The 72,089-nt window shown below is 45.8% G+C and overlaps 2 protein-coding genes across 3 annotated transcripts in view; both read left to right on the top strand.

The window, feature by feature from the left end:
• Positions 1-20,040: 20,040 nt before the first annotated feature.
• LOC129386627 (uncharacterized) lies at positions 20,041-32,316 on the top strand. Of its 2 annotated transcripts, XM_055074708.2 has the most exons (6): positions 20,041-20,392; positions 22,426-22,496; positions 24,267-24,403; positions 26,088-26,164; positions 28,515-28,641; positions 30,928-32,316. In XM_055074708.2, the coding sequence occupies exons 2-6, from the start codon at positions 22,479-22,481 to the stop codon at positions 31,445-31,447; spliced, it is 879 nt and encodes a 292-aa protein (XP_054930683.2). In that variant the 5' UTR covers positions 20,041-20,392; positions 22,426-22,478; the 3' UTR covers positions 31,448-32,316. The 2 variants fall into 2 exon arrangements, with proteins under 2 accessions (XP_054930683.2, XP_072143666.1); XM_072287565.1 differs by lacking the exon at positions 28,515-28,641.
• Positions 32,317-71,630: 39,314 nt separating this feature from the next.
• The window catches only part of LOC129386595 (uncharacterized), a 14,643-nt gene continuing 14,184 nt past the window's right edge, over positions 71,631-72,089 (top strand). The window contains exon 1 of the mRNA XM_072287564.1: positions 71,631-72,047. Coding sequence (XP_072143665.1) covers positions 71,926-72,047 — 122 coding nt within the window. The 5' untranslated portion in view covers positions 71,631-71,925. The remainder of the gene's footprint in view (positions 72,048-72,089) is intronic.

Below are 72,089 nucleotides of genomic sequence, written 5' to 3'. Positions count from 1 at the left end.
TTGTATTTTACTTAAAGTTATTCAGTATAGACTGCACCCCATTGTTTCTAAGCGTGTCTTGTCGTTCTGCAGCAATATCCTGCCCGCTCCCAAAGTGGTACAGATGCGTATCATATTTTCTATTCGGTTGGCTTGCTCACGGAAGTAGTTTCCTTGTGCTGTTTGGATGGATCCGTTACATTTTCTCACAAATAAATAAAATTATATTTACAATATTATCTAGTCTGTAGCAAATGATTATAAAACTGGAAGGGGCGCTGGCATTAAAATCTTGCGCCTCAAATTTGTTGTGATATATGGAAGCTTTTCATTCCCATTACGGTAAGATTGATATTCTTCTGAAAAGCAGGTTGCATAATTACATGATGAATTATTGTGACTAGTTGAAAATGCAATCCATCAAAAGTATAGAATGGTCTGAGATTTGAACCAAAAATCAGATGTGATGACTATAATGCATCAAAGGCGACATACGCCTAAGTACACGCAGGGAAGTGCACGATATAAGAAAAACAACGAAGCAAACTTCACATATCCGTTCCATGCACGTGGAGTTTGCATGTGGCTGTGCATATAATTGCAGATTGAGATAACTACCCGAAACGAAACCTTTTTTTCCTGTTGATGTGGTTATGGTGCGCTAAAGTAGGAAAAATTATTGCGCTTCACAGAATCTTCGTCTCAGAACAAGCACACATGTGTCTGGGAAGATTAATACATCCAAAAATTTACTGTGTGAAAAATTGCTTTAATTTTATTTTGCCCTATAAAAATAATGTCTGCAGAAGCCATCAAACAAAGGGGCTTTTGCTTGATTAAGACTATATGTTCCCATCCGCCAATTGATGAACGAGTGTTCCACTCAGATTCTTTGAGTTCTTTACATTGACCACATCTCTGCCTCCACTAGCACACTTGCTTGGCAAGTAGATTGTGTAACTCTAATCAAAATATCAAATACCTGCGAGAACTATCGTATGTCTATTTCACAAAAGGAGAAAGCATAATTTTACATTTTAAAAATATTTTCAATTGCAAGTGACTCTGGCTTCTACCTAAGGCGTAAGGTGCTCACCACGGTGTACTCATTTAGAGGCCTTAATTGCTGCTTCCATTCGCTTCGTGAGGAACGAGTGGCTCTAATGAACTTGTTTCGTGAGCATGCACATAAAAGATAAGGACTTCTTAAACATGGGATACTCTGCCCCCAACGCTTGTCCTTTCTGGAACCTAAGCGGGTGTAAAACATAGATAAAACGAAGACATAAAAATCTGTCTGCTTCATGTCAGCATTTAAAATATAGGATGGCAGTGGTTTCTATTCGCCCCCTTGCATTCAAGTAGTGTTAAATTATGTATTAGCACCTAACCAAGCATGAGCTGTTGCTTTTATTGTGAACACAGGCACTGTGCTCATCGCAAGTATGTATTATGTCACTAATCAAATATGTACTTTAATTGTGCCAAAATGTTTTCATCACAGGAATCTATCTGCTGAGAGACAAGACAAAAAGCTGTCACTTCTCACAAAGCTAATCAGGTTTTTTTAAAAACACATTTCTAACTTTTCTATGACGCTTCTTGATTGAGGATTCTTGATTTTGACTTTTGTATCAGAGACATTACCTCAATATACCATGTTCAGATGACTGCCTAGAGCACGTGAGAACTTTCATCTTGGTGTGACATACTGTATTTTGAAAGTTTTGTTGATATTCAGTCAAATGGTACACCCAATATGTCCACATTCTAGTTTTCTCGTCCAAATTGAATGGCAATGTTTTGTGATGCTTTGGCGTGCGCTCTTCTGCGCTACGCGGTGTCGCGGTGGGCTGGCTCTGTGACATCCTTGTATCCTTGCAGCTGCCTTCTTGCGTTATATAAAGCGAGTGCCTGAAAAATATCGTGTGCAAAAGTCAACACGAGGACATCGTGTAAAAAAACCTCAAGACAGTCAAGACATAAGGTTACGGCTCTAAAAGTAAGTCTTACATCTTACTATTTCTACTGAAATGCATGTGAAACATCTAAATGACTGCAACGGTCAACTGCTAAACTAACTTCAGTTTTTAGATTTAAAGAAAAAAGAAATGACGCACAGTTCATTCTAGTTCAGCAACAATGTTACGATGCTCCTACTAATAAATAGAATATTGGACATTGTCAGATGTCGTAAGTCTGTCATTCGTCGGATGTGTCGGGAAACCACTTGTGATATATACATCGGATATATACATGTATATATATATAAGCACGTGCCCGGTGTGCCCCCCCCCCCCCCCCCCCCCCGCATCATCTGCGCTTGGGAAGGAAGAAGTGATCGTAGCGAGCAGCTTCAGCTTCGAGCTCTCTGCATTTTCTATTTTATTTTCTGTGATCTCTGCAATCAGTGACGAGAAAACTGGGGGACGTCGTCCTCTGCAACGGGGGACCCAAACCCCGCCCAGCAATTGGGTCCTGAACGGCCAGTTCGTTATGCCGGTGACGTGAGTGACCGCTTCGGCTCCAGCATGGTCCCGATTGAGTCATCTGATGGCTACTCCACAGATGATATGGGTTCGGACAGCAATTTTACCCTGGTGTCAAGCTGACATCTCAAGAGAAAGATACGAAGAACATCACCGACCAGTCGCCAGGCAACGAAAAAGGCCAGTGGCAAGCAGTCATCCACTATTGCATACGTACCAACCACGACAACAGACAACCTCACCACACTGAACAGGCAGAGCCTGTCGGAATACTTTGAACGAACTGCCCATGGTCACGTAGAAGAAATAAGTATAAATGCTCGAAAGAACACCCTCTCGGTGGAAGTCAATACACCGACAGTACTGGAGACACTGAAAAACGTCACTCAGTTGGGAAGCATCCCTGTTCGCGCAATCCCCCCCATACGGCAAGGAAGCGACGACAGGCGTCATCTACGACGTGGACATTGATATTACAGACACTGACCTGGCGAAACTATTATCATCACCGGCTCCTGTGCTCAGCTTTCACCGTTTCGGACGATCCCGATGTGGGAAATTAGTGTTCCAGTCGGAAACTTTGCGAACACACGTCAAGGTTGGATATGTGAGGCATCGGGTACGTCCTTACGTGCCGAGGCTTTTACAATGCCATAAGTGTATGAGCTTGGGCATGTCAGTGCAGTTTGCAAGGGTGCAGTAACATGCAAACGATGTGGTGGACCTCACGGAGACAGCAATTGCAACGTTGCTGCGAAGTGTCCAAATTGTTCTGGTGCCCACGACGCAACGTCAAAAGAGTGCCCAATGATCAGGAAGGAAATGGCTATTCTGAAGAAGATGGGTAGAGATCGTTCCACGCACAGGGAAGCGGCACGGGCTATCCACCACCGCAGACGCCGTTCACGATGTCTAACGGGCCCGCAGCCTTCCTCGCGTAGAAGGAACGACAGCTCGAGTGCAGCATCCACCCCCTCCTCGTCTCAGGAATGAAGAGGCACGTGCCTCAAAGCCTTTCTATGCTACGAACGTACAAGGTGACTCATCATCAGCCCCAAACACATCGGAGACTCAGTGGCCCTCGCTACCATCAAGGCCTGCGGGAACGCCCTTATGCTCCGCTCCTACACGCATTGAAGAAAATGAAAAGATGGATGACATTGACGTCACGAGTATGTTGAAAAATATGATGGGCTCCATACGCAGGATTCTTTTCGGCCTAAATACCCCGGCTGCCAAGGCTGCCGTGCAGCTACTTGAAGTGTTGGAACCACTGCTAGTGGTTCTTCACTAAGCAAGCATGGCGATGATGTTTGAAGAACGGATGCGTCAATCGCTTGTTATGCAATGGAATGCTCGAGGTCTACGTGGTCGTCTGCCAGATTTCCGACAGCGGGTATTTAGGCACCAATTTGCAGTTGTTGTTATCTGTGAACCTAATATGGATTCTTCTTTCTGTATTTCTGGATATGTCCAGATGTGGTCTCGAAACGACCAAACCTCGAGCAAAGTGTTACTTTGTATACGTCACGATCTGGTGTATTTCAGACATGACGTCCCATCACATACCACTAATGATTACGTATGCCTTACCATAAAACACAGATGTCGCACGGTTACAGTGATTGGAGGATACATCAACCCAAGAGCGAGGATTGATTGTTCGCACCTGATGTCTCTGCTGCAAGCATCGCAAGGTCCTCATATTGCGATTGGTGACATTAACGCACACCATCCCCTGTGGGGTAGCACTTCGATGAATTCTCGTGGCAAATATTTGGCCGACTTCATGTGTAGTCAGGGACTAAATGTGCTCAATAACGGGTCTCCTACATTTATTCGTAGCTCGTCCTACAGCAGTTGTCTTGACCTAACTTTTGTATCAAGGAGCCTTCTGTCTTCAGCATGCTGGTCGACGGATCTAGAGACTCATGGTAGTGGCCACGTCCCCACTTACGTTCACATTAGCTGGTTTCGCCGTTCAGCCTCACGGTACATTCGTCAAACTGACTGGATTTTATTTAAGACACCTGTCGACACCGCCTGTCAGTGTATGACATCCCCATCCGAAATAGAGGACATCATTGCTTCTACCCTGCCCGACAAAACCAGAGATGTCAGCATACCGAGGCACAGATCATCGGTCGACATACAATATGAGGCCCTTCGTGCAATCCGTCGGCGCCCGGAACGGCGATACAGAAGAACAAAGTCACCGTCAGATCTTTCGAACAGTCACCGAGCTCAACGACACGTTCTTCGACATGTGTAGAAGCTTGATAGACAGTGTTGTAGGGCACTCTGTGGATCCCTAGATCTACGGCAGCCTCTATCTAAGATCTGGCGGATCATACGAAGTCTCCAGGCAACTCCACAACAAGGACACCCATTCCGTGCGGTGGCTCTACATCAACGCCGGACTGAATTGGAGGTAGCAGAAGACTACTGTAAACTCATTGTGGACGGATCTAACGCAGTGACTTCATCCTTTGTCACCATCGCGCCCCCGTCACCCGATGAGCGATTGGAAGTACCGTTTACGATGCAAGAGCTTGACTCTGCGATTTCGTTTTCTCTACGCTCATCGGCACCAGGGCCAGACGGAATCACATACGCTGCACTCTGCCATCTTGGCACCGAATCACGACGTCTTCTTCTATCTTATTATAATACGACGTGGGAGACAGGAACTTGCTGCTTAAACCGGGGAAATGCCCTAACGAGCTTTCCTCCTACAGACCGATCGCCTTGGCCAGTTGCGTCGGCAAAGTAATGGAAAGAATGGTCTTGTCAAGGCTAGAATGGTTTCTAGAGAATGCTTTCCTGATTTTATGCATGGATTTAAAAGAGGCCGCTTTTCCATTGAGGGTGTTATCGACTTGGTCTGCACTGTTGAACAGGAGAGAAGTCGCCGTCGGTTAGTTGCAGCTGTTTTATGGATATTAAGGGTGCATACGACAATGTACTCCATTATGCAATCCTTGATGCACTGGAAGATTTAGACGTCGGTGGCCGGCTATATGCATGGATTGTTAGTTACCTCCGTGACCGCACGGTGTATATGTCGACAAGTGATGGCGACGCCGGACAGTACCATATACATCGAGGTGTTCCACAAGGAGGAGTTCTCTGTGCAAACCTTTTCAATGTTGCATTAATTGGCCTTGCATCCAAACTTCCTAGCACGGTGAAGATTAGCGCATATGTGGACGACATATGCATATGGACATCTGGAGCCACCCGTCCCCAAATGCGTGCTAGGCTTCAACGTGCAGTGCCATTCACACCTACGTATCTGCGGCATCAAGGCCTCCAACTCTCAGCAGAAAAATGTTCCGTGATTACCTTCACGCGAAAACAAATGACCAGGTGTCCGATATTTGTTAATGGAGTAGCGATACCTACGGTTACAGACCACAGATTCCTTGCCTTTGTCATAGACCAGGGATTATCTTTGTCAAGACACGTCGCCGCACTGAAGTCAAAGCTGAAGAGTTTTGTTGACGTCCTTCACGTTGTTGCAGGAACAAGATGGGGCCCCTCGGAGTCGTCATTACTCCAATTTTACCAAGCACTATTCGTAGGGTATATACGGTACAGCATTCCGGCGCTCTCAAGCATGGGACCTAGCTGTGTGCGCGCGCTGGAGAGCATTCAAGCTGGAGCATTGCGCACATGTTTAGGCCTCCCACAATGCACGTCAACCAATGGAACAATAGCGGAAGCTCGTGCTTGTCCTATTCACGTATACTTGCTCTGCAAGCCTCTTCGAATGTACCTTCGCGTGTTGACCCGACACAGGCACCATCCTCTGTCATCGCTCCCTGCCACCCACCCAGGTTCCAGCTTTTCAAGGACTATATCGCGCCATCAGAGTGTTTTACCCTCAAGATTTTCTCCTGCCTGTATTGCAAGAATACCCCCGTGGGTCCTGCCTAAGCCTGTCGTTACATTGCAGATCCCTGGAATTACTAAAAATCCATCCGTTGCATATATTCGCTTCAGGCAACTCACCCTGTTGCACATTTCTGCAAAGTACGGAGATACTGTACACGTGTATGCCGATGGATCTGTCACATCATATGCCTCCACTGCAGCCTTCGTCATTCCACACATGATCATCGCTCGGCGGTTTAAACTAGACCATAGCTCAACATCAACTGCCACAGAACTTGTTGCTATCCGGGAGGCACTTCGATTTATCGCCGAGGAGCCTCCTCACGCATGGACGATATTCTGTGATTGCAAGCCAGCTCTTCAAACGATTGACTGTGTCCTCAGACGGGGTACGTGTTATTCCATGGCTATAGAAATTACAGAACGCCTCGACCACGTAACTAGAAATGGCCACAATGTCACCTTTCAGTGGATACCCTCTCACTGTGGCCTGATCGGGAACGAACAGGCAGACCCTGAAGTGAAGACTGCTTTAGATAATACTTGTAAAGTACGCATTCCGTTCTCACGAACAGACACAAACGCCCTACTTCGTCGCGTAAACCGCAACTCTACCTTAGAACACTAGACAAAACCAGATGGATGACACAAGCGATTACAAAAATGGGACCAAGAAATAAAATTTCGTATGCCTCACAAGCTCAAAAGAAGCCACACGAGCATGGTGCACCGGATTCGCCTTGGTGTCGCATTCGCGAAGCGTTATAGATATATGATAGGTGCCAGTGATACTAGCCCAAACTGTGAATGCTGTGAGGTGCCAAAAACACTTAAGCATATGTTTTGTGTTTGTCCCGTCTACGCGCAAGAACGACAGCAACTTGTCTCTTCAATTGCAAAGATCCATGATAGACCGCTATCAGACGAGTTTCCTTTAGGTCCTTGGCCTAATGCAAACAGCGCAGCCCTGGTAAAAAGAGCCGCTATAGCTTTTCTCCAAGCCACTGGGCTGGACGCACGGCTTTAGAGAGGCCACAACTATGTGAACTTGTATATACGCATTTCTTTCTTATACCATCATCATTCATCAGCCCTCTCCCTCCCCGTCCCTTTTCCCCAGTGTAGAGTAGCAGTCCAGAGCAAGTTATAGCTCAGGCCGACCTCTCTGCCTTTCTGTAAATAAACTTCTCTCTCTCTGGTTGTGCTACTGCTCACCATAATTTCAGCATGATATCTGCAAACATGATGCTCCGTAGGGATGAAAATTTTGTCCTCCAGTTCAATGAATATGACTGGATGTGCCTATAAGAATGGGAAGCAACGCTTCTTATGGCAAACTTACACACATTTCAATGATAACAAGAAACAGTTCCCTGCGGCCTGCATCTAAGCTTACTAAAATGCATGAACTTATTTTTATTTATGAGGGGCACAATGGAGTTCATTTGACAGACAAGACTACTGCTGCAGTTTGAAATCTAGCATTTTACATTCCTAAAGGCATGTAAAAGCTGCAGTTAGACTGCAGTTATTAGTTTATTGGACCAAATCTTTATTTTGTATACGACAGACGACTGGTAACACAGTATTAAAGCAAAGTTTTATTTTAATACTTTATTACTCCACTAAAAATATAAAGCGATACACATTTTCAACTGCCATACAGTAGCAGAATGCACACATTACGCTTCTACTCCCCAAAAGAAGAGTGGTTTAGCTATTCATATGACATAACTCTGAAGCGCCAATTCATATTAGAAAATGCACAGGCATGTCCAAAACAGCAAGCATATGCAATACCTTCCTAAAATTGTAATTCCACGCAGCAGCCCATGTATTCGATGCTGCTTGACAATTCACCGAGTTCGTACATATGAGCACCCTTTCAGATTCAACCCGTGCTCAAAAACCGCAACAGGAGACATAATATCAGACATAAAATTTCATCATTCCAATACATGAGCAAAAACAGTTCATCTTTATGACTAAAGCCCATGAGAGCAATTCTGTGAAGCGACGGCGACGAGCGACGGCTTCGAGCGAGAAAACGGGCCGTTGCTTGAACAGATCGTTCAGCTCAGGAAATCTAGAAATTATCGTTCGTCGCCTGGAAGTGCAATGAGCGACTAGCCAATAGCGCGAAGTGGGGAAATGGAGGCACATCACTCAAATACTACTGATTGTTGCACGGAATGAGTAAACGATTGAATCTTTATACGTGCAAGGGTAAGAACCTACTGCAAGGTTCTCAGAAAAATTTTATGCTGCGTTTTACAGCAAAATACACTAACTTAAATTACTAAAGCACGCGTACGCTAGCTTCGACGCCTATTTGCAGCCCTCATACCGGAGACACCGGGGAGACGTCGCTGAAAATCGTCGCTCGCACGGAGTACGACTTGTAGGCGACGAGCGAACGCGACAGCCATCTCAAGCGCATCGGTTGTCGCTGTCGCGCGCAAGATCGCTTATATGGGGTTTACAGTTTATCCAGCACAAAACATGAATTCCTCAGGCGTTTTCAGCAAGTTAAAGATAACGCGCCCAGCTGAACTCTTGTAGCATGCAGCTGAATGCCGGCGGCAAAGTTTCTAACTAGCACTGGGGCTGCACGTAGCTTCAGTGGTCGCAGATTACCCATGGATGAAAGAAACCGTCAAGCGTGCGGCTTCTTTATAACGAAAGCATGCCGCAAGCAAAATTACCCCTTCTGATATGTGAGTCCTTAATTCAACAGCGTTCCGTACCCAGTAGACTGCCAAACTGAATACACTCGAACACTCAAAACGCACCCTAAGCACTCTCCGTATAGCCTCGGAATTATGCGCTGGTGAACAAATCATTTTAAGCGTCCTTTCGCCTTACGTCTTACCGAACATACCGTGGTTCTTGCAGCATTTGCGATTTTCAAAGCTCTTACTATAATAAATGATGAAATGATAAAATCGCATGCCGTTATCGCAACAACTGGCTTTTTCGATTGTCATCAAGAGACACAGCGCGCTTTCCTAGTCCGTTGTCAATCGCGTCGGCTAAGCGCTGCGACGACTTCCTGGCGATAGGATGTCATATTAGGAGAATGTGCCCCTAAGTTATAGTTCACTTACCGTAGAGGATTTGTTGTTGATATTGATTTGTTGATATGCAACGAATGACGAACGACTGTCGTGTTTTCGCGGCGACGCAAGATGGCTGACACACGATCTCACTTGGATGGCCTTCGTTGCTTCACGCTGGACCTTTCTTCGCACCTTTCTCCGGTGCTGTGCTGTTCCACGATGTTGTACACGTGCGCGGTGGGTCAACTGCGAGTGAAAAAGTAGAGCGCTCGTTCCTTTGAACTGTGGCTGCCTGTTGCATTAGAAGGAAAACGGCGTGTTTTTTGCTTAGCGTGCGTGAGTGATAGATCGCCATGTGCGGGGCCAGCCTCCTACAGTTGAAGCAGAAGCTTACGCTACGTTTTGTTTCTATTGCCGCAAGAGTAGAACGGGCATTCTACTTTCTCTCAGAAGGGCAGAGTGAAAAGCACATGTCGCTCTCTCCTTGCCGACAAAGTGAACAATGCATTTTGCTCCACTCGACATTTCACGAGGGCAACACAATGCTTTGAAGAGTAAATCGGCTCTTTCACTCCTGCGATACCCCCCCCCCCCCCACCCTAATTTTTAGAGCGCATGCCAAGGAAGGCTGACGTTCGGCACGGCCCCGACCACCGTCCGCTCTGCTATCACGGCGGAGAAGCGGGCTACGTCACGAAATGATACGACGAAATGCGACTACGGGGTTCTCCGTCAACGCTTCTTGCCTGCAGTAAGGTGAGCGCCTTCGCGATATCGCCGACTACCTCGCCGCCATTCAGTGGAGGCCTCCGTGGAGCGTTGCCTTCATCAGGCTTCTACTTGTCGCCGCAGCGCCGGCCATACAGTGGCTCAATCCGGCACCGGTACGTTAGCCCATATCCGGAAAAGTAATAGCAGCAACCGATGGAGATTCCGTTGCTGTTCGCTGTACTCTGGAAGAACCTCCGCCGCTGACGAAGACGCCGAAGCGTCGATCTCGGCGACATAAAATCAACGCGCAGCCATCTCGACGAAGCCTGGAAGCAAGAAATGCACTGACCAATGACGTGACGACGCGACGTACCAGCCACACGTCAACGCGATACAACCGTGATCCGACGCCAGTATCCAACTTTAACGCAAGGCAAAGAATCAGCGACCTCGGCTTGCTTCTCGACGGCCACACAGTCACCGCCTTAGTGTGGCGAAGGAACCGACTACTCCGTCACCAGTCAATCGTTCGCCGCCAGGTTGAAGAAAGTCAAAACCGCATGGGACGATCCTCAAATTCGGACAGCTAGAGGACAGCTGAAAACGCCGAAGGTAATCTGCACAGAAAGAATTAGAGTTCATGACCGGACCTAGCCGCCGACATCCCGTGTTCTTCAATAGTGCTCGCGAGGTGTAATTGTTGGCATGAACTTCCTCAATAAACAGGGCGCAATCATCGACCTGAGGTTGAAACCAATAATGCTGTCCACAGAACAAGTGATACCGACTGAGAGGCCTGAACAAGTGATACCGACTGCCAGTGTGCCTTCAGTGTACTTGAGGACCAAGTCAGCAGCGCGCCTTGCTACAGCATTGTCATTTCCGTGGCAGCGAAACACCTACAGACGTAGAAGTCGTTACCAAGGGTGAACAAGGTCTACTGCTCGGCCGTGAAAAATGCGTAGCAAGGCGGATAGCTCAACTGCACGGAGGGAAAGCAAATGTGGTGGCGACACACTTCAGCCATACATCGAGGAAATTGTGGAGACCGGCTATGAGTTTGCCCCCGCGGATTCTGCCGCATCTACCCCGACCACCACCGTTCCCCGAACGAGATTTTGTTGTAAATCCAAGGCTCCTGACGAGTAAGCAGACAGCTCAGAAGTCTTCTTCGATGATACAAAAACTGCTTTTTGACAGAATATGTATTCGACAAATACCAGTTGCAAAATATCGCCTAATAACCGAACTGTGCGTTCGACCACTCTGCCAGCGTCCTTACCGTGTTTAGACGCGATAACGTGAAGCTATAAGGCAAGAAGTCGGCGCGATTATGCGTAACGACATCATCCAGCCGTTGAAAAGCCCATGGGCATCCCGTGCAGTCTTGGTAAAGAAAAGGGACGCAACGCTACGTTTCCGCGTCGATTATCTTCGAATGGACAAGATAATGATTAAGGACTATACCCTCTCTCACGGATGCGATGCCAAACAATTCTCGTCAATGTTCATAAAGACTTGCTTCTGACAAATAGAAGTCAATGAGAGGGGCTGCGGCAAGACCGCTTTGATCAGGCGAGGCATCCTCTATGAGTTCAAGGTCATGCCATTCGAAGTGAGCTCGACGCCTGCCACGTTCCAGCGAATGGTGGACGTGGTTTCAGCAGGACTGAAGTAGCACCCTTTTAATGATTACTTGGACTACATCGTCGTTTTCGATGCAAATTTGGACGATCACCTTAGGTGGCTTGGTGCAGTACTAGAGGACATGAATTCACGAGGGGTCACTCTCAAGCCGGATAAGTGTTGCTTCGTTCACGATGAGCTTCTGTTTGCGGACCACGTCATCAGCAAATCTGGAGTCCGCCTCACCCGCACAAAGCAGCTATGATCACAAAATTCCAGCAGGCCATCCACAAGAAGGGCATGCGTAGATTCCTTGGAATGTAGGTCAACTAAAAGGGCTTCTTTCAAGAATTCTTCACGCATCCCTGAGCCGCTGATACACATAACTCAATGACGGGTGGATGTAAGTAAGGACTCTCTGAGCCATAAGCGTGTTGAAATCGCATGTTGATGCTCACTATTTCGTAGGTCCAGTGCAACATCGGGAAGCGGCTGCAAATAAAAATTGCACGCCACAGCCAGCACAATATACAAGAATAGCTTGAAACGACCAACGTCTCATCTTCCCTCGATCAATAGCAAGCACGAAATGAAAAATAAAAAGTGAGGTCACAACCAAAAATGGTAGTGACGTCAATATGTCATGCTGCTAGGAGCGAATGTTTCAATTCCTTCAGCGTCTGCTACTTCGACCGCTACGCCAGCAGTTATCTTGCTTATGAGGCTGAGGCGAGCTTCAAGTTCGCCTGAGCTGAAGCGCCAGCGGATCATTTTAACGATGGAAGTGGCGTATGTCTTGATGTGAACTTTTTCCACATCTGGTTTCTAGTTTCGGTGTTTCTCCCACCCTCACCCTGTCGCACTTCAATCGTGCACCCCTAACTGATATCTCTGGCGATAGGTTTCGGCAAGCTTTTCGTTCCAAGCTTCGTGACCTATTTAGATGGATCTTCAGTGCACAGCGAAAACTGGCTCGATTCCTACTCAGCTTGTTTCTGCTTCCGACTCCGTCATGTGGCATCATATTCGCAGCGTGATAAAGCGCTCACACTTGGTACGGTGTATGACATATTTGAATAAACGTTGCGCGACACAAATCTACGAGGTTTGGAGTACGCAGCAACGTATATTATATAACGACTGCAGTGATTGCCGTGGTGAGCATGAGATGCAATTTACGAATGTGGTGGCATCACCGGCCGGGACGCTAGTCTGCTGTGTGCGAGGAACTATCTGCTTCATTTGAAGAGAGCCTCAGGTTCAACAGAATTGTCGCATCTGGTAATCACCCTCTGGTTAGGGCTAATACAACTTGTATACATATTACACTATCACGGTCCCTTACACGACGAACAATTTGTCCCCTGCAAGGCTGGCGCATCACTTTGACAAGAGCATGAAAAAAAAAGTAACGATCTCGTCACATGAACGCTTGTTCTTTTTTGGAAGTGAGGGTTAGTTCGTTTAAATGATTTAGCGTAAAGATAGCACGCGTTATGGGGGTGCCTCTTTCATCATCATCATCATTAGCCTGGGCACGCCCTCTGCAGCGCAAACGCCTCTCCTATACTTCTCCAACTACCCCGGCCATGTACTAATTGCGGCCATGTCGTCCCTGCAAACATCTTAATCTCATCCGCCCACCTAACCTTCTGCCGCCCCCTGTTACGCTTCCCGTCCCTTGCAATCCAGCCCGTAACCTTTAATGTCCATCGGTTATCTTCCCTCCACATTACCTGTCCTGCCCATGCCCATTTCTTTTTCTTGATTTCAACTAAGATGTCATTAACTCGAGTTTGTTCCCTCACCCAATGGGCTCTTTTCTTATCCCTTAACGTTACACAGATCATTCTTCTTTCCATGGCTCGTTGCGTCGCCCTCAACTTAAGCAGAACCCTTTGCGTAAGCCTCCAGGTTTCTGCCCCGTACGTGTGTACCGGTAAGACACAGCTGTTATACACTTTTCTCTTGAGGCATAATGGCAACCTGCTGTTCATGATCTTAGAATGCCTGCCAAACGCAGCCCAGCCCAGTCTTATTCTTACGATTATTTCAGACTCCGGATCCGCGGTCACCACCTGCTCTAAGTAGATGTATACCCTTACCACTTCCAGTGCCTCGCTACATATCGTAAACTGTTCTTCTCTTCCGAGACTGTTAAACACTACTTTAGTTTTCTGCAGATCAATTTTTAATCCCACTCTTCTGCTTTGGCTTTCCAGGTCTGTGAACATGCATTGCAATTGGTCCCCTGAGTTACTAAGCAAGTCAAATCATTAGCGAATCGCAAGATTCTAAGGTATTTTCCATTACCTCTTATCCCCAATTCTTCGCAATATTCAGTTCTCTGAATACCTCCTGTGAACACGCTGTGAATAGCATTGAAGACGTCGTATCTCCCTGCCTGACGCCTTTCTTCATTGCGATTTTGTTGCTTTCTTTATGGAGGACTACGGTGGCTGTGGAGCCGCTTTAGATATCTTTCAGTATTTTTACATACGGCTCGTCTACACCCTGATTCCGTAATGCCTCCATGACTGCTGAGGTTTCGACAGAATCAAACGCTTTCTCGTAATCAATGAAAGCTATGTATAAGGGTTGGTTATATTCAGCACATTTCTCTATCACCTGATTGATAGTGTGAATATGGTCTATTGTTGAGTAGCCTTTACGGAATCCTGCCTGGTTCTTTGCTTGGCAGAAGGCTAAGGTGTTCCTGATTCTATTTGCGATTACCTTAGTAAATATTTTGAAGGCAACGGACAGTAAGCTGATCGGTCTATAATTTTTCAAGTCCTTGGCATCCCCTTTCTTATGGATTAGGATTATGTTAGCGTTCTTGCAAGATTCCGGTACGCTCGTGGTCATGAGGCATTGCGTATACAGGGTGGCCAGTTTTTCTAGCACAATCTTCCCACCATCTTTCAAAAAATCTGCTGTTACCTGATCCTCTCCAGCTGCCTTCGCCCTTTGCATAGCTCTGAAGGCTTTCTTTACTTCTTCCGGAGTTACTTGTGGGATTTCAAATTCCTCTAGACTATTCTCTTTTCCATTATCGTCGTGGGTGCTACTGGTACTTTATAAATCTCTATACAACTCCTCAGCCATTTGAACTATCTCATCCATATTTGTATCTATATTGCCGGATTTGTCTTTAACGCATACATCTGATTCTTGCCAATTCCTAGTTTCTTCTTCACCGCTTTCAGGCTTCCTCCGTTCCTGAGAGCATGTTCAATTTTATCCATATTATAGTTCCTTATGTCAGCTGTCTTACGCTTGTTGATTAACTTGGAAATTTCGGCCAGTTCTAGCTGTAGGGTTAGAGGCTTTCGTACATTGGCGTTTCATGATCAGATCTTTCGTCTCCTGCGATAGCTTACTGGTATCCTGTCTAACGGAGTTACCACCGACTTCTATTGCACACTCCTTAATGATGTCCGTAAGATTGTCGTTCATTGCTTCAACACTAAGGTCCTCTTCCTGAGTTTAGGTCGAACACCTGTTCTGTAGCTTGATCTGGAATTCCTCTATTTTCCCTCTTACTGCTAACTCATTGATCGGCTTCTTGCGTACCAGTGCCTCTGTTATCATTCAACAATTTACGCTTTAGCGTCAAGCTAATGGCACACTCTAACTTCTCGGTTATCAAGGTATGCGGTGTCAATTCATTCTAAATGCAGAACTGCTAAAACCGTTATTTTCATTCGTTCTGGGCACTGAGTGCGCATGCGCGGTGATTCAACATCGGGCAGTGGCGAATTCACAGCAGGCCGTTAAAGCATCGAAACAGAAGGCGTGGCTGATGGAAGGAGCAACGAATGCACGCCTCCTGGGTTCAGCTTCACGGACGAAGTAACCCCGCGTGCAAGCCGTGACGATACCCAGGGCACTTCATCTACTATGGGCACCCACACAAAGGGAGATTTACCGCTTGTAAAATTTTCATTGAATACTGTTACCTGCAGACGCGGCCCTAAATGAAGGATATACCAGCAATGCATTTTTTCTACCTAAAATGGGGCTTTGTTGACAGCCAACTTGAGCTTTTAAGTCGGCGACTTTCTTAGGTAGACGCGTCGATGCATGGGTGGTGCGAATGTAGTGTCAAAGTTCAGCGCAAATTCAGCTCTCTAGCGTTCACGATAAGACTTTTCAGAAGGGGAAGCGAATGTATTTAACGAAGAAAATGTTTTTCTTTTGTGTACGATTACTGGGCTGGACACACCCCACTGGGTGCTAGTACTAGCTGTCCCGGGTAGAATCCCGGATATGACCGCCGCTTGTCGATAAGAGCGCATTGTAAAAAGGCTCGCGTTTACAAGCTTTTAGGTGCTCGTTAAAGGAGCCCCGGTGGTGAAAATTTATGGGCTGGTGCCCTAGTGCGGCATGAGCTTTATCAGGTCATGGAGTCTTGCACGAAAGGATGCCATTGAATTTATTAGTTTTAAGCGCACTGCACACTTGCTTTGCTGAAACGGTAAGTCTTTTCTGGACGACAGGACAGAGTGCACAAAAACACTAATTTGCCACATAAAAATAAGTGTGACCAAGTAGGTTATTCCTGAAAAACACTCTATCTTTAGAAAACATAAGCCCGCTGGTGGAAAAGCCGCAAGTTGGTTTAAAACGATTGCTTGTGCGTTTGCCTGGGTTTGCCTAACGGTGACGAATGCGTAATAAAGAGGAAACTTACGGCTGCGCAAGCTGTCCTTTTGCCACTCGGAGTAGTTTGGCCGATGAAACCACTTCTGGTTTTGATTTTTTAAGGGTGATTTTACCACTGAAATTTTGAATACAATTTAGATTAAATTGTTTTTAGTCGACCAAACTTGGGCGACTGTATATGGCGGTGATAAATTAGGGGAAAGCCATGGTATAGTACGCTACCCTTTACCCTTGGCGAACAATTGTAGCAGCACGTCCCGTCTTAGCTACGCTCTTGCTGAGCATTGCATCCGTCATCGGGAATTTTTCCTGCTCTTACAATAAACTTAATCCTTCAAGAAATTCTCGGAAAGCCATTTGCGAGCAGCATAGAAAAACCAAACTCAGCATCACTTGTTGAGAAATATTTATGGACTCCATCCTCGTTGATCCTCAATTCATTCGGATTCATTATTCCGTTCTTAATTGTTCAAATTAAGACTCGGCTACTAGACAAACATCTGTTTCTTATATAGGGCAAGTCATTTAGGTCCCATTGCAAATATACAAAATACCATATATTCATCATAGCTCCGGCATCCATGGGTTTTTAATGTATTTAGTGTGGACACGCTACATTCACCGCGGCGATGCCAAATCGCCAGAGGCGGGTACAAATAGTAATTTTCCTAATGTAACTGCTGGTTTCCATCATATTTGGAGAAACTATCCCCACAATCTCATTTTTATGTTTCAGCCTGTTAAATAATTCATGAAAAATGTTCCAGTGAGCAAGATATTTTATTCCAAAATTGTGGTTCGGATTATGTTACTGTGGCAAGCAGAGCTAGCATTTTATATAGCAAACTACAGATGTAGACATCATACCCGTTGTAAGTACTCTAACAGTTAAGCTGACAGTGTGTGTTCGTGAAAGTCAAGGTGGATGCCGATTCGAAAATGGTGGATTATTGGCCTGCACCAGAAATTTTCCCGCGTTTCGTTCGTGCTATGCCAGTCAGCACAGTGTGCCTTTAGTGAGAATGAAGTATTGACATTAGCGTGTCTACAAAACAGTAGAGCAGCCTCCGGTTTTTCCATCGAGAAAGGATCGTCCGTTGCTGAAACTTGCATGAAGGGAACGTCGTTACAATTAAATTTCCTTTCGTAAAACTCTGTCACCTGCCATCGCCTCATGAAAATCTTCTCCAACATTCACTTCTCGTCAGCCTTGGTGGAGAGCAAGTGCCTTCAAGTTATTGCACTACGGAGGAGAACCGCGAATGTCACGGAGAGCTCGCCGTACGTGACACTGTGCTTTGCGGAGGTCCAACTAGCTATAGATTGATTTCGATTGTTTGTTTTCTAATTTGTAGATGTGACAATGTATTTTCTTGTGCGTGATAGATAGATGATAGAATAGCTGATTGGTAGCTGGGTAATTGTGCAATTGTAGATGATTCGCAGCCTAAAAATTTTCTACTCCTGCATTTGTGTACGTCGCTCCTTCAAGAGCAATCACCTCCTAAGGCCTATATCTCAGAAATGCCAAGGACGTTTTCACATTTCATCAAATAAAGGGAAACCTAATGATGGAATTCTCGCTTCTGAAATGCAAGGCTTGCACAAAGTGAGACTTCAGACCGCGTACATGTGAGGTTAACCAGTGCGTAGCCACGGCCAAAGCAACAGGTGGGTTGTCGCTGCTTTCCACGGACGTCCAAGCACTTAGTGCACACTCTACAGACAGTGAACACAACACAGTTCCCAACTAAGTAGATCTGTTGACTACTTCCGAAACGTGGCGTGATGAACAAGTTACACTCCGGCAGTTTCAATATGCAGCATGATGTGGTCTTGGCAGGAAAGACATGATAAGCAACACAAAATGCTGCCGAAATTCTGAGAATTGTCTGCTAATGCGCAAGCATTTTCAGACATCGGAAAACGATGGGTAGGTAGACACGCATAAGTTACGAAAACCAAGCGAACAAAAGCGCACTAAGATTGCAGCCAAAGAACGGTTACGCAACAATTCTCGGAGTTCCTGCAGCAGTATTTTAATTCCATATTTCATGAAAGTTCATGCAACCGAATTTTTCGAACTGGCGATGCATGTAGCACGGCATTCTTTTTTTTAAAATATCAGCGCTGCCTCTAGCAAGTGTGAAAGAAATTTTACGACAGTGATGCTATCACTGCAAAGAACTCTAAGTGATCCACAGGGACCGGGACCTGGCATTTGCTCCTTATTCGCATCTTATGACATGCCTGAACAAAGAACCGGTGCACCCACGGGTCAGGCGTCCAGTAGAAGTGATAGAACGCCAATCACAAGCCACGTATGCTTCGCGGCTACATCGTGGCGCGAAACAACTTCCAATAATTCCACCGAAAAATGAATAAAATGTGCTTGTGATTGTGCTGGCATCGTTGGTAATTCATTAGATGGTCTGAATGCACTCAAGCTGTCAATGGCATAACATGTTCACCGAGTCAACAGGCGAAAAAAGAAGAAAAAACACGATGACAAACGCGCCCGCTGGCAAGGCAAGAATGGGAAAAGAAGAGCTCGTTAACACCAACATCGAGAACGCACGACCACCCTACCCTCGACCACAGTGCTCGTCACAAGGGACAAACTGGGTCCGCTTTAAGAGAGACAGTACTGGAAACGAAAATGTTCACATTATATATATATATATATATATATATATATATATATATATATATATATATATATATATATGTATATATATATATATATATGTATTCCAGAATTCTGTAACGCGCACGAATTTTCCCCTGGTAGCCATAGCACTTACAGAAGAAAGAGTAAAACATTGCAGTCAATATAGCATACGGTAAACAAGATAAAGGCGAAAGCCTGCGCGCTCGCAAGACAGTCAGTAAATTACATTTACATTGTCGTTCGAAAGCGGTGTTACTTACTATTATTACTTGCTTTCTCTTAACTCGTTATTCTCTTGTGCTTTCTTTCGGTCGCCTAGGCATCCTCACTGATTCTGTGTGGTTAAAGGCACACTAGAACGGCTGTGGCAAGTCTATGGAGAAAATTAGAATGGATAAGCTGGTTCCTTGAATGATTTTTTTAGCACTTTAATGATGAATGATTTTAGGCACTATAGCACTTTTAGTACCTACGAAGGTAGCTACATAGGGTTTTATTTATTCTTTTAGTACAGAATGAGGGACACGGAAAGGCAAATTAGGCAGACAGCGCTAACATTATACGACAGATATATGTCCAGTTGACGCAGACGTACTGATACTCCTCAAAACGTCAAAAGACACGTGTACATTGTTCGCCAGACATGAACAAAACCATGTAAACCACACGCAGGCACTGTTGTGGCCACACTGCATAATCAGAAGGGCGTCTGTTGAACGCTAAGAAAGGCGCTCGAAGTCTTTGTTTTTTATCATTGATAAAGAAATACTGGCGCGCGCGCTAGAATTTTGATGGCATAACGCCAGACGGACAAATTTTCGACCCATGAGTCATCTAAGGCTTTCGCCTTAATAACGGCATTTCATGTGAACGGTATTTAACTGGGAGAGGGGGTTACACTGCTTTGATCATTTGGTGGGAAGACAGCGCGGGTTATCAGGATGCCTTTTCTAGCGTTAAAATATCAGCACTTTAGCGTCGAGGTGGTGGCGCACGCTATCGTCTCTTTATTTTTTTTTTAGATGATTCCTACGGTTATCTTCTAGTTTACAAAGAGGCAAAAGTTTAATTGGTTCCCTTTCATCGTCGGCACTCAGTGCGCATGCGCTATGATTCCGCGTGCTTCTGTCACGAAAACGACGCAAGTGCTCCAGAGGCGCCGAAACAGCCATGGCTCAAGAAAGCGACAACGGAAACACGCCTCCTGCGTTTACCTTCGGCGACGAAGCAACGCCGAGCACAAGCCAGGAATTCTCCGAGGGTGCTTTGTGTACGTCCGACTATTGCGCTACGTGAGTCTTGCCGCTTGTAACAATTCTCGATGAATAGTGACCCCCGTAGGTATGACAAGGAACGCAGGCGTTGATAGCTATAGATTTGTTCTTTCTTTTAAGCAGGCCTTTGACAGAAAACTTCATGCCGCGTACTGCGTGGGCGACTTTCTTAGCTTTTTCGCGCGTCGATGCAAGGGTTATGCCAACATATCGCTACGGGAAGCATAGCTGCGGCTATTTATCGTTAAAGCCAAAATGAATGTTGCTGCCGGAAGCAATGCTTTTATCGAAGAACATGTTGGTCCCTCGTGTATGGTCATCGCACCGCACATGTGTTGCGGTGGCCCAGTGGCTACGGCTTTGCGTTGCCAGAGTTCGAGGTCACCCCTAATGTTTTCGGAACAACAGCCTAACATCCCTCACGGCCTTTCGAATGCTACTCGCCGTTACATTTCAAACGCATATTTTTCTAATGATCCCCTCTGAGCTAAGTAAACCTCCTTCACAAAAACATGCGCAAAGAATCGGTAGGCGGGAGCCATGGAGCTAGCGAAACCGAAGCAAGTCAGCTACGGCCGACGTACCTTTAGAAACAGCGATCACCACATGGCCCGTCAGTGCCCACTGCTTCACCTGATTTACCGCGTCACCAGCTAGCATCGGAGCGTAAACAAACTGGTGCATGGGCATGGCCAGCACGCGACCTCATTCCGCGATGCCGGCACTATAGGGACAAGCGCATACAAAACGAGAGAAGAAACTACTCCTCCGTAGCACCTAGGCAACGTCAGATATTCAAGGAGTAGAAGTCGCCAGATTTTCTCTCTCGCACCCCCGTTTACTCGCGTGTTCGCGCAGACGTCGGACGGTTTCTGAAATGTCATCTCGTGCTGGATGACTATCTTTGCCGACTGATGTGCCCCCTGTACGAGCGTTTGTCTATTGCCTAACATAAAACTCTTCCGCACCGTACACGCGTGCTGTTATTGCGCGGCTGTCACCTTGATGATTTCTCTTGCTTTTTCAGCTGAAGTGAAACTTATAGGCATATTTGTGTTCTATATCAGGTTTCAAAGAGTAACTTTCGAACCTTCTTTTACTGCCACGGTAAAGTCGCAAGTAAGAATGGTTTGCGGTATACAACTGCAGTAGCGCGTCCCTTCATTTAGTTTTTTTTTCTGAGGCTTATGTCTGAACTCGCGCCTTGTTCATGCCCCTGTAACTCAACTTAATTTGTCGGAGACGCAGCAGCGCGGGCCATACGTGAAGCAAACTCATAAGAACACGTTTATTTTTCGCATATGCTTAACTGCAACCGACGGCGTCCTTCTCTTTTCAAGTGTTCAAGATGAGTCTTCCGTTAGAGGCAACTCTCGGTTCTCTGCTATTTTGTGAAAGTCATGTTGCTTGTAATTTTAATTATTTATGAGATAGATTCCTAATGTAATGGATCCATGGTTCGTCATTGATTGAAATCGCCGTCAAAATTCTAGTACGATTACGAAGATTGCGAATCCAATCTGACGCGTGAGGAGCATCTCTTTATTGCAGCTCTGCTTCGAATTAAAACATTAAAACGTTTACGCAGCCTCTTCTTCGGAGCCTCACCCTATTTTATAGAACAACTAGATAAGAATGTTTCCTGGAAACCATTGGGTGATTATCGTTGCGATTCAGTTCCACGAGGTATTGACGCCACGACAAAAGGAAACCGAACGCATGTAGCAAACTAGAAAGCACTAATCAGAACCATTAAAGTGCACTAAAACTTAAGTTTTAAACTAAACGAAACTTAAAACGTTTCGCGCAAATCAAGGAGGCGTTTCGACTACGGTCAATTGTCGCTCCCCACTCCACGTGTTACACCGGGTTCGCCCTATGCCAGCCAGCAAGTGAGCATTTGGATAAAATGAAACATGACGTGCATCACGCTCTTTAACAAAATAGCAGTTCGCTTGTTCCAAATTGTGCTTTGACAAAACCTTCTTAAGATATTTCCCGCGTTACCTGGAAGCAAAGAGTGGGATACCGATACATATGTCTAATTCTAGGATTTGTGACGACTCCTTCGAAGACCTGTGGAACGCGTTGAGCAGCCACAACGATGGCACGGACGTCACTGGTATGTACCAAATGGCCTTCGACCATCAATACCACTTGCGAAGACGCTTAAGAACCTTCAAAGGAAAGCGCAGGTACATAGGTGACCACAGCAGGGCATTTACTGCACAAAACGACATACTTTACGAGCGTCACCTGTGGGTTTTCGTATGAAGAGCCTTTATGCAAACTGACCGAATGGCTGACTGTGGACGTTGGTGCCTGAAAGCCATACAGCATGCAAGCCATACTTTGACGACACAACTGACAAGGACATAGTTTGCAAGTTTCTAGCTCGGCCCCCCCACCCTCCTTCCCAAAACATAGAGATGTCACAGCTCTGTAAAACTTCATGTGCTAATGCACCTAAGGCGACCCATATTGATTCATGAATTACTAACGTACAGAAATTTTGAATGTTTACGAGCGTTTTGCAATGTGTCCCACCCACAACATATTGTATTTCAGAGTGCTGCATATTACATCATTTTGACCACTTTAGATATAATATTAGATGTTGTTTCCAAATTTGTGTTTTCCTTTATACCGCTCTATTGGATTTGAACGATTGATATTTTTCAGCTTTTACAAATTCTTCCACATCGAAAAATTTTCGTAAGGACATTCACTGCTAAAACAAAACTTTGTCAGCTGCAGTCACTACATTTGAAATGTTTCAATTAAGTGCAACAAGTCTCACCAAATTTATTGCAATGGTTGTCGTGTATATCTCATATATTTAGACAGAAGGAGCTTTACTATAACGAGAACGCGGCCTTTATGGTTAAAGCACATTAGGTTAGTGCAAAAGCTTGCTTACGCAATTTTGCGCATTTTCCATCAGCCTCTTAGTATCGCCCGAAATATGCTTATTGCTGGAAATGTAGAGCCAAGATTCGACTCCATTTATAGACAGAACAAAATTTGCAGGACGCTTTAGCTTCGCCTTTAAGAGTGAGACGCAACGGCATTCAGTGATCTCTGGCTGCTTCTCGCGCTTCCCGGTAACTGCATCTTATGTAACCGTAATGTTTACCGGTAAACGTTGTTGGCGAACGCTGCGCACGAAAACGACCTCCCTGGTAGAAACGCGGCTTGTTGCGTGGGCCGCTTATTCTCGATGGCGAGCGCCATCTGGATGGTTTTGCACGGAGCCGGGCACGTCGCTGCATGAGGGGTAGAAACGCTGGAAAATGGGTTTGTGTTTGAGTGCCTGCTTAAAACAATATTTTCCCGCGTATTAAAATAACAATCTCACGCTATCATGTCTCTAGGTTGTGTGCAAGTCGTAATTTAGGTTGTTTCTGACGCATTTTACTTTGAGAAATTCGCTAAGTTCAGTAACGCCTTTGCGCTACACGGAAGGCCTGCGTGGTTCCGTATGCGTAGTTCGGTATGATTTTTTGCTCACAAGACGATTAACGCAGGCGCCGGACCGGACGCAGACACCACATATCCTGCAACACGGGGCCCGTAACGCTATTGCGTTAGAAATGCGCAATCTCGCCTTCAGCATGGAACACTGTCGTGTTCTGTTCTGGTGTACTAAATGCCGCACATATTTTGGGGGAAATTCAACATTGCATAAATTCCGTCACGCACGTCTCTTTCATCATATGTATTGAAGAGGTATCTCCAGAAAGAGCACCGCATACAGAAGCCCTGAAGTCAGGTTACCCTATCACTAAACCCCAACTAAATCTTTGAGGACTTTTTTTGTTAGCACGAAATGTTGACGCTCGTTGATCGACCCTAGCGCAGTGACTACCTAACACCTCTGTTATTCTCTCAGGCCATACACATGTCACTGAAAGCGGGAATCACCAGTTCCCCGCCTGTGGCGTCCAGCACTGGCATCAATCACGCACAGCCCACTACAAGCCACGCTAGCATAGAGGAAGGATTGGTCATTCCGGAGAACATCGCTAGGTGAGCCTACGTTTGGAATTATTTCCTTGCACAAAGCAACTCACAGACGGTGCTTAATGCTGCCCGTGATGCAACTATGACTTTACTGCAGAACTTTTTCTATGGAGGAGAGCTCTGATGCGTGAAACGCACACAATGTCAACCGTTATTCTAAGCATGCGGTATGGTGGAGGTGGTGCTCACATGGTTGTCATGCTCAGCACTCTTGCAGGTTTGTCAGATGCGTAGGTACTACGCCATATTCGGTTACAAAGATAATAAAGAGAAAAGCGTCCGTCTAACGACAAATTGAAATTAAATTATGGGGTTTTACGTGCCAAAACCACTTTCTGATTATGAGGCACGCCGTAGTGGAGGACTCCCGAAATATCAACCACCTGGGGTTCTTTAACGTGCGCTTAAATATAAGTACACGGGTGTTTTCGCATTTCCCCAAAATCTAAATGCGGCCGCCATGGCCGGGATTCGATGCCGCGACCTTATGGTCAGCAGCCTAACACCATAGATACTGAGCAACCACGGCGTGTGTCTAAAGCAATCGAGCAATGCAGTGAGAGGCAGCGATAATTCTTAGACTTTCAATAATTTCACTATATGCCACATATTCAAATATTGTACCGTTTTGCTAAGACTTTGCTATGACTATAGCAGAAACCATCTGCACGGACGGACGGACGGATAGGGAGATAGGGAGACGGATAGGGAGATAGGGAGACGGATAGGGAGATAGGGAGACGGATAGGGAGATAGGGAGACGGATAGGGAGATAGGGAGACGGATAGGGAGATAGGGAGACGGATAGGGAGATAGGCAGACGGATAGAGAGATAGGCAGACGGATAGAGAGATAGGCAGACGGATAGAGAGATAGGCAGACGGATAGAGAGATAGGCAGACGGATAGAGAGATAGGCAGACGGATAGAGAGATAGGCAGACGGATAGAGAGATAGGGAGACGGATAGAGAGATAGGGAGACGGATAGAGAGATAGGGAGACAGATTGGCGGATAGGGAGATAGGGCTGAGAAAGCCCTGCGAGGGGAATGAGCCTAGCTGGAGCATTCTAAGTGAAACTGACTGAGACCTGTCTAACTTCGGGTGAGGCAGAGGATAGGCCCTTCTACTAAGACGATCGTCAAAGGTTATTTCATAAAAAGTAAGGAGTGGATCGTTCTGCTGGATTTCATCCTGTCCCCATTCTGCGTCCATGCCGCCGTGGAGCGTTAAATCTCACGCACGGTCATGGGCAAGCTCGGATCTGCATAGTGTCATTGTTATACATCAACCTGTTTTATTGATGAAAAAACATGTTACCTGCTCTGAAAGATTTTATTCCGAAATTACTGTTGGGATTCTGTCACTGTAGCAAGTGAAGCAAACATTTTATATAGCAAACTACAAGGACACGTTGTGCGTACTTTAACAGTTAAACTGACAGTATTCGTGCAAGTGAATGCGCCGTTTCATCTATGGTGGACGAGTGCTCAGCGCCATGTATTGGCGCGGGTGTGCCGTTCGCCCTATGTCAGCCAGCATGGTCGGTACTTAATCAGAACGAACCATTGCGGGCAGCTCGTTTACAAAACACGATTTTTCTTTTTCCGTACTTTGCTTTAATAGAACGTAATTTCACTTTTTTTTTGTCACAGCTAGTAACTGTCTAATCAATACTTTATTATTTGCAGGATTTCTGACGACGCCTCGCGTTACCAGGGGAATATGCAGCACATGCCTATGACCGACGGTACTTGCAACGTCGACGGTACGTAGGTGATTGTCCCTCGCCTTTACCACAAACATGGCAGATAGCCCCCAAGGTTAGCGTAGTAGTGGTACACATATTGCGTATAAAGATGCAATTTACCAGAGCGGCCAAGATGGCTTCCGCATGAGCAGCTTATAGCTGTCCTTACTAAGAAATTTGTGCTCCTCTGAATATATGCAAATTCATACGTAACTTATGCAATAGAAGTTTTTGAATAAATTTGTATCCGTGGGCTTAAACAGCACGCTTCTAGATAAGCGCAGAAGCCGAGATTGGACATTCCTTTCAGTGTATACTTCAGTAGTAAGTAGAATCATCGTTCGACCATTGGTCGAAAATTTTGTTTGCATAGCAGAATCACCGTGGGTTTGACCTTCTAACATCATGATAATGTTTGCCTTAAACAGATAAAGCTGGTTCACAAAGCAAGTGCTAGGATGCGAATGCCGTGTGAGATGTGTAGTTAGTGTGGCGCTTCAGATGTCTATGCCGGAGTGCCTTAACGGTGCTGTCACGTTTTAGGCAGTGTGTGAGAATTGCTCACCAATAGTATGTTACGAGTAGCAGAAATATCCTGCTATGGCCGAATGCAGAAGTTATAGCCTACAATTTCGAGCACCACAAAAGAGTTTTTATTGGAGCCTTTGGTTTTTTTTATTACCAAACATGCAAAGCCGCATGCCCAGCATAAACAACCTTCAAATGTTAATGAAAATGCGACGCAAGGAGAAACAAAATTGTTGGGAAGTTGTTTGCAATCTGTCGCCATAACGTTTCCATAAACATCACAACTATGCGCTTCTGAAACGTAAACATTATTGGTATTCAATGAGTAACAATCATAGTACCCAACCATTTCGAATGAGTGTGCCACTACTTAAAAATTGTAACGCTTTGTTAACGAAAAAATCTGCGCCATGCTTAAACACCGGCCTTCCAAACTGAACGTTCTTTTTTGTAAGGTGATCAGTTTTTTTGGATACGTCAAGCGTTATTCGTTCTGCCAGTATCTGCGCACCCTCTTTTGCAGGCCTGACGAACGTTGCGACATTAACGGTGCAACTTGTAAAGTTAAGAATGCCAGACAATAAAAAAAGAGTTCCTTAAGAACGCCTTTGCTATCACACCGTAATTCTATTGAAGCCAAAGATGAAACCGATATCTTTAGTTCCTGTGGTTGGGAATCCGCGCTGAATGTTTCCAGTAGCGTACGATCAGAGGTAGAGACACTAAGGTATGTGGGTGTAGTAATGCCGCAAACATTCTTAGCCAACTTCCCCCCGCGCCCCTTCATATTGTAAGTAAAGGTTCATTAAAAAAAATAACCGCGTCTTCCTGCAGTTTTAATGCTAATTGCAGTACCGTCGATGGTCATATTAAAGAGGGTTCTGCCGTAACATCCACCTTTTAAATCGCTCGCGTGTTCCTTTTAGTTTCGTGCAATTTCTGCGCCGTTATAGGGAAGAAGAGCACCAAGCTACAATAGTTGTAGTGCTATCCATGCAATCCATATTTGTAACGTACTTGGGGGCTTTCCGTTGCATAGTTCAGTGACATTGCGCGGTGAATTAACACTTCCGCATTTGTTTCCAAGCTAATGTACTGTTTTCAATACGGCTACTACAGATGCGTATTGCGCAATCTTTTTGAAATTCGCCCTATAGTCTCTTGATGGCCTACACAGGAACATTGGCGAGAACAGCAGTTTTAGCGCTCGTAATGAGTTGGAAAACCTGCAGTGCTTACAGACGGTGGTTATAAATTTCAGCTACAGGAGTCACGAAATGGGGTGCAGATAACGAGTCTCAGAAAGGCGAGTACGTACTTCGAAGACGCACCTATGTGTCATAGAAGGTCAATAAATTAAGGGCATCCGTCAAAACGGTACAAAATAACATTTGGTACACACTAACAATCCTTCTACATGTAATAGATGAATAATAAGCAAGAAATTTGTGATGCATTTGTGTGCTTACTACTGGATAAGACAGCAAATATGTTGGGTCAAGTGTTTCTCGCACAAGAGTCCGACATGTTGTTTTTCACTTCGAGCGCCGTCGTGCACATGTTCTGCCCCCGGCTTGAGACAAAACGTGATAATCTTCACAAGAATCCAACACTGCACATTCTTGATCGTGCTCGGCTTCCCCATTGCCACGAAGTTCTTGCATGCGTTCAAGATATAGTTGCAGAAAGAAAAAAGCACCGCGTACAGAAGCACCCCAGTAAACTTTCTGTTCCACTAAAAAACTTTTCCTTGCACCATAAGCATGAAATATCCATATCCCATGAATTGCCGTTGCACTACGGCGAATGAACACATTTACTATACATTTATGTTATACAGGTGTCGCGGACAATGGCAGTATGAGTTGCCAGAACCTAGGGTCCGTCAGGAGCATGGATAAGGCAACGCCAAGCACATGTCGCACTGGCATGGAGGAACCATCAGCTAATTTTGAAGACGGCGCCACGTAAGTTCACATTTAGAAAATTTCCATTAAAAAGCAACTCAGACACAGAGGTATGGCTACCCGTGTAACAATATGCCCCTACTCGGTAATTTCACCTTGGGAGGGGAAATTACCGTCGGAAGGCAATTCCATCTCTTCTGCTGGCTGAAGCATGTACGGCAACGGCAGTTTAGAGCGTTCGGCTGGCGAAACAGGCCTTAACAAACTTTATGGTTCCAACAGAGCGACCGGACACCACACGGCAGTGTACACACCCCATGCCGCAACCACGAAGCTACACAAGGTCACCCGATTTTCCACCCTGAAAACACGCCGCAATGTGCGGTACACTTGCAGGTTTGGCCTGCTTACTCGCTCCTCATTGTGGAATATGTAACGATTGGAAAGGAGAGACACTCATAGGAGCCGAGGCTCATGAAATAAGTGTTTTCCTGTTTTGCTGCAAGAATTACGCTGGCAGTGACGCACTTGCGCGAGGGATAAATGGTGCGATTACTTAAGTGACACATAAGTACTGTTCAGACAATATGGCGTCGGCGTAAACAAAACCTTTAGCTGAGAATCTACTGCCTAAATACCTTGGAAAAGTGAAATGAATCTGCTTGGCAACACACTGCACGAGTATTGAAGCTTGTCGCATTTAAAAAAAAATGTGATTATATTTTACCTGAAGGAGTTTCAATTTAGACTCGTGAAATATTTAAAGAAACGTGGAGAAACAAATGTAACAAGATTACATCTTTATAACTCAATGAAAACACCGCCACAATTAAATTAACTAAACGAAATAACACATTTAAAGCGCTCAGAATTCATGTATTACACAGCGCTCTGAAATATTCTGTTTTATAGGTAGATCATCAGTCCGACCTCGTACACATTGTATCGGTTTCAAACAAATTGCAAACGAATATCGAGGAAGTTGTTCGCTTAGGATGCTCCAGAAAATGCAGCTAATAGAACTGCGATATGTATTTTTTTGCTGTAGGTAACATTGTAAATTCCAAGTTTCTATTTCTTTTTAAACCTAGTGATTTCATAATTTTTCCACTTTCAAGCTCGAACAAAACTTGTGATGGATAATTTGCCGGGATTTACCTGGCTCTATCAAACGAAACTTGATCGTTTGATAGTTCTAATTTCTTCATTCAATATTCTGGTCTTGATGCCGGCCAAGCTGGCATGAATACAAACAATGCACAAGGTAACACCACACGAACCAAACCAGAACATTCCATGAGTGATGTAAACAACCACCACAAGAATAAATAAAAGTATACAAGTAAAAAGCCATTACCGCAAGAATAGAGACCAATGTTCATCTAGTGCTTAGCGTAGACATTTCAAACGAGCAAAATGGTGTAGAAAAGACATACACCATATGCGCTATCTCTGTTCTACTGCCCCTTGTATTTTTATACTAAATGGTTGAAAAGATGTCGTAGCAGCAATGCCTTAATTCAATGGTTGCAGCGTTCATTACCTTACCGAGAAAAACAAAAGAAAATACCACCTTCTTCGGTAGCATATTTAATCCATTCTACATGAAAACACTGAAGTATTTGGCGTATCTGCGGTTGCTACGTATGGGGGGCCATGATTACTTGTGTGTCGTTCTCACAATGCCTTCGGTAGGAACGGTGTGCAGTTCGAATGCGAGTAAAAAATAAATGACTCCATACAAAGAATAGAGGAAATCTTGAACCCGGAAGTTTGTCATTTTATTCGATATGAAGGGCTTGAGATAATACGTATGATGTCTGACAGGGCGTCCTTCCACCTACACTTGTCAGAATTAAAGCAGATAGTTCGCCTTTGCGCCATTTCCATTTCTTAAAGCGAGAGCCTCAAATGGCTAATTGCAATGGCATATACCGGCAAAAGTGTCTCTATTGCAGTGAAAGAAAAATACCATCGTGTTTAGATCTGCTAAGTTCCTTATCTAACCACCCTTACCTGGCATTTCTTCTCCGTTGGAGTAGCAACAAATACCAAATCTACGCGTTACTTATTACATTGTGTATACCCTATGTGAGACAGGTACGGGTCTTTATTATTTTAAAGTTTAGACACACACACCATCAAAGGCAACAGTGTTCAATTTACGCCAAACTAGTGCCCCTATCGAGAGCCAATATAAAATGCTGCAAGGTAGTGCTAAGTTCACAAAGTCGCGTTATCGTTAACGCACGATTTAGTTAATGAACCTCTGAACTGGCAACATGTGATTTTGACCTCCCCTAACTAGAGTAGGCCGTTTTTAACTTTTTGTCCGCGTCCTTGCAGGAATGCTCCTGGAACCGGAGGCAGGGAAGAGCGAGAGTTGTGCGGTGTCTGCGGCAACGTTTCGAGCAAACGGGATGGCTTACACGGGCACGCCAAGGAAGTCACAGATGACACAGCCCACATTTTCAAAGCATGTGAGCAGTCATTTGTGAAGACGTCCAAGTGTGTACACAACAGTACCGGCAAAAAACACAAATGTGAAACATGTGGTAAACAGTTCCACCGGGGAGATCACCTAGCTGAACATCATCGCACACACACGGACGAGAGACCCTACAAATGCGAAATATGTGATAAATCGTTCCGGCAGTCTAATCATCTATATAACCATAAGCGCACGCATACAGACGAGAGACCCCACAAATGCGGAATATGTGATAAATCGTTCCGGCGGTCCAGTCATTTGGAAGACCACAAGCGCACGCACACAGGTGAGAAACCCTACATTTGCGAAACGTGCGGTAAATCATTCACGAAGGTGGCGAATCTCCGTAGACATCAGTACACTCACGAAGAGTAGAAACGCCATGTGTGCCAAAAATGGGCTAATTCATTCAAAAACAAATATGATCTCAAGAGACATGTAGGCTAGCAATGTGGAAAGAGCGCTTTCGCCAACGCGAAATCTGCGATAGGTCCTTTCAGAACAACGCAAATCTCTGTTGTCACCGCCTGACAAAGCAAATGGATAAAACGCCGTATGAGTGTACGCAGTGCAGATGTCATTTTACAGACAAAGAAACACGCGATAGGCATGTGTGCCAGAAGGAATGCAAGATGTGAGCGATGCCGTCTGGTTTTTTCGAAATTGCGCAACAAGACTTCGTCGCCAGTACAATTTGGGGCGCTTCAATGTCAACAAATGCCGCAGGTCCTGGCCAGCGCTCACTGTTTCATGAACATTGTTGATGGTGAACGTTGCTTTATCAAACTGACTTCAAGACAAACCTTAATGGGCTGCAAAATTGTGTTTTGTGCATCTAGAGTGCTGATATGTCCACAAAAGATCCTTGACCCTCATTTGCTAAATGAAACTTCTTGTGCAGTTCTTTTGACAGTGTACAAGCAAACATGCTTTAATCAACCCTATTCGTAGTGTTCTTGCAGTGTAAACAGAATGAGATATATCTAATTAGGAAGCATGTGAGAAAGGAGGTACTTCAAAAGATTGGTTGCGCTTTGTAGACGATCACAAGGAAGAAGACAGGACAAGCGCAAACTAACAACTGAGGTTTATACGAGGAAAACAGTTAAATATCAGACCATGCCAGCGCAGGCGCATCAAGGTATCAGCAGCAGAAAAGAAGAAAAAACACGTGTTCCTAGGCCACGTTATCAGCAAATCAGGAGTACGCCCCGACCCACAGAAGACAGCTTCCATCGCAAAATTCCCGCAGCCAACCGACAAGAAGGCAGTGCGCAGATTCCTTGGCATGTTTGTCTGCTCTAGGCGCTTTGTCAAGGACTTTTCACGCATCGCGGAGCCGCTAACACATCTAACCAAATGTGATGTCGAGTTCAAGTAGGAAACGCCGCAGGCCAAGGCATTTCAAGAACTGAAACGAAGCATGCAGTCGCCGCCGGTACTTGCACACTTCGACGAGGACGCCGATACCGAAATCCACACTGACGCCAGTAGCCTAGGCCTCGGTGCCGTCCTAGTCCAGAGGGAAGAAGGACTTGAACGGGTGATATCATATGCTAGCCGGTCGATGTCAAAAGCGGAAAGCAATTATTCTACGACTGAAAAGGAATGCCTCGCCATCATTTGCGCTACAGCTAAATTCCGCCCTTACCTCTATGGGAGGCCATTCAAAGTCGTCAGTGACCATCACGCGTTGTGTTGGCTAGCTAACTTAAAGGACCCTTCAGGACGGCTGGCGCGGTGCAGCCTCAGACTGCAAGAATATGACGTCACGGTAATATACAAGTCCGGAAGAAAACACTCCGGCGCCGACTGCTTATCGCGCGCCCCCATCGATCCCCCGCCGCAAGACGACGAGGATGACAACGCCTTCCTTGGGATAATAAGCGCGGAAGACTTCACTAAACAGCAACGAGCAGACCTGGAGCTAAAAGGCCTCGTCGAGTATTTGGAAGGGAACACCGACGTTGTCCTTAGCGCATTTAGGCGCGGGTTGTCTCCGTTCACGCTACAAAACAACATGCTTGTGAAGAACTTCTCCCCAGTCCGCGCCAGCTACGTACTTGTTGTACCGTCAGCGCTGCGTCCAGACATACTGACCGCCCTACACAACGATCCAACCGCTGGGCACCTCGGATTCTCCCGGACGCTGTCGAGAATCCAGGAAAGGTATTACTGGGCGCGTCTGACCGCCGACGTCGCCCGTTACGTCAAGACTTGCCGAGACTGTCAACGATGCAAGACACCACCGACAAGGCCAGCACGATTACTACAGCCGATCGAACCTCCTCGTCGACCATTCCAGCAGATTGGGATAGATTTGTTGGGGCCGTTTCCGATGTCAACATCCGGGAATAAGTGGATCGTCGTGGCGACGGACTATCTCACCCGCTTTGCTGAAACTAAAGCTCTACCAAAAAGCAGCGCAGCCGAAGTGGCGAAATTTTTCGTCGAGAACATCCTCTTGCAACATGGTGCCCCAGAAGTCCTCATCACCGACAGAGGAACGGCTTTTACAACAGAGCTCACCCAAGCCATTCTGCAGTACAGCCAGACAAGTCACAGGAGGACAACTGCCTACCATCCGCAGACGAATGGTCTCACGGAGCGCCTGAACAAGACCCTCGTCGACATGCTAGCAATGTACGTCGACGTCGAGCACAAGACGTGGGATGCGGTCCTGCCGTATGTAACCTTCGCTTACAACACGGCGGTGAAAGAAACAACACAGATCACGCCGTTTAAGCTGGTTTACGGCAGGAACCCGACGACGACGCTCGACGCCATGCTGCCCCATGTCACTAACGAAGAGAATGTTGATGTCGCTAGCTATCTCCAGCGCGTCGAAGAAGCCCGACAGCTCGCCCGCCTGCGAATCAAGAACCAGCACAGGACCGACAGCCGACACTACAACCTCCGACGACGCTTCAAGTACCAGCCCGGTGACCGCGTTTTGGTTTGGACCCCTATACGCCGACGAGGGCTGAGCGAGAAGCTTTTGCGTCGCTATTTCGGACCATACAAGATCACCCGGCGTGTTGGCGCACTGGACTATGAGGTCGTGCCAGGCGGCATTTCCCTATCACAGCGGCGCCGCTCACGACCTGAAATAGTACAGGTTGTGCGACTCAAGCCATACTACCAGCGTTAATGAACTTTGGGGCTTCGCGTAACCGACCTTTGCACTTTGTTTCTTTTCGTTGTTTTGTTATGTTTAATAAGTGTCTTTTTGTTTTTCACTCTTATATTTGTATCATTGGGACGATGCTCTTTAAGAGGGGGGTATTGACACGTGTACTTATCTTTTTCGGGCAACCACGTTCCGCCGCCTAACAAATGTAATCGCACAGCGTGGGACGCGCCTGCATGTATCCGAAGTTTCTGGAAAGTTATCGATGCTTCTATCCGCTGTCTGTTGTCGCCGAACGTTATGTTATCTGATTTCATCACCCGACGCGAATGGTGTAGAACTTTGTGGAAGGCACGCGGGTTCGAACGATTAGTCTGGAACATTCGACGACTGGTTCTTTAAAAGCCGACGCGCTTGACCCGCTCATCAAATTTTCGACGATCGCCGAGTGTGTTTGCCGCTACCGTTGTTCTTTAAGTATACCCTGTTTTTGAGGGCACAAATTCGCCCATTGAAACGCTCGTTTCGTTAATCAGTTTTACTGCCTTCTTGGCCGTCACTACCACGTGACAATATATGGTGTTAAAAAACGGGCACGTCCTGTGCTACCGGGGCTTAGTGGAGAGACGAGAACTAGAAGTCGGATTCCTGATTAATAAGAACATAGCTGGTAACATACAGGAATTCCATAGCATTAACAAGAGCGTGGCAGGTCTTGTTGTGAAACTTAATAACAGGTACAAAATGAAGGTTATACAGGTTTACGCCCCTACATCCAGTCACGATGACAAGGATGTCGAAAGCTTCTATGAAGACGTGGAATCGGCGATGGGTAAAGTCAAAACAAAATACACTATACTGATGGGCGACTTCAATGCCAAGGTAGGCAAGAAGCAGGCCGGAGACAAGGCAGTGGGGGAATATGGCATAGGCACTAGGAATAGCAGGGGAGAGTTATTAGTAGAGTTTGCGGAACAGAATAATATGGGGATAATGAATACCTTCTTCCGCAAGCGAGATAGCCGAAAGTGGACGTGGAGGAGCCCGAACGGCGAGACTAGAAATGAAATAGACTTCATACTCTGCGCTAACCCTGGCATCATACAATATGTCGACGTGCTCAGCAGGGTGCGCTGCAGTGACCATAGGATGGTAACAACTCGAATTAGCCTAGACCTGAGGAGGGAACGGAAGCAGCTGGTACATAGGAAGTCGATCAATGAGTTAGCGGTAAGAGGGAAAATAGAGGAATTCCTGATCAAGCTACAGAACAGGTATTCGGCTTTAACTCAGGAAGAGGACCTTAGTGTTGAAGCAATCAACGAGAATCTTGTGGGCATCATTAAGGAGTGTGCAATAGAAGTCGGTGGTAACTCCGTTAGACAGGTTACCAGCAAGCTATCGCACGAGACGAAAGATCTGATCAAGAAACGCCAATGCATGAAAGCTCTAACTCTACAGCTAGAATAGAACTGGCAGAACTTTCGAAGTTAATCAACTAGCGTAAGACAGCTGACATAAGGAAGTATAATATTGATAGAATTGAACATGCTCTCGGGAACGGAGGAAGCCTAAAAGCAGTGAAGAAAAAACTAGGAATTGGCAAGGATCTGATGCATGCGTTAAGAGACAAAGCCGGCAATATCATTACTAATATGGATGAGATAGTTCAAGTGGCTGAGGAGTTCTATAGAGATTTATACAGTACCAATGGCACCCACGACGACAATGCAAGAGAGAGTAGACTAGAGGAATTCGAATTCCCACACGTAATGCAAGAAGAAGTAAAGAAAGTCTTGGGAGCTATGCAAAGGGGGAAGGCAGCTGGGGAGGTTCAGGTAACAGCAGATTTGTTGAAGGATGGGGGGCACATTGTTCTAGAGAAACTGGCCACCCCGTACACGCAATGCCTCATGACTTCGAGCGTACCGAATCTTGGAAAAACGCTAACATAATCCTCATCCATAAGGGGACGCCAAAGACTTGAAAAATTATAGACCGATCAGTTTACTGTTCGTTGCCTACAAAGTATTTACTAAGGTAATTGCAAATAGAATCAGGAACACCTTAGACTTCCGTCAACCAAAGGACCAGGCAGGATTCCGTAAAGGCTACTCAACAATAGACCATATGCACACTATCAATCAGGTGACAGAAAAATGTGCGGAATATAACCAACCTTTATATATAGCTTTCATTGATTACGAGAAAGCGTTTGATTCAGTCGTAACCTCAGCAGTCATGGAGGCATTGCGGAATCAGGGTGTAGACAAGCCGTATGTAAAAATACTGAAAGATATCTATAGCGGCTCCACAGCCACCGTAGTCCTCCATAAAGAAAGCAAAAAGAATCCCCAATAAAGAAAGGCGTCAGGCAGGGAGATACGATCTCTACAATGCTATTCACAGCGTGTTTACAGGATGTATTCAGAGACCTGGATTGGGAAGAATTGGGGATAAGAGTTAATGGAGAATACCTTAGTAACTTGCGAATCGCTGATCATATTGCCTTGCTTAGTAATTCAGGGGACCAACTGCAATGCATGCTCACTGACTTGGAGAGGCAAAGCCAAAGGGTGGGATTAAAAATTGATCTGCAGAAAACTAAAGTAATGTTTAACAGTCTCGGAAGAGAACAGCAGTTTACAATAGGTAGTGAGTCACTGGAAGTGGTAAGGGAATACATCTACTTAGGACAGGTAGTGACTGCGGATCCGGATCATGAGACTGAAATAACCAGAAGAATAAGAATGGGCTGGGGTGCGTTTGGCAGGCATTCTCAGATCACGAACAGCAGGTCGCCATTATCCCTCAAGAGAAAAGTTTATAACAGCTGTGTCTTACCAGTACTCACGTACGGGGCAGAAACCTGGAGGCTTACGAAAAGGATTCTAGTTAAATTGAAGACGACGCAACGAGCTATGGAAAGAAGAATGATAGGTGTAACATTAAGGGATAAAAGAGCAGATTGTGTGAGGGAACAAACGCGAGTTAATGATATTTTAGTTGAAATCAGGAAAAAGAAATGGGCATGGGCAGGGCACGTAATGAGGAGGGAAGATAACCGATGGTCATTAAGAGTTCCGGAATGAATTCCAAGGGAAGGAAAGCGTAGCAGAGGGCGGCAGAAAGTTAGGTGGGCGGACGAGATTAAGAAGTTTGCAGGGACAACATGGCCACTATTAGTACGTGACCTGGGTATTTGGAGTAGTATGGGAGAGGCCTTTGCCCTGCAGTGAGTATAACCAGGCTGATGATGATGATGATGATGTAGTCGAACCTTCGTAATCAAAGTGCATGCTCAATACGAATACAAATGTGCATTCGTGAAGCCTTGCAAGCGCCAACTATTATGCTACAATGTCCAACGGATCATTCATCAATACCCGACAAACGTTAGCCGACAATCACTTATTGGATGATTGACGTCTACGCTCGCAACTATTTTTCTGCCCGAGTGCAACTCGTTTTCTGCGGTCCCGTTCTATATTAAAAGAGTTAGTTGCGTGACTCAAGGTCCTCGTTTGTGTACTGTTCACAATCACTACAACGTGGCATCCCCTAGAAGTGCTTGTTGGGACCGGATACACCTAGCAAGCCATGAAAACAACGTAAACATTATCGGCCAGCGAGCTCGCCACAACCTATGACTACTACCTGGGTACGCTCGTCTGGCCGAGAATACTAGCAAGATCGTAGCCCAATCAGCAGTCCCAATAACAATCCTTGCATCGCCAGCGATGCACGCCCTGCAACAGAAAATGCAGCCACCATTCTTCAACAGATCATCGTTTAAGATGCGGAAAGCAGGCTGGGCACCAAAGCATAAATCGCCAGATGTAACTGTTGAAAGTGCGACTAGCTGCGTCATGACTATTTTTCATTAAGACACCACGAGGACGTGGTTTGAAAAGCGCGACTCCGGCATAAGAACGTGGGAGCTGTTTTGCAGGGGCTTCCTACGAAAATTCACGAGCGCTTTGGGCAAGCAGCTGGTCAAAACTATGATATAAACTTGGGCACGGCTACCGAATGAGCACATCGCGATCTTCACGGAAGATATGAGCCGCCTTTTAGGCACGCCCACCCAGACATGTCGGAGAAGGAGTGTTTTCTCATGCCTGGTTTAAGGCACGATTTACGCCGGACTAATTAGTAAACCGGCCAAGACCATCGCAAAATTTCCCACAGAAGCCCCATCGACAAGATGCTGGCAATGCGCACTCGGCAGCATAGCCGCTTAGTGCTATCGCTGAAGTGAAGAATACGGGCACTAGGCTCCCTCAAGCTCTTAAAGCCCCTCGGAGCCGTTGTAGGCGAGTAATTGCGTAGGATATTCTGTTCGACGCTGCCTCAAGTAGCCTTGATTGCGGACATCGTCTAAAGCATATCCAGCAGTCATTATGAGTCCCTGGTTCTTCGCATCTCAAGCAGGAAGCGATCACCTGCGTCACTGTCATCCGCCGTCGACGCACCCCTCCACTCCCGCACCAGAATGCTGGAACTCTTTGATTCCGTCGCCATTGGCCGCCACCAACCCAGCCGCCCATCAGCTCAGTCAGTTCCCCGAGGAAGACACACGTATGATGTGCACCCGATCACCGCCTGCTCTGCTGTCACAGCGTAACTGCAGGCCACGTCTACTGCCGATAACCATACCGTGAAATGCTACTACGATATCTCGCGCGCTAGTCTCCACGTCTATAGCAAGGAGAGCGACTACGTCAAATTCACAACCAATTGACTTCAACTCGGGGGGAGCCCAACAACTTTTCCCATCGCCCTGGCCGCGGCACTACCTCTCTCTGCAGTGCCCACTGTACACTGGCCCAATACGTGGCCAGTATTTTCATGAACTCATATTCGGCAGACAGCACGAACTAGCAGTCTGCACGACGTAGCAACAACACGCTGCAATTTCGAATAACCTCCAAAGGAAAAGCACGCCTCCTACAGAGGATACGACGTCAGTGCGAGGCAATGCGATCCAGATTTCATTCAACGCCACAAAATAACTAACGCAGCAATACTAATTAGCAACCTCGATGTGTTCCTCGATGTTCACACAGACGCCGCTTTAGTGGACACAGGAGCCGACTACTCCGTTATGACTGAATCGTTCACCGTGCAGTCTGTGCAAGTTCCGCGATTCTGTGCGCGATTCTGTGATGGTCACCAACTGTAAAGCGAAACGAACATGTCTACACATATGGCGCCGGGCATCCTGCAATATACACTGGAACGTACAAGAACACCAGCAGAGCTCGGAATGGTATGCGGACGGACACGCAATTTAGTTTGAGAGATGAATACTTATTCTACGCGTTGATATAGTTGGTAATATAAAATATACACGAGGTCACGCAACGGATCCTAACCGAGGGGAACACATAACTGACCACTTAAAGATTGCGCCGGGAAGTCATGTGAACAGCGAATGTACAAAAGCACGGAAAGACGAATCGAAGAGTTGCTGGTTGTTGAAGTTGGGGAGTTGCCGCGATGTAGAGCCATCGTTACGTGTTTCAGGAATTTTTATCAGTATTAAATTACAAGACTGTAACAGACAAGAAACTTCTGCCAATATATATATACATACTGTCATGACGCGTATGTGGAAGAACTGTATAGCTTGGAGACTCCAACCCAGGTTTCCAACAAAAATAAAGGCTCTTTCTGGATTCCTAAGTACGTGGCGCTCACTAAATCTTGTAGTACTGCCTGCTATCGGGGAAGTTCATGTTTCTGTGCTAATCAACGGACTCAAAAATGACTACAGCAATAACCAATGCTTGTCGATTGGGCCTCACTAGCATGGTCATTAGAAGGCATCCAAAGAAGATAGCTTAAAGAACACATCTGTAAAGTAATCTAAACAAAAAGGAAGCATGTGCCCCCCGATATGTGCTTTACAGTTGTGCTTTCCGCTTGTGCGCAATAAGATAAAATGGCTGGTAGCAGACCGTCTCCTAGTGCCCAAAAACTAAAACTGTGACGATTCCGCATGTGTACGAAATACATATATGTGCAAAAAGAATGAGCCATACGATTTGAAGTTTTGTTAGTCGGCAAACCATGTAAGGCGACCGCAAGTAGGAACGTTGGCTCAGGACGTCTTGGTAAGCTGGAATTATTAAAATCGGCGCCAACGATCATGCAGTCATCGCATCTCGACGCTGTTCGACAACCAGAAAACGCATATAATTTAGCGTCCTGTTCTATTGTCCATTCCACTGTTCGTACACGACGCTGTCGTTACCACATAGTTGACGCCGCAATTGCTTACGTGACAGCAGGTGTTTTGTGTGCGCCAAAGACACCAGAACATGCGGATTGCACCCTTCGGTGCCTCATCATGCCCGGCTTAGTCGTATGCACAAGAAAGTCGATGAGGACAGCGGAGCCCAAGCTGAGTGCCGAGATTTTTTTAGGCCCCACGCCGGAGGCTTCACGCATCCTTGTCCTGGGCCTCACGTATGCCTCGGGCTGACCCATCCAGGAAAATTCTGCGGTCGACTTTCTCTGTCCTCATCTTCGATTGCTGTTTTTTTTTTTCGCTTTTCCTTTCTCTCCTCTCAGCTCCTCTCTTCCAAATTGTTTATTTCTCAGACGGCTTAGCTCAACATTCTGTAGTGTGCCCAGTTTTGGGTGTAATTAATCGAGTTGCAGTACCACTGTACGGCTCGCATATCCCTTGTTGCATAAGTCCTGCAGCGTCCCCTAGTTTGACGCCGTGCTGGGAGACTGCCATTGCTATTTAAGCAAAATACAAGGATATGAGAACCCTATCGTTTACTTGACTACCTGATGGTCCGTGTCCAAAAAAGGAGACGCGCCGATGAAGGCTTACCAACTCCTTGTCATGACCGAATGACTTTCCACTGTTTTCATGTAGCACACTGCGAGCAAACTGCAAGCCAAGCTACAACACTTTCTCCTATTGTTGATCGCAGTTCTTTGAAACCAGAGGCGTGGGCGATAACGTAATAACAATGGTCAGCGGAGAGCTCCTGCTCGAGGTTCGTGACAAACAGCACTACTGAAAGCGAAGCAGCCTTGTGAAATTGTGCGATATCCCAATCATCGTAATTCTCCACCGATCCATGAATGGCGCGCTCGAAGTAATATGTCAGGCTAATTTTATCTATCTGACCAAAACTGCGCTCCTCGAGGGCTGAAAAGAACAGAAGGTGACCAATGCACAGTGAATCGACACCCAGCGTAACAAACAAATAAGAAATATCCACGAAGCTTTTCATGCTCTCCTTCGCATATAGCTTTCTGCCACGGAACATAGAAGCGGGATGTATTGCATTCCAAACACGTGGCCATGCTTCCAATGTCAAATCTATGACCATCATGCACAGAGGGGCCCTGGCTAGCTCACCGGTACAAAACGTGCTGTCCAAGGCCACCTATCGGACAAGTGTGCTGGCACAAACCGTTGAAATACGTGAACCGCGATGGTGACTACCCTGCATATTCACGGTCATCTGCAAATTGGAAAAAAGGAAAAAATAAGTCATCCCCCTGTAAGTCGAAAGGAATATCTCCTTAAGAAAGCCCGTATAAGGAAGGTGTTCAGTTGTGTTCACTTTACAGCGTCAAAAAAAGAAAAAGAAAGATTATCGTTCACGGTAAAGGAAAGTGAACACAAACTTCAATTTCTCCCTGGTACATGGAACAATTTCCTCTTGTTAGTACCACTATGGCGTTGCGGATAATGTATCCAAATCAATGGAACTAATTAGCAATTTTCATGGACTTATCAAAACTATTATCTAAATATAGGCCTAAGGTGTTTGGAGTCCAGGAGAGACATTTAAACTCAGAGCAATGAAACTCTCTCCGGTGATATTTCATCTTCCGAAAACATCGTGAAGACGGTGTTACCCCATTCGGTGGTGTGAGACTCACTGTATATACAAGCATTTCACTTAACATCTACAACTTGAAATGCCCCTCGAGGCAGTGTCTATGCGAGGAAATTTAATTGATAGATTCGTTACAATTTCATGTCTTCACATCAATTCCATATTAACAAAAATTGGATTGTATTGTTGATGGGATCAGTGATGCAATATTTATAGGGGGAGCCTCGGTGCGGTGCGACAGTTCGGTGCATGAATCACGTGCTTGTAACTTCCGGTCGATGCTTATTAGAGAAGAAAGAGGCCATCTATTTCAATGTATCAAACAATTAATATGCTTCTATTATATTGCGACTGTCAAGCCACACTTATCCCCAACTTGGAGTGGAATGTTATACCATTCCTTTAGAAACGACTCGTTCCCAGTTGTATTTATTTCAATGCAGCAACTCACTTCTTTTCCGCATGTCGCTATGTTAGCACTAGTTGCAGACGACTGGTCGCATTTTGATGCGGAAGCATCAAACGGCCCATTCACCACTATAGACGGCGTCTGTAGCGGCGAAACGACACCTATATTCCCATTTGCTGCGGCGTCAAGTCACATGCGCGTCTCGAGGAGCAAAGAGGGTGAAGGGAGCGCCTGCGTGTGCACTGGCGCGCCAGGTGTGGCGTGAGGGGAGCGGGCATCGTCACGTCGCCACGTCACTCTCGTTCTCGGGTACCTGCGTTCTCCGAGATCAGGCTCTTGCCTGCGTCCTAACTTTGCCTCGGTAATCGCTAGAAAGAAACTGTCTTTTCTCATATCAGCTTGATACTGTCCCGGGCTTAGCATGAGTGCATGTGCTGTGACTGTTTCAAAAGTCATTTTTCTTTGTGTGTGTTCCAGTCGCAAGAAACTGGTGACTATATTTTGATTTCAGCAACCATTCATGTAACATTAGAAACGGCTTCGCATGTCGCAACCTAGCTTACTTTTTATACACATGCCTTTCTTTAACCATGAAAAAGAAATCTTTGATGAAACAAGGCACAAATGGCTGCTTATACATCTGTACGGTATTCCGACAGAGAGGTGAAAAGTAATAAAATGTCCTACCATTTCATAATTTTTCTGCCATACGTACAAAATTCCTAATAGAAAGAAGTTATTTCACTTTTTGCACTAGCTTATAGCAAACAAAAATGATTAACTGAGCTTTTAAGAAGGCCCTCAGATGGGCTCACTCCGTGCGGGTCTTCTTTTCTAGAGCAGCTGAGCACATATGCGGCCGGCACACCCTCTTCTTGTGGTGATCTGCTGCGTGTGGAAAAAGTGGACGTGCTAACGTATCATGACATTATATGCGTATTCTTCCCATACGTTTAGTACTGGAGGTTGAATAACCTAACACAACAAACCCTTCTTTGTCTTTACAATTCTATATGGTCGTCCGGCCATATTCCCTCTGCTTAGAAAGAGGCCATCATAATTCCTATCTTGAAACCGGGTAAGGACCCTTCTTTGGCAAATAGATATAGGCCTATAGCATTGACGAGCTGCTTATGCAAAGTTTTTGAGAAGATGGTCAACAGTCGCCTGGTACATTATCTAGAAATACACAAGAAATTAGATCCATATCAATGTGGCTTCAGAGAAGGCAGATCGACGACAGATCAGCTTGTACGCATGGAAATGTACACCAGGGATGCGTTTGTCCACAAACAGCTTGTGTTATCAGTGTTTCTTGACATGGAGAAGCCGTATGATACTACGTGGTGCTTCGGGATCCTTCAGGATCTTTCTTCAATGGGCATTCGCGGCAACCTGCTAAAAATAATTGAAAGTTACCTCTCTGACAGGATGTTTCGGGTTAGAGTTGGCAACGTACAGTCTCGGCCATTCATACAGGAGACAGGTGTACCACAGGGTGGAGTAGGGAGCTGTTCGTTATTTATTGTTAAAATGAACTCCCTTAACACGCACTGAAATCTAAGTACATGGGTGCTTTTGCATATCGCTCCCATTTTTACAGTGGGTGCTCTTTAAACAGAACCTCATGGGACCAGGGAAACCTCGCACACTGTTCTATTCCGTCTATGTGGACGATGCAAGATGGGGTTCAGGTCATGCAACGTTAGCATTTGCGAGAGGCAGCTACAGCTTGGCTTAAATAGATTCTCAAGGTGGGCGGACGAGAATGGTTTTAAGTTGAACCCCATAAAAAGCGCAAGTGTCCTATTTTCAAACAGGAGAGGTGTACTACCACAACCAGATATTAACCTTAATGGAGAAAAACTAACTGTCAGCTCTGAACACAAATTCTTAGGTGTTATCCTGGACACAAAGCTTAACTTCATTCCCCGCTTAAAATATCTTAAAGAAAAATGCCTGAATACCATGAACCTCCTCAAGCTACTCTCTCGAACAACTTGGGGCAGTGACAGGAAGTGTCTGCTTGGCCTGTATAAGAGTCTCATACAATCACGCCTCGACTACGGAGCCGTGGTGTACCACTCCGAAACAGAGACTGCGCTAGAGATTCTCGACCCAATCCACAACCTCGGTATACGACTGGCAACAGGCGCCTTTAGAATGAGCCCTGTTGAAAGTCTCTATGTTGAGTCCAACGAATGGTCCTTACATCTACGCAGAACATTCCTAAGTTTATCACATTACACTAAGGTAAAATCAGACACCGAACATCCATGCCATTCCATCGTTAGCGACCTGTCCGCTGCCAGACTTTACCGTAACCGCCCACTTATTTGAACTACTTTGAGCCTGCGCTTGGAAGCAATGGCAGAAGAAACAGAACTCCACTTCCCAGAAACTATTCTAATACCTCCCACTCACCTTCCACCGCCTCGGGAATGGCAGACCATGGAGTGCGATACCTCTTTTGTTGCAATACCGAAACATGCACCTGAGGCACACATACTATCACACTTCCTCGAACTCCAAGCGAAGTACTGCTGTGCGGAGTTTTATACAGAGGCTTCCAGATCATCTGCTGGTGTCGCGTATGCAGCTCTTGGACCATTCTTTTGCACCTCCGGTGCTCTAAATCCCAAAACAAGTATTTTCACAGCTGAAGCGTACGCGATACTCTCAGCTGTAAAACATATCAAAGAAATCTCAATGAGGCCATCATTTTCACAGATTCATTAAGGGTAATAAGGGCGTTAATGAGTTTACGAAAACATAAGAACCCTTTTTTTAGTGAACTATACACACAACTATGCCAAGCCTTAATGTGCAACCAAAACATGGTCCTATGTTGGGTACCTGGCCATAGGGGCATAAAAGGTAATGTAGCTGCTGACGAAAATGCAACGTCAGTGGCCTTTAATGACACGGATATGAATAAACCTATGCCAGCAAAAGAACTTAAGCCCTTCTTACGCCAAAAACTGAGGAAGTCCTGGCAGAACCAATAGGATAATGCAGTATTGAATAAGCTACACGTTATCAAACCAAAATTAGGGAACTGGATATCTGAAAGAACAGCTAGACATAAGAAAGTGCTTCTGTGTAGATTAAGAATAGGACGTACGTACGCCACTCACTCCTACCTTTTGACGGGAAGCGAACCTCCGACATGTATCAAATATGGCAACAGGCTTACAGTTATTCATGTTCTTATCCAATGCACTGAAATAGAGGCAGAAAGGAAAAAGTACTTACCCTCTGCTTGTATCTAACACATACCGTTACACCCAGCATTCTTTCTCAGCAATGAACCCTTTTTTACTTTTCAAACAGTATTAAACTTTTTAACTGAAACTGACACCTTGCATGTAATTTGGCCAGGCTGCTTGTAGCACGGCCTCCACCTGGAGGTGGTAGCTGCAATGAAACCATTTTCAAGAGCACGTGCCTCCCAGCCCTTGCTTTCAAGGCCCTGCTGATGCACTAGTGCTACAGCCATTACATATTTTACTGATCATCCATATCTTGTGAAACATCTTTTGCCATCGCAGACACAATCAATCACTGTCATTTTTGACTATGAATATAGTTGCATTTTACGCACCTTAAAGCGAATAAACTTGAGGTCCTTTTACAGCCACAGTGCACCACATGTACATTTTGCACTTTTAGCGAATATTTTTAGGCCTCTATACAGCCGTGCTTCATATCCTCCCCGCAACTCACATTCATATATGATTGAGAAGCACAAATCATCGGCTTGACGCTCTTTGGCCACATCTGGCCCTTGCGCCAATAAACGCTACAAATCAATCAATCAATGAATAATCGAAATTTAGAGTTGCTTCACTGGAGGTTGCATAATCAGAAGTTTCAGAGATCCATTGAAGCGAGAGAAAAAGCATTCACTTCCACTGCTGGAACTTTTCATGACAGCGTCGTCCTATTCTATGTGGCAGTATCAGTGAGGGCAGAGTGGATGCGAAAACAGAGCTGGATTCGCGCTATGCTACCAATGTGAAGGCATCGTTGGCACACCATGAAACCATATCTTTAATCGCCGACTCTCAACTTCAAAAAAAAATTGTTGTCTTATTCAAGTTAGCTTTCTCCGACTGCTGCCCCTTCTGTGTGAAAAGGATCCATTTACAAATGTACTTATTTGACTAAAAGGTAGAATCTCAATACCGCAAACCAAATGCTGATTTTAGTGGCTTCATTATGTCGGTGTTTAACTGTGCGTACCTCCAGAAAAAGCCGACTATCGCCTGCTCACGCTGCGCCGTGCCTGCCTATGTAGGAATAAACTTAATTTTGGTTGGCCACGATGCGCACTGGTGTAGTAGCCGTCGTGTGTCCGCTTATACACATTTTGTCGGCTACCCCTAAAAAACTCAAAGAACACCTGTATAGTGCTTATGTTCGTTCACTACTTGAATATGCGTGTGTTTTCTGGGATCCCCATAATATTGAGTGAGCCGGCATGCTTGAAAATGTTCAAAATATGGCAGTTAGTTTTAATAGGAAGTCATACTAAAAGGCTTTGTATTACTAATAGTAAGGGGAAGCTGTAGTGGCAATCTTTAAAAGGCTAGAAAAATGGCTTCAATTAATATTATTTCACAGCATATACTGTTCCAAACTTGTAGAGACAGAGAAATTAATATTAGGTTGTCATTATACCTCACAAGAAATGTATCACGCTAAGAAAATGTATTACGTTCCTCTTAAAGGTGATGCCTCACGCTGTCTTTTGTCCTTGAACTAAAGGGACTGCAATGTTCTTCTGCCTGCAAATGTTTGCATAGTTTACAAAGATAATTCCCAGTCTGGTTTGTGTGCTTCATTTGAGTGTAAGTTACATTGTACAGAATGTAAAACCCCTACTGCAATGCCAGTACAGGCAGAGCAGATACTAAATAAAAAAAACCATAGTAGGATTTTGGAGGGAGCGAAAATGGCACGTGCAATAAAGATATGCGTAGATGTCCCGTCGGTGTCGCTGTCAAATAAGCAATTGTGATATCGAGGGACTGAGCGAAATAACCAAATGTGCGCTTGCCGAAGTATGGCTCTCATTTGCATCTTGATTGAGACTTAGCTACCAAAAGAAGTTTTGTGTTCTTTGTTTTGTCTTGTTGCTTTTCTGTTAAGATGCACTTTTTCCTGTTTGCTTTTGTTTGGGTTTTCATAGCCATATCATATGCATATGTGACCAATAATACCATATGGAAGTTAGTGCTGATGGGTATTTCTCTTTGCCTGTCCTTTGTTCAATTTGTGTGCTAAAGTCAATAGAGGACCAACCAGTATAAACCTATGTGTTGAATTTGTTTTCTTGTTCTATTACAAATGATCGGACTCGTTATGTGCCCAAATAAACAATTAAATTATAAAAACAATGTTCATTGGAACATGTCATTTGTTTTACTTGTAATTACCCTATTTCAATCACAGAACCCACAAGTTTTAGCATGCAGATTTAAATTGTAGTAATGTTTTTGTGATTCTTAGTTCCGAACAGGTGAGAGCAGTGCTAAGGACACAAAGTGAGTCCACATAATAAAGTGGCCTGTAGCACTGTGCACTGACTGATATTTGAAGTGTTTTTTCAACAGACAGGCAATTAAATATGCAGTAACGCTTTGTCAAGTGCATGAAAGCACATAAAGAGGCAGGGGGTGGTCACACACAAATGTGCCGTGGTTGTTGGTTTGTCAACAAGCAAGCCATTTTCTTGTAACTTCGGAAGACAGATGCTGCACTGACACATTCGTCTTTTTTGTTATTTGGTGGGTTTTGACTACTTTCTGGGCTAATGGTCGCTGACTTTGCTAACACGTCGCACTTATGCAATTCAGGTCTTCATCTGCACTGCTTACAGTGTATGTACCCATTTACTGTAAGCAGTGCAGATATTCACACGGATGACTCGTACTCCTTCAATCTCCCTGATTTCGCATTAACAGAGTATCGCATCTGTCTCATGTAGGCATGACCATGTGATGGCAGCAGACTATGCAACGCTTGCGGCCTAGCTCAATAGATGCATATTGTGCTTCAAGCCACAACCAACCTTTTTTTAATTTTTTGGCTTCTGCCTTTCGTTGTCACAGTACAAAACGCTCCTAACAAGAGCCTTAGAAAAAATGATTTGCGTAACTAAATTAGGCATAAAGATGGAATATAATGAATGAGAAGAGTGAAGTAAAAAGTGGTCGCAGTTGTTTCGTATGCTTTTATGATTTTCATAGGTAATTGTGTAGCTGATTCCTTAGGGCAATTTTTTTCTTCTGTATGAAGCATGTGAAGAGAGATTTGCTCTGATGTGAGAAAAAAGCCTGAAGCCAGGAAAACAAAATGTATGTTGCATGTGGCACAATTTGCAGACGGTGCACTGTGCAACGGAGGTTATGGACAGCCAACCATCGCCATCCGATTATGCCTGCCTTGCATAGACATACATTGTATTACTTTGAGATTGGAGCTAATGAACTTGTTTGTGCGCAATAACTCTCATCCGTACATTGTCATGCACTGCAAAATAGATGGGTACATTCCTGTATTTTCAAAACTTGCAGTAGCCAGAAATTATGATCAGGCGTATGTGCGATAGTTAGGCTTTGGCAGATTCACATGAACAGGAAAAATACATCAGTCATTCTCCGTTACATCGCATGAAAAAACTGTTGTTGAATGAATGGCGTCACTTCATGTCACTACGTGTTGTATATGATGTCTGTTTTCTTATTAAAGCTAGAGTTAAGGTTAGGCGCTTGTGTCCCCCATGTCTTTGTCTTCGTTTGCTATGTCGTGCCATTACACCAGAATAAATTCACGACAGGAGCTGCCATTCCATTCAGTTATCCTGCATTATGCTGAATACGGCTGGCGGCATAAATTTTGATTGCGAAGTAGCAGTAAGACCTTCAGAAGGGTAGAATATTGTGTCGTTTGATGATGCATATTACAATAGGGTGAAGCGCAATAGATGGAATAGTGTGAGAAGAGACAGATGGGACAAGTGCTACTGACAAATCTGAAAATTTACTGGAAAGTTTCGCTGCAGCAGGACAATGCGTGCATTATCCTGCAGCAGCAAAATTTGCCAATGTTCATAGTTGTCAGTAGCACTTGTGCCGTTTACATTACACTTCGCCGTACTCTAATAGCAACAGCAACAGCAACTGACCTGAGTAATAATGCATGAGACCTGAGTCTCATGCTGGAGCCAATATCTTTACAAGGAAACAAATGGCTCCAGCCACAGACTTTCGTTGTTCAACCTGGCAAATCTAGTTGTCGAAACATTTGACATACATCGGTTCCACCATGCTCGACCAACAATAATTTGGCAATCCATGGCATGGTAACAATTCACATTCGAAGAAAATAAACTCACTCTACGCCCTGGAACGTATCATGAACACTATTTTATTTACTTGAATGAAATGCAGGTTTGCTATCCCATTACTTTATTTTGATCTCCATTTAATAATTGGAACGCCTGGTTCCTCAGAGAGAATATTAATTCGACGCTGGCACAATTTTGCTCCTTTATGTCCGTTAAATCTGTCCTGGTTGCTGCACTACCAGTCCTGTCTGCAATTGCAGAGCAGTGTCTTGAGTATGTATACCGATTAAAAAAAAAGGTTAGGTTTTTCCTCGAAATGTCTGCTACTGCTTTGCAGCTCAAATTTTATATCTAGGTGGCGACTGCGACACGACGTGCTTTTTAAATATGCTATCTGAAGGGCGATTGAATACAATCAATAATGATCTAAGCTCGGCGAACTACACGAATGGAGGCCAATGTGAGAAGGAGGATTTGATTTCTGAAAACAAGGCACTTAAACGGGAGAAAGCATGTATAATTTAATATAAAGTTCCTGCTATTGGATATGATCAGGGAAGATATGATCAGGGAAGATAGTTCCTGGCTACATTTCCAACATGCTACATTGCTGGGTTTAAGATTTGCGCCGGGTACAATGAAATCTTTCTGTTTCACAATATTGAACTGAACATGGTAGCCATGCTAAAGTGTTCATGCAGAACACAAATCATCCGCTATTATATACTACAGTGGAATCGCGATAAACGGACATCGCTTAAGCGAAACTGCCGCTTAAACAGAACACCATCCTCGTGATTGGTTGGTTGGTTCTCTGCAATATCTCACAGTAAATAGAACTCCTGGCAAAGAGAAGCAGTTTCCCTGGTCCCATGAGTTTCTGTTTAAAGAGCACCCACTGTAAAAATGGGAGCGAAATGCAAAAGCACCCATGTACTTAGATTTCAGTGCGTGTTAAGGAACCCCAGCTTGTCCAAATTGATCGGGGATTACTACGGCATGCCTGATTATCAGATGGTGGTTCTGGCTCGTGAGCGAGAGAAACAAACATTATTGCTGGACCAGGCTTCTTGCGCCCAAAGGTAGGTGGCCCCCTCAGTCCAGGTAGCCATGGCTCACTACCGCCGCCCGAGCCCTGTTCACCAACCGCAGCTGGCTGTCAGGGTCTTGATTCACCAGCAGAGCCACCCACTGGTCTTCCGATTCTTCCTCTGAATCCGCTTCTTTCTGCATGCTATCGCCTGGCGGTGATGATGACGGTGGTGCTTCTCGATTATTCCTGCACCCGAGCACCATATTGCGCAAGGTGTTGGGCGTGGCCGGCGGGCAGAACTTGCAGTCTCGCCCATAGGTGCCCGCATACATGGCCTGCAGCAGTGCTCCGTGTGGGGAGGTGACAGCCTGAAGTCTTCTCCAGGTTACCGCTTGTTCCCTACTCATCGTCCTATGCGCGGGCGGGTAGCGACGCCTCTGCTTCCTGTAGTGTGCCAAGATATCCGAGTACTTCTTGGATATCCGTTCATCATCCTCGTCACACTCGTTGGTCCGTGTTATCTGCGTGTCCGAAAGGGCTCGGCGTGCATGTTCTCGAGCCGCGACGTGCGCCGCCTGGTTCCCCGCGAGAGACGCGGTGTTGTTCAAGACCTGAAGTGCTGCCTTTCCGATCCTTCGGTTCATACACCTTCTGCATACTTCTTGCGAGTCCGTCACCACGATAACCAGGGTCTTCTTGCACATTGGGATGCCCAGGGCAATGCCCAGCTCTTCCGCTGTGCTCGGGTCCTTGGCACGTATGGATGTGGCTGTAAGTTGTCCGCCCTTCTCTTCAACCACGCTGATTGCAAATCGGTCGTTTGTTTTGTACGCAGCTGCGTCCCTGCATCTCACATTTTCTTATTTGCTGTTGGTGCGTTCGAGTATGTGCTTGAGCGCCTGTACTCTCGCCTGTCTCCTTTCCTTGTCGTACTCAGGATGCATGTTTCTAGGAATGGTACTTATGTGTAGCTTGTCTCTGATCTTCTGTGGGATACGTTGAGGTAGGTGCCTTTCATCCTCGACTTGGTAGCCCAGATCTTGGATCAGGGCTCTTTCCGTCTTTGTCAGCTTTAGTCTCTCCAGTTGGTTGACGTTGTGCGCTTGCACGAGCTCTTCCCGCGTGTTGTGGACTCCCATTTTGAGTAGCCTCGCTGTGGACGTGGAGGGGGACAGGCCCAAGGCAATTTTCTAGGATTTTCTGTTGAGGGCGTCATATCAACGTATGGGGTCCCGTACGTGACGATGCTCGTGAGCAGCGCTTGTATCATTCTCGTGCAGTCTTCTTCCTTGAGTCCGTGACTTTTGCTCGTCACTCTTTTGATAAGGGGGGTTATTTATAGCACTGTTCTCTGAATGTTTTTCCAACTCTGCTCCCCCGGCCCCTTCCTTTTGAACCAGGAGTCCGAGGATCCGGAGCTTCGTAATCTGCGGAATCATGATGCCTCCTCCCTTTACTACCGGGTCTGGTAATTGCTGCGGTTGTCGGCCTCTTGTGAGCTTTCATAGCACCAAGAGCTCCGACTTTGAAGGTGCGCACGCCAGTCCACATGCTTGTAGGAATCGTAATGGTACCGTAATGTCAACCGCTTCTTGCATAGCGTCTTGCTGTTTACCTGTCGACCCTCTCGTAGTCCAGATGCTGTCGTCAGCGTATATTGCGTGACCAATGCCTTCTATTTGCATCAGTTGCTTGGGTAGCGAGCTCATCGCCAGATTCAATAGCATCGGCAAAATGACGGAGCTTGCTTGGAAATACAGCGCACTAATCACACTAAATTATTTACCTCGTTTGTGTGATGAGTCAATTTTCTAATTTAGAACTTCGGCATTGATCATTATACTTTGGTGCTAGTCCATGCAAAATACCACTGTTCTGCCTCATTATACTAGCCATTGTTAATTTCACATGGCTTAGTCCTGCAAGCTCAACACATAGTTTCTGCAAAAGTCTGGAATGTCAGTACAAAGTAACAGTTCAAACACGTGGTTCTATAGTTATAGTTCAGTATGAAACGACATAACATTTCTCAGCGTTTCTTCCATTTATTTATTTTATCGGGCTAGGATATGTAGAATACTAGTAAAGGGCATGTTTACAGCATACAGTGTGTTTTTAAATGCAGACAATTGTCTAACTGGGGCAAAAATGTGCATTTTTGGGCCAGAAACTGAACATATATTTGTTACATATAGCTTCTAATAAAGTTTCTTCTCCCTCAGTGTGTGTCTCATGTATTTTTACTTTAAGTAAGTAGCAGCTGCTCCCGAAGTCGTTTGCTGGCCTCGCAGGCACTGCCGGAAACTAGAATTTTCGCGAGGACGACTGTATGACAGCACAAGCTTTGCAAGGAGGGGCTCTGTGATCAGGGAAAGGGAAAATGACGAAGAATGTGCGGCGACGGGTTCATTCACCATTGGACCACGTGTGCTGGTGACTTCAGCGGTGGCCCAGTGCCGTCGATTGGGCCACATGTGGCGAGCACGCGGCAAAATGCTTCGTGGCGGGACATCACGCCTAAGCAGTGGCAGACGGAATACCGCAGTCCAAAATGGCGGGAGTCGGCGTTCGCTCCGAGCAGATGCAACGCCTGTTCGGGTGGAAGCTTACGGACGGTCGAGTTCCCTTAGGCCTCGATCACTGGCGTCCGATACTTCAGCCTGCGGTGTTCCGTCTGGTGCTGTGTATGCGCGTGACACGCGCCACCAAGCATTTCACTACGTGCTTGCCGCTACTAAATTCAAATTCATTTATTTCTTTCGCCAAACTCCCATTGTACCTCCCAGTCAAATGGTGGTGAAGTCGGCATATTACGGTACTCCGGTTGTATACCGAAATAATGCCCAGCTCAATGAGCGTTTATCGTACGGCCTTTCAGGGGGAGCAAAAACAAGTACAAAAGAGAATGCGCTACAGGACAAGCGAAAAACGCCCATCTGGGTGTTTTTTTGTTTACAGTGTAGTGAGCATCTGTGCACTTTCTGTGAGACGTCAGTGCATTGCGTATGCAGACTGCTGTCCTTCTGAGAGACTGCATGTGCTCTTGCGCCGCAATCACCCCGCTGGTGAGAGTGAGCAATGGGAATACGAGTAAGCGGTACCCGCCCCCCTTGTTATTCAAAAAAAGGCGAAACATGAGCGTGAATCCGCTCACGGCGAGAGCACAGGAAAAACTGACTCGACTGCTGCCTCAGCTTGTTTCTGCTCACGTCCCCTTATTTGTTGTGGCTCCACACACACAACTAATATGGAGGGCTCACACTTGGTTCTTTGTTGTTCATTTTTGGTTAAAGCTTGTAGAACAGGAAGCTGTGAGGTGCGGAGTGGGCAGTAGCGTGTTTTGTTTACCGTCAGGACCCCTCGTCGTGCTCGGCGTGAGACGCAATTTACGTAGCAGAGAAATCGCACAGAACTATCCCCACTGTGAGGGGTCTGACTGAGCTAGGTCTACGCATGGCGCATCAGCGTTCTTTACCGAATAATCGCACCAAGTGCGAAGCAGTTGTCGTGCTGTATTGCAAGGGATTAGCGAAGAGAGCACTGCAATTCGAGGGCAACAGAAGAAAGCGAGCGCAATGCACTCGTAGGGTGATAAGAACTACCTGCTTGATTTCAACTGAGCCAGAGCGTGCCACACCAGTAGGCAGAATTGTAGCATCTGGTAATCATACGCTAGTTGGGGCTAACTTAATTTCTATACATCCTGCGTTTCCACGAGCGCTTACACGAGCAACAATTTCTTGCCAGCGAGATGGGCACTTCACTTTGATAGGAGCATGAAATAAATGTAGAAATATCATCCGATAAATGTACTTTTTTTTCGTAGTAAGCGAGGTTTAGTTTGGTTAAATCGTTTCGTGGAAGGACAGCACGGGTAATTGGAGCGCCTCTGCTGGCGTTCAAAAATTTGCACATCAGCGTCAAGCTAGTGGCAGACTCAAACGTCTCCTTTTTTCGGATATGAGGTACCATTTATTAGAAACCCCGAAGTGACAAAAGCTTTATTAGTTTCCGTTCTTTCTTGGCATTGAGGGCGCTTGTACGGTGATTCAACAACGCGCAAACAAGAATACGCGCCAGTTATAACACATCGAAACATCACGCATGGCTGAAGAAACAATCAACGAATACACGCTTCCTGTGTTTAGTATGATGGACGAAGCAACCCCAAGTACAAGCCGTGATGGTACCCAGGATGCTTCATCTACTATGGGCGCCTACAGACGGGGATCGCTAACCTCCACCAGAATGTTACGTGTAGAAAGACACAGATGAAAGAGACTATTTACAGGTTCTTTTGCACTGGAGCCAGACAGCCAGGCCGACCCTCGACTGCGCCAAGCCACTGACCAACTTCATCGTCGTTCTCGTGACGGCTCGTCTCTTGAGTATCTCCCGATAATATCGTAATAATATTGTAAATTAAAGTGCATTCAAAGACACGGCGTGCCCCTGCTGTTCTAATGCGTATTTCGTAACGTCGATGGTCATCCTGAGGAGGGTTCCGCTGTATTTTAGCCGGTTTAATCTCTCGCGTTCTCATTTTTTCGTTTCCACGCACGTTCTGCGCCGTTACATGGAAGATGTGTCCCTAGCTACGATCCCTTCACCGCTAACTAAACAGTCCAAACATTTAACGTAATTTGATGATTTCTGTTGCAGAGTTTAGTGGCATTGCCCCATGAGCCAGCACTTCTGCATAACCTTCGAAGCAGATCTGGTGTCTGCAACACGACTCTTACATATGCTCAATCAGCAATCTTATATTTTAGTTTCTCTGATATTGTATCAATGGCCTTCACAAGGGATATAACGGAGTACAGCCGTTCTCGCTTTTCTAATGAGCTGCTAAACATGCACATCATAGATTCTGATTTCTTAGGAACATCACCTATGCGAATTTGCAAATGAATTTCGGATTATCAGTTTCTGAAAGGCGAGTACGTCGTCGTCTTACGCTTGTACCTATCATAGAAGGTCAATAATTTAAGGGCATGTATCAAACAAAAATTTTAACTCCCTTGGTAGAAATGCATCTTGTCACTTTTTCTTTGTCCTCATCTGCGTCGGGCTATGTCTATTGATCGTAATAGATGAACAATAACGAAGAACTTCGTGAAACATCTAATATGCTTATTACTAGATAATAAAGCAAATATATTGGGTCAAGGGTTTCACGCACAAAAAACAGCATGTCGTTTTTCAGTTCGACAACTGTGGTGTTTGAGGTAAAACGTCATAACTTTCAGAAGAATCCAAGAAAAGTGCAATATCTTGATCACGCTCAGCTTCCCCATCGCCATGAAGTCCTTGCATGTATTCAAGACATAGTTGCAAGTAGAAAAAGTACCCCGTTAGGAAGCACTGCAGTGAAGACCACCCCCACTCCCCCCAAAAAGAAGCTTCGTGCCTTGCACCATATATCAGAATGAAATGTGCATTTGCTAGGAATTGCCTTTGCACTACGGCGAATGAACACCTTTACTATAGGTTTATGCCATACACGTGCCACTGACAATGGCAGCACTAGTTACCTGCTCCGGGGGTCCATCAGCAGCATCGATCATGCATGGGCTGGCAAAAGCCGCGCTGGTATGAAGCATCAGCCAATTCTGGGACGGTGCCACATAAGTTCACATTTAGAAAAGTTCCATGCGAAGCAACTCAGATGCGACAGGCGTGGCTACCCGTATAACAATCATGCCTCTATTCTGTAATATATTATTACGATATCATCGAGCGATGCTCATGGGACGAGCCGCCTCGAGGAACACGACGAAGTGGGTCTGTGCCATTGGCGTGAGTGAGTGTCGGCCTGGTGATCTGGCTCCAGCGTAAATAGCCTGTATATAGCCTCTTTCATCTCTGTCTTTCCACACCTAACAATATCCTCCGGAGGGCAGGCTCTGCTGGCTGAAACAGGAACTGCATCGTCAGTGTTGAGCGTTCGACTTGTGCAGCCGGCCTTGACATACTACATGTTTGCAGCAGCGCGACTGGACATGAACAAAGTAAGAAGGGAACACCCCATGGCACGCTGCAATGTGAGGCACACTTGCAGGTTTGTACATTGCTTACTCACTCCCCATTATGGAATATATCAAGATTGTGAAGGAACTAAGTTCCTCTGTTACAGGTCTTTGGTGAAACTGCGCTATCACGATTTCGAGCGATCGTATCTGTAAATTGTAGCGAGGAGGGTCACAGAGAAAGTGTTGAAGTCTCCACGCTACCACAGTCATCACACGAGGAGTCGTCGCCCATACGATTCGGAATTCAAAGGATTTAGTGAAGACCACTCCTACCCATATTCGACAAAGCAGGGTAGCTTCGCGGCGGCAGAAGCCAGCTGGAATGCAACGGTGTAGAGTTGAGTCTAGGTTTTGCAGCCGGTCTTTGTAAACTTCCTGCGTTCCAAAAGGAGAACGTGATATCACGGGTGCAGATTTGAAGTTTTCTAACGGCATATGTCCTTGATAACGGTTTCGGCTCCTCTTCGTCACCTTGAAGAGCAGCGTTATCGCCGTGTTCGTTCCCTATGACACCGCAGCGAGTTGCAATCCACTGAAATGTGACCTGGTGTCCCTTCTCAGATAAGGTATGGATTAGTTCTCTAATCTGGAATACCAGGTGTTCGTGTGGTCCACGCCGCACGGCTGCTAGCAAAGACTGCAGTGCCGCCTTCGATTCACTAAATATTGACCATCTCCGAGGTTGTTCTTATTTTAGAATGCCGAAACCACAAGCCATCGCAAATGAGGGCAAAGAGAGCACTGTTGTACGTTTTAAGGGCAACGGAATTGGACAAGCGACTGTAGCCTCGCCAGATGATTATAGTGGTCCAAGTGCTACTGTGCTGTGTTAGAACAGTATACGGTGACAGTATTTGACTGTGATTGTATGTCTATGCTCCTTTCTTTCTTTATCGTTGCTTTGCTATCACTTTACCTCCCCCTCCTCTTTGTCCCCAGCGTAGGGTAGCAAACCGGATCTACCCATCTGGTTAACCTCCCTCTATCCCCTGTCTTCTGTCTCTCTACTTTGTCAAGGAAAGATGCTCATCGGAGTCAAGGGTCATAAAACGAAACAAGGTTGTGTCCATGTTTAGCAAGGCAATGTAGCATGGGTACACCGGCAGTAAGAACAGTGGTCGAGGTTAATGTGCAGTTGACCACTATGGCATGCCTTAGAATCGCATCATGGTTTCGTTACATAAAACCTAGATTTAAATTTTATATTTTAAATAATATTGCCTGCGCCAAAACGTTGTAGAGGCCACAAGAAGAAAAGTATTAGATCGCACTGCGTTAAGCAGGTTGAGCGTGTCGTTGAGAGAGAGTTTGCACTTTGCACGATACGTGACGCTGACACGTGATAGGTTAGGCGGAGTACCGGTAAGACGTCAAGTTACAGTACTTCTGTAACCAACTGGCAGTCCCCTGACCAGCCCAGACGTTCCCACTTTCATCGCAATTAGCCCTTCTTCTTTCTGTCCGGTAAGAAAGCAAGAAATGAATAGTAAAGGTGACGTCAGCGTACTTCTCTCGATTTCACTAGTGCTCAAACATTCCAGAATTATAGATAGACGTAACTCAAGGAATTCGCATTTTCGATTTGTCATATATTTCAGGAAGTATTGAGAAACTCAATTAACAATATAACAAATTTATACCTCAGCAATAAAAACTATTCGGTCAACTTCACCAAATAACGCGCGTAAAGAGCACAATATCCACGTATTACACAGCGCTCTGCAATTTTTTATGCAATGGGTAGATCATGCGCCAGTCCTCGAACACATTGTACCGAATTCACGGAAACTGCAAATTGATATAAAGAAAGTTGCTCACTTGGAACTGTCAAAACATGCAGCAAATAGAACTGAGACATATCTTTGGTGTAGGGAACTTTGCAAGTTCCGTGCTTTTACTGTTCTTGCAATTAGCGATTTCCTAATCTTTACCACCTGCAAACCGAACTAAAAGTTATGATGGATACATTTGCCGAAATTAAACTGTTTCAGTCAAGCAAAATTTGATTGTTTGATAGTTGTTTTTTTTATTAAATAATTTGATGTCGATGCCGACCAAGCTGTCATGATTAGAAAAGACGTACAATGTAACACCCGACGAGTTAGACCAGACCGTAACATTGCACGAGTGAGGTGAACAACTGTACCAATAATAAATACAAGTACACAATAGCACATTACCGTAACAAAGAACGAATGAACTAGCGCCAATGAAAGGAAGAACAAAATTACCTTTAGGTATTGCGTTACGTTGTCGCAAGTGAAGTTGACGAAGTCGACCTACAGTGCCATACGTTTACTTCATACTGTCGCTCATTACTCCTGGCCCGTCGGATCGTATAACGTTATGCATTATCACGGGTGCAAATGGCTTTGTCTTCAGCTATTAGAAGAGTGTAACATGCTGCTGAACTTTTTTTCTCTTCGCAGCATACAATGCGTCGTAAAAAAATCACCGCGACGATTTTTGTAAATGGCTGATCGAAGGATCCAGTGTAATCGTTTGTGCTGCTTGGCTTACATAAAATACTACACATTTCGCGTCGCGTGTAGAACCCGATTACAAAACAGTCGCAAACCAAGACAACCGAACAAACCAAACCAACCAAGCCGGAGCGAGAGCCGACGCCAACTGACGATACTACGAAACGAGCGCACTGGCTGAGACCAGATGCTAGTACGAAAGGTGCGAAACCTGTGTCCCGCGCGCATGGAACGGAAGGGGCCTGTCTCATTGGCCGCCGCCTTTCCGCTTTTCATGGCTCGCTTCTTTGATCTGCCACTCTGTGTTCGCTCTTTCAACTTTCGCTGTTGTACTCGCTCGCTTGGTTACGCCGGCGATGCTCGACAGAGGAACGGGTCATTAGAAAGTAGACTGTTTTGGTACTACGTACGTAGCGTGTGCAACGGCGTTGCATACGTAAAATCCCTACGTTCTCCAAAGTGCGCATTTGCAAAGCGCAACACGAACGGTACGTCATGCGTACGCACGCATCCGACTCTAGCGGGCGTACGTAGAGAGCCTTACGTGCTGATCTGGTGGTTCTAGTTTGTTCGCGATAGCACGAGAGAAGAGTTTTCCATAATGGTAGCCTCAAAGGCGACCAGCGGAAGGTTGTACTTTTCAATGGCCTACGATTTGCCTTTACTGCGTGAACTGAACGCGTACAAGCCATTCCCCGATTTTGCCCGCTGGGAATGCATAGCAAAAATAGGAATCTTGTTTTTGAGGAAGTGTTCAGTGTGCGCTGGTGGCGCGAAAGGCTCGCAATCCTGTTGCCGCAGTCCGCCGCAAATGGCCGTGCCAGCATCAGAAAGCGAGTACTCGGTCTTTATTTTCCTCCATATGATTCGTGTATTGCATTCGTAATAAATGTAGAGTCTCTTACAAACCTAAATAGCGTAAACGTTGGCGAGATCAACAGCGTCTATACTCCGACCGATGGTTCAACGTACTGGCGGACGCAGCCAACGTGCTGCGATGCTCCCGGCGTCTAACAACACTCGCCCGCTTACGTAAGTACGTAGGCATTTCCTAGTACTAAAATAAAAGCTCTCTCGTGATACGCGCTCTTACATTTCACAAAGCTCTTGCGTACTGTGTACGCATCGTCATGATGCAGTACTAAAACTGTCTATTAGGAGCGGCGATTTAAAACGCAGACGTATTTTAGCTGTCGCAAAACAGTCTTCTACGTTGCCGAATGCCTCTTAACGGAGGGCACGTTTCTGGACTTTTGCCTGTATACTTCTTGTGAGCGTGTTGAAGACGCCTCACATGTATTTTCACCACTTAGACCGGCTACGGCTTTTTAACTAACCATCAATGCCAGACATTTCTGCTCAACTACACCTGTTACATGTAGTCTATATGTGATGTATACCATAAAGGAAAGTTTTTGTGTAGCTTGTAACTCTAACTATGATAGTTCTGATTTTCAAGTTTAGCATCGTAGACCACCAAAACCTCCAGTGTATAATTTGGCGAATCGAGAGCCCAAATCCAGCTCAAAAAATAAATGTAGTAAGCTAGCGCTCACATTGAGCAAATCGCCTTACCATTAACGCGCGGTTTAGTATATCAACCTCTCAAATAGCAAATTTTGTTTTTCCGTCATGTAACAAATGTCGATCATCTTGAGCCCCACTATTCGTATATTTGCGCGAATGCTTCTGGAACCAGAGAAGAGGAACAGCAAGTCTTGCGCTGTCTCTGGCAAGGTTTGCAGCGGACAGGATGCTTTACCCGGCCACGCCAACAGACACACGGGCGATCAAGCCCTCATTTTCAAAGAATGTGATCAATCTTCTGAGAATAATTCGAACCGAAAATGCGAAACCAGTGAAAAACGGATAAGACGGGCGGCAATCTAGCTGCACTTTACCGCACCCATACAGGCTTGACACCATACAAGTGCTACAGATGTTATAAATCGTTCACGCATTACCAGACTCTCCATATTCATAAACAGATTCACACAGTAGGGAAATCCCACATCTGTCAAAAATATGCTAAACCATTCAAAAGAACCTACCATGCATCTCAGGGCGCATAGTAGCCAGAAGCGTTTCGTTTGCGCAATCTGTAATCTCTCCTTCAAGCGTAACGAAAGTCTCAGAATTCAGGGCCAAAGAATTCACGAGCGTAAAATGTCGTTTGAGAGCAAGCAGTGTGCATTTCGCTTCGCAAGGAAACGTGGCTTCGACGCACATCTCTGCCAGAATATTACCTGCGAATTCTGCGGAGATTCATTTCGAGATGCACTTGAACTGTCTGCCCACCTCGAGACACATACGGGTGGGCAGTCGTAACAGTGTGGCTTGTGCGCAAGTGAGGTAAATTGCCCGCGGCTTTTGCATAACAACGTAAGGCTGAAGCTGTTCAGGAAAGCAAAGCTGGCATTCTCCCATGGCGTGAGAAACTAACTAATCGCATAGTGGGCAGATACCATAGTCTTTCCACCTTTAATTGGCTGAGGAAAATGCACGATGTACACGATGCCATCTGGTAGTTTACTAGACAAGACCATGTCGCCGGAACTCATCATCATCATCATCATCAGCAGCCTGGTTACGCCCACTGCAGGGCAAAGGCCTCTCCCATACTTCTCCAACTGCCCCGGTCATGTGCTAATTGTGGCCATGTTGACCCTCCAAACTTCCTAATCTCATCCGCCCACCTAACTTTCTGTCGCCCCCTGCTACGCTTCCCTTCCCTCGGAATCCAGTCCGTAACCCTTAATGACCATCGGTTATCTTCCCTCCGCATTACATGTCCTGCCCATGCCCATTTCTTTTTCTTGATTTCAACTAAGATGTCATTAACGCGCGTTTGTTCCCTCACCCAATCTGCTCTTTTCTTATCCCTTAATGTTACACCTATCATTCTTCTTTCCATAGCCCGTTGCGTCGTCCTCAATTTAAGTAGAACCCTTTTCGTAAGCCTCCAGGTTTCTGCCCCGTACGTGAGTACTGGTAAGACACAGCTGTTATAAACTTTTCTCTTGAGGGATAATGGCAACCTGCTGTTCATGATCTCAGAATGCCTGCCAAACGCTCCCCAGCCCATTCTTATTCTTCTAATTATTTCACTCTCATGATCCGGATCAGCAGTCACTAGCTATCCTAAGTAGATGTATTCCCTTACCACTTCCAGTGCATCGCTACCTATCGTAAACTGCTGTTCCCTTCCGAGGCTGTTAAACAGTACTTTAGTTTTCTGCAGATTAATTTTTAGTCCCACCCTTCTGCTCTGCCTCTCCAGGTCAGTGAGCATGCATTGCAGTTGGTCCCCTGAGTTACTAAGCAAGGCAATATCATCAGCGAAGCGCAAGTTACTAAGGTATTCTCCATTTACTCTTATCCCCAATTCTTCCCAATCCAGGTCTCTGAATACCTCCTGTAAACATGCTGTGAATAGCATTGGAGAAATCGTATCTCCCTGCCTGACGCCTTTCTTTATGGGCGTCTTGCGCTGGAGTTTGAGGTATAGCAGCGGCGCCTGGTGGCGGCGCGGGAAACGACATTTGGGTCGTACCAGCTTGGGTTGTATTAAGCCCTGGCTGTGGCGAAGCACGTTTCTAGGCGGAGTTTTGCGTCGATTCGCACTTTTTTCTGCCCTGTTGCGAGTGCGAAAAGGCTCGTCACTTCTCACAGACCATGCCGACCACGCTGCGAGCTCGCCGCAGCCTATAGTTTAACGAAAACGGACTCTCCGTGTGCCGTAATGCTGGGAGCAGAAGGAATCGGTGACGCCGATCCGGAGAGACCTAGCCCAGCCTCGAAAAGGCGTCACCGTCATTACTTCTGCGTCGTGGGCTGCCATGAACAAGAAGGCCTGAATCCCAACATCACATTCTACCGTTTTCCTTCAAGGCCTCACGAAGTGGAGCGACGGGCGCGCTGCATAGCTGCAGTTCGTCGCGCTGAGTAAGCGAAGCTTCGCGCCATGCTGACTGCTTCGCCTGTCTTGAAGCTTGCTTGATTATCCGCGTTCTAAATTTCGGTCTTTTGCACCTACAGTCCCGACAGCAGAGCGACATAGCAGCAGGCACGGCTGGTAATTCACGATTCGAGACCCGGCCACAGCGATTAATTAACAATTCGACCGATGCGAAGTGGTGAAGTGACCAGGTGTGTGCAAATGACCACAAATGGTAGGGCTGATTCGGTGACAATTCACTACTCCACTACGAGCAGCACAAGTTAGAGAGTTAAATGTGCTCACACTTGACCTCAAGCCAGCAAGTTGAGGCAGCGCAGCAAGGTAGTATTGATTACAGCAGATCGATGTTCGAGCGCTGTCATTAAAAGCTGCATCAAGCGAGCTGCGCACGAGCTCGCGCTGCAGCGCGATTCGCACGTACGTGCGAGCTCATATGCATTGCATCAGTAAATTATGACTTATTACCATTTACTAAAAGGGACAGATGGCCGCTACTACAACGCTGGCCTAACTACTTGCTTAGCGGCATGCAGTGAACAAAGATTTCAGGAGGCCCGCCGTTTCGCGGCATGTCGAAAGACCGCTGCCGTCGCGGCGCGTACGATCGTGCGCTCGAGCAGTTCGTACATCGCGACGCGTACCGTCGTGTTCTCGAGCAGTTCCGTACACATGATGTCTGCTTATCGCTGCTGTGGATTCATTTATAGCAAGCATTTCCTCGCGTTTGTGCGCCTGAATCTAGCAGCGTGCAAACCTTACCTGAAGTTCCACTTCGTACGCGACTCGCTTCACTTGCGAATGACACCGTGCTAAAAGTTCGCCGCTTGATTCTTGAACGGCGTACATGTATTCGGCACTGCATAATTTCTTGCCTTTACGCAGCGTGCCACCCCTGAAAAAAATCATCGGCGCCCGATATTTGCTGCAGGCCGTGATACAACACAACCGAAAGTGGCGGGTCCATATTGTAAACGTGCTTTCCGAAGCAGACGACCGAGCTTGGTACGACCCATTTTTGGAAAGAGGGTGCTTTTTATCACCTTTTTCGCAGCACCCCCTGGGCAATGCAAGAGCCCCATAGGGATTTTGTTGCTTTCTTTATGGAGGACTACAGTGGCTGTGGAGCCGCTATAGATATCTTTCAGTATTTTTACGTAGGGCTCGTCTACACCCTGATTCCGCAATGCCTCCATGACTGCTGAGCTTTCGACTGAATCAAACGCTTTCTCATAATCAATGAAAGCTACATATAATGGTTGGCTATATTCCGCACATTTCTCTATCACCTGATTGATAGTGTGAATATGACCTATTGTTGAGTAGCCTTTACGGAATCCTGCCTGGTCCTCTGGTTGACGGAAGTCTAAGGTGTTCCTGATTCTATTTGCAATTACCTTAGTAAATACTTTGTAGGCAACGGACAGTAAGCTGATCGGTCTATAATTTTTCAAGTCTTTGGCGTCCCCTTTCTTATGGATTAGGATTATGTTAGCGTTCTTCCAAGATTCCGGTACGCTCGAGGTCATGAGGCATTGTGTATACAGGGTGGCCAGTTTTTCTAGAACAATCTGCCCACCGTCCTTCAACAAATCTGCTGTTACCTGATCCTCCCCAGCTGCCTTCCCCCTTTGCATAGCTCCCAAGGCTTTCCTTACTTCTTCCGGCGTTACTTGTGGGATTTCAAATTCCTCTAGACTATTTTCTCTTCCATTATCATCGTGGGTTCCACTCGTACTGTATAAATCTCTATAGAACTCCTCAGCCACCTGAACTATCTTATCCATAATAGTAATGGTATGGCCGGCTTTGTCTCTTAAGGTATACATCTGATTCATGCCTGTTCCTTGCTTCCTCCGTTCCTGAGAGCATGCTTAATTGTATCCATATTACACTTCCTTACGTCAGCTATCCTACGCTTATTAATTAACTTGGAAAGTTCTGCAAGTTCAATTCTAGTTGTAGGCTTAGAGGCTTTCATACATTGGCATTCTTAATCAGATCTTTCATCTCCTGCGATAGCTTACCGGTATCCTGTCTAACGAAGTTACCACTCACTTCTATTGCAATATCCCAATGCTACCCATAAGATTATAGTTCATTGCTTCAACGCTAATGCCCTCTTCCTGAGTTAAAGCTGAATACGTGTTCTGTAGCTCGATCCGGAATTCCTATATTTTCCCTCTTACCACTTACTCAATGATCGGCTTCATATGTACCAGTTTCTTCTGTTCCCTCAATACTTTGCTAATTCGAGATCTTACCATCCTATGGGGACTGCAGCGCACCTTGTCCAGCACGTCCACATATTGTATGATGATATAGCTAACCCTCATTAATAGACACCACCTGGATGTAGTTGGAGAAACTTCAGTCCAGCCTAACAACGTGGGAGCCGTTTCGAAGCGGCTTCTTGCAAAGATTCACTAGCGTCGTGAAGTTGGGCTGAAAACTTGTGTGCGGCTACCGGCTCAGAGCATCGCGAACTTCACGGGGGAAATGAACCGTCTGTTCAGCCACGTCGACCCCAACATGCCTGAGAAGAAAGCGGCCTAGATCGTCGGGAAATTTCTAACGGAAGCCGCGGGCATCGATAAGGCGGTGAAAATGCGCAATTGGCAACATAGGCACCTAACGCTTTGCCGTGGTGAAAAATAAAAGCACCTGTCTCCGACGATTCGCGAAAGACCACCAGGACGGGTGCACGCGGAGAACTACGTAAGAGGTTCTCGTTGACGCAACCTTAGGTAGTATTCATTGCTGACGTGGTGTGAAAGGAAATCCAGCAGTCTCTTGGAGTTCAAAAATTTCCATACCTCAAGCCTCGAGCCATGGCCTACATCACATGTCTTCGGCCGTCGGCTTCGCCCTACGGGCCCGCAACCGATGACGACCCACTCTACTGCCGCGGCGGAGAAGTCGCACAGGTCTATTGGCGATCGCCATACCATGAGATGGAACTACGAAATTTTGCCATAGAGAAACGTATAGGTAAAAAGGGGACACTCCCGTAGGGCTCTGCGGCCGAGCTACTACACTGCCGCGAGGGTCCCATGCGGCTGATCAGACCACCAAATTTGTCTTCAGAAATTTAATACTCGTGGTTTAGCTCTGTTTTGGTTTCGGTTTTAATAGCAACGCTTTCGATAATATTTTACCTTTGCCGGTGAAAATGTTCAGGTACGTCGCCTATAGTGCAGCGCAAAAGCTTTAATATTTCAGTTCTATTCATGCCCGACATATAGGTGTAATAAACCCGCAGATCACAACCTATTTTACTGGAAAATCCGCCAAGCTTCTCGAAGAACCTTAGCAAGGCTGGAATGGTTCATGCAGACCTGAAAACTAATGCAATCAGAGTTCTCTGTAATGCAATTCTCTTGCAGTTTTGAAGGTGCTTTTCTCAGTTGCATGCATTAGGAAGTAGTTGGTCCATTCGAAAACGTTCATTGTTTGCATAGGAGACTCAACAGAAAACATGCTGCTCACGCGCTTGATAAACACCGACACAGAAATACGCAGACTACAGCAACAATGTTTTAGCCTAGACAAGCAAAGGGCCAAGCAAACGTGGTTCTTGCAAACCATGCCAAGCGTATGCAGCGTGTGTATAAGGTCCGGCAAACATCCTTCTCCAAGCGGTCGTAAATGCGCTATACACTGTTTGAGCCACTCCAAATGAAACGTTTGTGTGATGGTACGGGTGGGCCAAAGGTAACCTATTCTGTGCTTCAAACCGAAGGTCTCGCCAGTGACTTTTGTAAAGTTACGCGTTGGAAGCAATAAATATGCTCTTCCAGAAAAGACTAGTGCGAAAACAGACGGGTCTGTGCAAAGTAAGCGCCTGCCGCAGCTCAGATTATATGCTACACGTGCGAAGCATACGCTCACCCAGCATAACAAACGTCTTTATAATCATGTCCTTAACTAAAGAAACAGAAAAGCTATACCTGCATAGAAAACAGCTCACCATACGAGCGAGGTGACGCATGGAAAGCGTGGTGGGGTGCGCGCACCCAACGACAGATGACCGGCGCAGCATGAATGTCTCTATGGATACAGGACGTGTAGACGTAAACCCGTAGACGCATTATAAGCTGTCTACCTTTGAGGTGAAGTGGAAGTAGAAATCGCTACCCCGGCTGATCGGTGGCCAGGTCCTTACTTGCTCGGCCGCGAAACGGCACGAGCGTCCACTCATTACGTAGGTATGTTTCAATATGCTCTCGCCGTTAACTCTAGGCGTCCGCAGAGAGGCGAACGACCATGTGAAATTGCTGACTACTTGGCTGCAGTTCAGCGCAGACTCCAACGACCTTGCAGATCACCGTCGCCGGGGCACTGCCTCTTACTGCAGCGCCCACAGTACACTGGGGCAATCAGTGGCTGGGATGGGAGCCCATATGCGGTAAACTAAAAGTGGCAACCGATGGAAGTGCGCGGTTGCAGTTCGATGAAATGTCGAAGTTCCTCGACCACCGTGGCCTGGTCAGCGTGTCGATGGAACGACGACACGCTGCCATTTCGACGAAGCTCCGCGGAGAAAACCACGCTGCCTGAGGAATAACTTACGACGCGTCATAACAGCCCGACACTACGATGCAGCTGTGATCCGACGCCGCGAAATACCTAAAGCCGGACTATGAACCACCAACAGATGTGCTTTTCTATGGCCACGTCGTCACCGCTTTATTGGACATGACGGAGCCGATCACTCCGTCATGAGTCAAGTATTAACCGCGCGGTGGGGGAAAGTTATGACTACATGACAAGACCCCCAAATCTGAGCACCTGGAGGTCACCTGACAAACATGACTAGAATGTGCACCTAGATCCAACGCAAGACCTGTGGTGTCACCCTTGCGCACGTAACCTACGCTTACAACACAGCAATGAAAGAATCAATTGAGATCATGGCGTTGGAGCTAGTTAAGAGACAGGAACATAACTGCGGCTCTCAACGCCACGCTGCCACACTTCACCGCCGAAGAAACTTTTGTCGATGCCAGCTTTCCGCAGCGCGCCAAAGAACTGCGACAACTCGCCCATCTATAGGCGTCAAGGACCAGCCAAGGGCGGTCAGCCGACGCTACAATCTTCGACGACGCTTTGTGGAATAGGAGCGTGTCGAACGCGTTTGGGTTTGAACCCCTATAAGCCGACATGGAGTGAGTGAAAAGCTACTTCGATGTTATTGCGCACTGAACACGAAAATTCACTGAAGGTGCGCACGTAACTTCGATGTAGTGCCGGGCGGGCACACAATCACAGCGGCGGCGCTCAGGCCCTTAAGTTACGCCCATAGTGAAGTCAAGTCAAGCTTAGGCCTATAGCTAACGAAGTTTGTAATTTCGCTATTTTTCTTTACTATGGCTTTTGTTTTTCGCTCACGTGTGGTGCTCATAGTAGTCGGACGATAAGTTTTAAGATGGGCGCCATATCATATGTACTGTTAATCGTCTGTGTACGCGTTTCAACGGTTAACAAATTCTAAGTTATCGCACAGCGCATGACGGGCTTGCATTTATCGGAACATTCGGGGTCACCCATGCTGATTTTATCTGCTGTAACCATGTGTAATCAGATTGAATGCGTGACGAGAATAGTGTTCCACATACTGTAAGGCGCTTGAGCACATGTGAGAACGCAGGAATGTTCGAGTAAAAATTGGTGCATAACCGACGTGCTTGAGTGACAGATGAGTTTTCCGACGATCGAAGTATATGCTCAGTTCTGTCATTCAGCACGAGTGAAACTTGTTTTGTGGGCACAGTTTTGCTCAATAAAGAATTGGTTTCGTGACTCCCGGTTTTTCTACTGTATTCCTCACCGTCAATGCAAGGTGAAAATAGCCACAATTTACTCGCATCTTAGCGGAACCTTAGTCGATAGTAAAAGACAAACCACTTATCCAAGTGGAAGGTATCTATGTGGTCTCGCATTACTTCAGTTGCAGATATGCGATCTCTGGCAAACGAAACGCGAAAAGTGGAGCCCGTGTCCGAATCATAGCTGAATGAAATGTGGGCGCCATCATCTAGTCTTGCTGCACTGGGCGATGATCGTCGCCTTATACTGCGATATTTTCGCCTCTGCTTTCTCTGATTTTTGGTTTCTAGCTCTATAATTAAAGCGAAACGAAACAAGAGCCAGTGTCGCAGTGAAGGGCCAGCATCATCGACCGTTCAGGTCAAGCCCGACGTGTCCGCTTCTGTAAGCTGATGACTGGCACACGGTGCACACTGAACTTGTGTGTTCCGTTTCCGAAACACACGCGCTGTTTGCGTGTCATTCGGTACCGATAGCAGAATATTTGAGCATATTATGACTAGGAAGAAAAGGGTTAAAGGAAAGAAAGGCAACTGTTGCTGGTAAACATACGCACACGCCCAGAACCTTTCCCAGAAACTTTTGCTCACTAATTGAATTAAAGAAATGATAAATTAATGAAATTGAAAGTGGATGAAAAAGAACGACCTACCGCAGGTGGGGAAGGATCCCACGCCTTCGCAATGCGCGTGCGATGCTCCATACCATACGAGAATTTGCGCTCACGGGGATGCTGGCGCGGGACGTTGACGCCGACACCGGATTTTCTGTCATACGTACCGCACCCTTGACGCGTTCGTGTTAAAAGTTATTGTTCCATAAATGAAATACAATAGACGCAAAACACCTCTGACCTGGGGGAATGAGGATAGCAGCAAGACGCGAAATAAACACAAACCACTGGGCATACTTCGTCGATACCGAAGCACGAACAATTTTATCTAATAAAAAACGTAAGTCACACTGCACCCGACATAGTGGCAGGCTGAAGCGCAAGCTGGGGAAAGTTTCGAACATGAAGGTTTATCGCATTTTATATTTTTGTAGATTCGGGCAGGTCATCGTGATGGCAACTTTGGGTGCGGTGCGTTTTGCTTGATAATCAATAATTTTTCCACCTAGGTTTGCATAATCTGTGTTTAGCACACTTAACTAGCATCAACATTCTGGAAAACATGTAGAAACACTGTTATCATTCATTTGTGAAGTAACATATTTCACAAACAAAAGTATTAGCTAGACAAACTCACGCAGTGCGGGAAATGTTGCCTAAATTGAGTTACAAGGTTACGTACGAGAACTACATAATTACGTGAGCAATGTCCAGCTATCCTAGCACTTGATATTGTTTATGGACAGATTTACTTAGAAAGCATTGAATATACCCAACACGAAAATAAATGCCCTTCCGTTTCGCATTTACAGCCCATATACCTCTTCGGTATCTACTACCCGCCGTCGTTGCTCAGTGGCTATGGAGTTAGGCTGCTGAGCACAAGGTCGCGGGATCGTATGCCGGCCAAGGCGACCGCATTTCGACGTGCGCGAAATGCGACAACACCCGTGTACTTAGATTTAGGTACACGTTAAGGAACCCCAGGTGGTCGAAATTTCGGGTGTCCTCCACTACGGCTTGCCTCATACTAAGAAAATGGTTTGGGCACGTAAAACCCTATAATTTAATTTTTTTTAAAGTCTACACACTGTCTCGTGTGCCGTTTCCGAAAGGTATGAAAAACCGAAAAATGAAACTGGTATCTGGTAATAGCAAGAAAGAAATTATTTGAGGCAACGCGCAGAAAGGTACGCAGGACAACAGATGTTAGCAAAGATACAACGCTTCACTTCTGTTGTCCTACGTGCCTTTTTGCGCTTAGTCTGAAGTTCTGCAGTACCAACTAGCCCACTTGTCTGTCTTCACGAAGAAATAAGTTACTGCACTGCGTTTGTATCACCTAATGAGCACCTGTGGGCTATAATTGTGACATCAGTGAATTGCGTTTGTAGACTGACGCTGCATCCGCTCTTGCGCTGCAATCACCCTCTTGGGGAGACTCTTCACTCTTGCTTACGCAATAAATACAGGCATAAGTTTCTACAATAAATTAAGGTTGTCTGAACCATTAGCCCATTGAAATCGCCTGGCGCTGCTCAGTATAATGTATTTTTCTCTTGGCAAAGCTACAGCAAGTGCAAATAGCCCACTGAAGCGTCCACGATGTAGAAGAAGCTCGAAATGCATATACATCTTAAATTTCCTCGATTTGTTCTCAATATTCATTCGCGTTTGCAGTGCGGAAACTTTTGTACCGCAACCATTTTCATAAAGCAATCGGAGTTTGTATACCTCCTGCGCTTTCACGAGCACTTACACGAGCAACAATTTTTTCCCAGCAAGATGTGCACTTTACTTTGAGAGGAGCATGAAAGAGAAGCAGTGATATCATCCGATATGTGTACTTTTATTCGTAGTAAGCGAGCTTCAGTTTATATGATTTGACGGACAGATAGCACGGGTAATCGTGGCGCCTCTCCTGGCGTTTAAATATTTGTACATTAGTTTCAAGCTAGTGCAGGACTGAAACGTCTAGTTTTTTCAGGATATGCGGTATCATTTTATACGAAACCGCGAAGTGACAAAAGGTTTATCAGTTTCCGTTCTTTTTTTTTGGCATTGAGGGCGCAAGCGCGGTGATTCAACAGCGCGCTGTCGACAATACACGTCAATTATATGACATCGAAACATCAGGCATGGCTGAAGAAAGCAGCAACGAATACACGCCTCGTGACTTAAGCATGCAGGGCAAAGGCACAACATGTACAAGCCGTGGCGGTACCCAGGACGCTTCATCTACTTTGGGCGCCTACAGCAGGTGAGCTTTACCACTTGTACATTTTTTTTTCATTGAATATTG

The sequence above is a fragment of the Dermacentor andersoni genome, chromosome 4 (genome assembly GCF_023375885.2).
Source record: "Dermacentor andersoni chromosome 4, qqDerAnde1_hic_scaffold, whole genome shotgun sequence".
In the NCBI taxonomy this organism is placed as follows: Eukaryota; Metazoa; Arthropoda; class Arachnida; order Ixodida; family Ixodidae; genus Dermacentor; species Dermacentor andersoni.
Note: the sequence above shows the minus strand (reverse complement) of the source record. Positions and strands in the feature narration are given on the sequence as shown.

Excerpts from the sequence above, each read along its gene's own strand:
- LOC129386627 (XM_055074708.2), top strand. Across the intron at positions 24,404-26,087 it reads ATTCCGGAGAACATCGCTAG|GATTTCTGACGACGCCTCGC; the intron begins GTGAGCCTACGT and ends TATTATTTGCAG. Across the intron at positions 26,165-28,514 it reads CGGTACTTGCAACGTCGACG|GTGTCGCGGACAATGGCAGT; the intron begins GTACGTAGGTGA and ends TATGTTATACAG.